This window comes from Ixodes scapularis, unplaced genomic scaffold, assembly GCF_016920785.2.
Source record: "Ixodes scapularis isolate PalLabHiFi unplaced genomic scaffold, ASM1692078v2 PGA_scaffold0__279_contigs__length_252992795, whole genome shotgun sequence".
Classification (NCBI taxonomy): domain Eukaryota; kingdom Metazoa; phylum Arthropoda; class Arachnida; order Ixodida; family Ixodidae; genus Ixodes; species Ixodes scapularis.
Genome location: NW_024609835.1, coordinates 56,155,140 through 56,227,228, shown reverse-complemented (window position 1 = coordinate 56,227,228; position 72,089 = coordinate 56,155,140). Strand labels below are relative to the sequence as shown.

General features: G+C 45.3%; 2 protein-coding genes across 2 annotated transcripts; both read left to right on the top strand.

Moving 5' to 3' along the window:
- Positions 1-6,127: 6,127 nt before the first annotated feature.
- Positions 6,128-6,766, top strand: LOC121833485 (the record flags this gene model as incomplete). The annotated part of the gene is made up of 1 exon (XM_042286814.1): positions 6,128-6,766. A coding segment is annotated over one exon (639 nt), but the record flags the coding sequence as incomplete, so codon positions are not given.
- Positions 6,767-39,173: 32,407 nt separating this feature from the next.
- LOC121836779 lies at positions 39,174-67,076 on the top strand. The gene is made up of 4 exons (XM_042291970.1): positions 39,174-39,311; positions 39,396-39,481; positions 65,551-65,760; positions 66,544-67,076. Exons 1-4 carry the CDS (start codon positions 39,174-39,176, stop codon positions 66,947-66,949), a joined length of 840 nt encoding a protein of 279 aa, XP_042147904.1. The 3' UTR covers positions 66,950-67,076.
- The last annotated feature ends 5,013 nt before the right edge of the window (positions 67,077-72,089 follow it).

Genomic DNA, 72,089 nt, shown 5'->3' with positions numbered 1-72,089 from the left:
ATAAAAACAATGTTCAATGTTCAATGTATCGTAACTAGGAGAGGCACTCGCTCCTCATCGCAACATAAAAATGTTCCGACTCCGAAAAACTTACCCGCACCATGGCCCAGTAAAAGGAAACATTGGTTGCAGCGGAGCTCAATAGCACGGTAAATCCCAACACAGCACTAACTTCTATTTATGCGGAATGAGGCACTACCCTCTCTTCATGCAAACTAATTGTATTACTGCAAAAGCTAAAAGGTACACAAAACATTAAATAGAACCTGCAATTTCCGAACATAGAGTACCCGCATTATGTTATCCGGATTGGAATTCATTGTTTTGTTCAATCCCCCCGCTGTTGAACCGATTCATCTATTTTAAAAGAAATAATTGTTTAACATAAATAGTGCAGTTCACCCGGAGACAGGCATCTGTCGTAATAATCCATGCCTCCCTGCGTCTGCCTTGAGCAGACGGCGCATCCACACAAGCGATTATTTAAATTTCGGCTGTATGCTGGTGACACGATTCGATCTTCACTGAGGCACCGAACAGTACCGAACCATTTTCCACTAAAATTGCTTTCCCACCGGTAATATGCAACAAAATAAACGCAAGAGTCAGTACCGTCTCGCGCGCGAACGTGCATAGTCTATGGGGCGGCAATGCTTCTATCCCCGCTTTGATGATGATGATAGCGCGACAGTAGTGCCACCTCTAGGTCGATCTCGAGGCCAGTTAAAGCTCTTAAAGGGACCATGAAATTACCTTTTTACTTTTTCCAGATAACTTTTACATTAAACCATCAATGTTCACTGAATGCCGAACAGGCATCCGTTTTCGTCTCGGTTTATTAACTTCTACACAAAAAATTAATGAAATATCGACTTTTTCTTTCTCTCCAACTGACCGCAAAACAAGCCGTGACGTACGCTGTTTCCGGAACCGGAAGTTCTCTCGGCAGTAGGAGAATGGGAGCGTTAGTGGCGACGAGTTGGGGTGCGCCGGTAGGTTTTACTGCGCTGATGTCACCGACGTATTTTCTGAATCGGCGCCTAAGTGCAGCGAGTCTTCCGGTGAAGACTCCAGAAGTCAACCCAACTGTCATTGTTGGTAAAAGGCGGCCCGTGTCAGTCGCTTGCAAAGCGACGTAGATGGGAACAAATTGCCGCGGCGTTTTTCGCGGCCTCGGAGATGCAGGAGCGAGCCGACGCTAAAAAAGATACGTTTGAACTACGAGTGTCAGCAGGAGCCACGTAAATACCTGTTCACACTCGGAGCGGACGCGCGCGTTTGGTGGAAGTGCTGTATTCGCGCTGTTGGTAAGCGCTTCGGGACCGATCTTTTACGATTGCAACTCGATACTGACGCGACACTCGGCAAAGAAAGGTTGGACCGGCATTGCACGTATACCTCCCACGAACTCTTATAGCTCGACAGTGACGTGCAGTTTGTCAGAATAAAAATGGCATACCAATAACAAAGTGTACATACCGTGTTACGAAGGTAATCCATACGGCGTTTATTTCAGCTCTATATCACACAAAATAAGAAGATAGAATCGACGACAGTCCCTTTTCGACGAGTGTTCGTCAACACTGCCTCGGAAAACAAGGGGAAGAGATTGACCTCACCTCTTAATCTAAAATTGAGGTCAGCGATCAAACTATAATGCGGGAAGGGTCCACAAGGGTAGCGCGGGCATATTCCATTCAGCACGCCAGCCGGTCGTAGGCAGACGGTCTTGCGACGAAGCAACGCTGCGCCGAGTCGGAGTGTCTGCTAGGCCTATATTCTGAGCAGCTCGCTCCGTCAGAGTCGGTGGATTCGTGGCCAGCGTTCTTGTTCGTCGTGGTCTGTTTTAAGTACTTTTTTTCTTGCTGCTTGAAGTCGGCACGCGCGAGAACACGTAAAAAAATAAACGTTCAGTCAGTCAGAGTTTTAAGAGGAAGGGAATCAAAGGAAATAAACGTTCGTCGGCCGCCGCGAACCAAGTAACTGAACTCGGCCCTGCCCTACTGCGCACGCGCAGTAGTTGCTTCGTTTACCACACGATAGATGGCGCTTGGCTCTCAGCATTATCAAATTTGGCAATTTTCGCCACACATCTCTAATTATGCTACAAAATGTGGATCTGAATATTATTTAACAAAACTTTTAGGAAACATTCGCCGGCTATTTATTGTTTACGATCGCGGTGCTGGTGAGGTAGGCTCTTACCCAATAGGCGACGTGAATTCGGCTGACGTGCTCCGTTTCCGCGGATGCATCGTAGTGAAAAGGCGAAGGAAAGAAGGCGCAAAAGAGTCCATCTTCTTTTAAAAGTTTTATAGCAAATAATTTTTTTTGGCTCTCTATTGTTGTGTTTTTGTGTTTCTTTTCACACCTTTTACGACGTGCGGTGGATGAAATTCGATTTTAAAATTATTTCATGGTCCCTTTAACCAGGATGTTTAACTAAGATAGGCTTAGAGCAGGGATGGGCAAAATACATGCAAATATGTATAGAAATACAAATACAAAATACTTCATCAAAAATGTATTTAGTTACAAATCTAATTACATTTCCAAAAAAAACAACAACATTTAAGTACAATATACAAATACAACCAAATGTATTTGGTCTCCTCCAAATACTTTTCCAAATACATTCCTTAAAGTTTGCCTCAGCGACTTCAGGAGACCTGCAACGGGTTTCTGGGTATCTCATTTTAATTTTGCATCGCACACTCGGGAGGTAGTGTGCGAGGCTCTAGTAACGTAATAGAAATATAATCACAAAAAAATGTAATCAGCTTGGACGTAATAAGTGAAAAAAGTAGAGAGCTTCAAGCTGTTTTTTTTTGTCGATTATATTTTGGCATCGACCAACAAAGAATCGAGACGACCAAGATGCGCAGCGCTATCTAGAGAATTTTTTATTGCTGCAACTCGCACCAGTTACGAAAATCTGGACGACCCGCGCATTTAGAATGTTTCAGGCAAAAAGATGGATGGTAATCAGGCTGGAAAGCATGGCAAGTTGCCACAGGCACTTATTTAGCCAGTCTGCCTGTGAACGTCGATTTCGTCACTATTCCTACCCTGGACTAGCACCGTCATCACGAAGTCACTAAACGCTTGTGCTTGATTGAGAGACACTGCATTCGGTGCAGAACGTAGTTTTCTTTTTGCTCTGGACCGTGACAATAAATTTGAGGGATGTATTTCGGCCACAAAATTGTATTTAATTACAATAGTATTTGAAATACCCACGTTTTAGTATTTAAATATACACGTCAAATACATTACCCAGTTTGTAATTAAATAAAAATGCAAAATACACGAAGCATTTGAAATACGTATTTCAAATACTTGTATTTGAAATACTGCCCATTCCTGGCTTAGAGTAATATTACATTACCAAGCTAACCATGCTCCTACGCCAAACATTTTAAGAACATGGTCACAAGTCGAAAAGGTTTGTCTGCAAGCATCAAAGGGTGGGGTGTGGGGTGCATATTTTCTTTGTTACTCTCTTTGGTCAAGGAAATCTACGTGATCAAACTTATCCGAGAATAATAGAAGAGTTAATTGTGAATGCATTATATATTTCAGCGGCCGCAACACGCACCAGCTTGAAGCTTTGGGAAATGCTTCATTGCACTGCTTCAAATTTTACAAAGCTATGAGCTTGTGCTTGCAGCTTTCGGTTCAATTCAGGCGGACGGTTACGACCATTACTTGCACATGAGTACATCCATTTTTCAAGAAGTGGTTTTGTGCCTTGAAACAGGGTGTATTTGAATTCACATTAAATTTCAACGTAATATAAGTAATATTTTTACACCTTGGAATAGGGTGTAGAGTGCTAATGGCACTTGTCTATAACGCGCGACTATGCGGCTTTCTCCCGGAAGCGCTAGAATTGCATTCGCGGAAACTAAGCTAGTCACGTGGCGCAACATGGAACGGTCCATTCAAGGGGCGTCCTGCCCACCCTATCAGCTGGCGGCGGACGTGTAAGGCTGCTTGCACGCTTATTACCAACAGCATTGCTCGAACAATAAACAAACTAAAACATGAAGGCGTATCAACGATGTTGTCATCAAAAAACAAAAATATATCATGAAGTACTTTACTTTTATCGCTTATCAATCTGATAGAGTGGGCAGGACACCCCTCGAGCGGGCCGTTCCATGTTGCGCCACGTGACTAGCTTAGTTTCCGCGAATGCCACCAGTCTAGCGCTCCCCGGAGAAAGCCGCAAGCTCGCGCGTTATAGACAAGTGTGATTAGCACTGTGCACCCGTGAGCGATATGAAGGTTAACAGCCCTCTTCTCGTTTTTGACGCTCCTGCAAGTTTTGGATCAAGCTCTGCTCCAGAAGAGTGCTAGAACGAAAGTTAGGCCCCCAAGCCACGTACCATTTGAGACGTTCCGAGTTAATATAGCTTTAGGGAGCCGTAAAATAGACAAGAAACCAGTTAAGGTGTTCACCTTCATATTGCCGGCGGGAGTACCTGTCCACCCAGTGAATGGCGAGGGTGTAACGTAGGAACATGTTTAGGGGTTAAAAGCGCTAAAAACGACGGACGAGTAGGAGAGACACACACCACAGAGCGTTTTTAGCGCTTTTAACCCCTAAACATGTTCAACCAACCATCCCAAATCCAAACCCTTCTGTAACGTAGGAAATATTTGTACACCTTGAAAAAACCCCCACGGTTGACGCCGCGTGGGAAGTCAACCTCCATCTGCTCGAGGTGCGCCCTGCCAGCTTGTACGCTGCAGCGGAGGCTCTTGCGATTATTTATTTATTTATTTATTTATTTATTTAAACACCTTAAGGACCCCATAGAAGGTATTACATAAGGGGTGACATGCAACAAACATCAACAAAGTAAGGGTACACTGTCACAAAAGCAAATTTGCATATAAAATAAAACAAATCAGGGGCCCATCCCTCTACTGAGGAGTGGGCCCCCTGACAGGGGTCTGCCCTTGGGAGGGGGGTGGGGGGGGGAGCAAAGCGAATATCACTACGGCGGCAGTTGTCGGGGCAGGGATGCCCTCGACCGTCGTCGACCCACTGGTGTCGCCCTTGAGTGACCCTTTGTGGAGTTGAGCTGGTGTCGCGTTCTGCAGAGTCCTCTCTCCCTGTCGGTCCTTCCTGGGCTGTATCTTGGTGTGGCCCAGTTTTCCTAAGTGCAGTTCCCAACTGATATCTTGGTGGAATTCCCACTTGACCCAAGGATCCAATTCAAATTATATTGAATTGGCTTTAAATCGGTTGTGCCCATTGAGGTGGTACAAACTGAGGCCATTTTTATTTTTCAATCTTTTTACAAGCCTCATGTTATCAAATCTGTACGGTGTACACGTTGAAATGAAGTGTATCTGTGCGCGCCGTAAATACTCAGGAAGTTGCGAGGGGAATATTAGTGCACCGTGAAGTAGTGTGCATATGTTTTCCCGATAAATTATAGGAGTGTAGAAAAGGTGATACTATTACACCCTGAAATGGGGCGTATGTGTATACCTACAGAATGGTGAGGGTGCACAAGTGCACTGTTAAACGAGGTGCAGAAGAGCGCCTTATTTTGGTGGTGTATACATATTCCAAAAGGGGCGTCGTATATTTGACGAGCCCTTACACTTTCTAGGAATGAACCCACTACACCTTCTTTTTAAAGTGCAGTGATGAGTGCTGGTGGAGACGTTATGATTGGTGGCGAAGCTGTAGGTGTTCTTTGAAATGCCCTTTGCGATATCAGGTCCAGGTCACCAATTGTAGGAAGGTACATTAATTCACTTTTAATACTATCTACCAAATTTCCAAATATTTCCGTGAGAAAGTTCAGTGATACTAACAAGCAAACTTTTACTGACCGGACTGTTGGTGCCACATCTCGTGATGCCTGCTTGACCTTGACGACCTACTGTGATTCTTTTCAATCTCCCTCTTTCGTCCAAATGAAAGCCAATCAATCCGGTCACCACATCAGTCAAGTGACCATAACATCCCTATTGAAGAAAACAGCAATGATATCAAGCTGGGCAAGCTGGTTTAGCTGGTTTTTAAGCTGGTTCGAGTTGGTTCGAGTTGGTTCGAGCTGGTTCGAGCTGGTCTAGGTAAAAATCAAGCTGGTTTAAGCTGTTGTCTGGAGGTGTAGAGACTAATCCGGGTCCTGTTACCTCAAGTGAAATCCTACGCGAATTGCAGAAGCTGTCTGCAGGTCAAACTAAACTCATCGAGGAGGTAAAGGGCCTAAAACGTCAGCTGCAGATAACCGATAGGACCATACCGGACCTAGGCAGGCGGATGACTGACCTGGAGGGTCATTACCAAGTCCTTTCCACGCCACGTGCTGAGGTGGAGGCCACGGTGACCAGGGCCGTCCACGCGGCTCGTCAGGTCTCTGACCTTGAGGACCGTGTGGGCGACACTGAAAATCGATCCCGACGAAAGAATCTAATATTTTATGGTGCGCCCGATCCCTCACCTGCAGAGACTTTTGCCCAGTCCGAACAAAGAATCATTCGCCTTTGCTCTGAACTTTTTGATGTAACATTAGACTCGAAAGAAATAGAACGTGCCCACCGCCTCGGGCGTCATTCGGTCGAGCGTCCACGACCAATAATAGTGAACTTCTCCTGTTTTAACAACGCACGGAAACACCTCCTTGCCTTTGCTAGAGGCAAATCTGCTCCCTTTTCTTTTCGCTACAAAACACTGCTCATCGGCTCAAAACGTTACGTTTTCGATGAATCATGCCAATCAGTCAAAGAAATCTCATAGCAATCGCACCGTCAGCGGAAAATTACAACACGCCCCCAACGTGCCCCTCGAACTAATCTTTCTTTTTCGGTGATCTTTACTAACATACGCAGCTTTCTTCCGAAGCGCGAACTCGTATCTGGCGTTGTATTATCTTCTGAATGCAATGTACTTGTGCTCACTGAAACTTGGCTAACCAGTGATGTTACTGACTCCGAAGTTTTAGCGTACCTGCCAAATTTCCGTCTCTTTCGTAATGATCGCAAAGGTACTCGCGGGGGAGGTGTTCTCATTGCCGTAAACCATCAAATACCATGCACTACTATTAACACTTCATCCGATCTGGAAATACTCTGGCTCATCTGTCATGCCGCTCCTGAAACAGTGCTGTTGGGTGTCTGTTACAGGCCGCCGCATAATAGTCCCGATTTTCCGGGGCAGCTTAACGATATGCTGTTCCACCTCAATGCAAAACATCCCAATGCCCACATACTTCTTTTTGGCGACTTTAATTACCCATATGTCGATTGGGCTAACCTGGCGCCTACAACAACGAGCAACGCAGAAACGAGAAAATTTATCGATGTTTGCCTCAATTTTAACCTGTCCCAAATATTAACTGAGCCAACACGTGTCACGCAAGAGACTGCAAGTCTCTTGGACCTGATATTAACCAACCGTCCTGACAGTATGTCGTCAATTACTTACCTACGGGAAATTAGTGACCATAAGGTCATTCACGCTGATTTTATGTTTTATCAAAGTCGATCCATCCATGTTTATTTTATCAAAGTCGATCCATCCATGAAAATTGGGTACTACTCAAGAACAAGTTTAACGAATTAATAAATACATTTATTCCTAAAATCAGTTTTCGCGTAAGCCGACAGAAGCCATGGTTCACTAAAACCCTTAAGAGGCTGGAAAATAAAAAAAGTGAAAGCCGCTTACAACTCCCTGTAACGCCGAATTAGAGCGCAGCTCTTGAGGAGGAGGAGGGAAGGGCGCTGGGGGGGGTTAGACTAACCAGGGGGGGTCACGTGACCTTGGGGGGTCACGTGACCTTGGGGGTCACGTGACCCCCAATGCCGATGATGTCATCCCTGACGTAACTGATGATGTCATCAGTGACGATGACGATGCGGGTACCGATGACGTCACTAGTGACGTCACTGATGACTTCACCAGTGATGATGACGATGACGATGCGAATGCCGGTGACGTCATCAGTGACGTCGCTGACGACGTCATCAGTGATGATGACGATGACGATGCGGATGCCGGTGACGACATCAGTGACGTCACTGATGACGTCATCAGTGATGATGACGATGACGATGCGGATGTCGGTAACGTCACCGGCATCCACATCGTCATCGTCATCATCACTGATGACGTCACCGGCATCCACATCGTCATCGTCATCATCACTGATGACGTCACCGGCATCCGCATCGTCATCGTCATCATCACTGATGACGTCATCACTGATGACGTCACCGGCATCCACATCGTCATCGTCATCATCACTGATGACGTCACCGGCATCCACATCGTCATCGTCACTGATGACGTCATCATCATTGATGTCATTATCACTGATGACGTCACCGGCATCCACATCGTCATCATCACTGATGACGTCACCGGCATCCACATCGTCATCGTCATCATCACTGATGACGTCACCGGCATCCACATCGTCATCATCACTGATGACGTCACCGGCATCCGCATCGTCATCGTCATCATCAGTGATGATGACGATGACGATGTGGATGCCGGTGACGTCATCAGTGTCGATGACGTCATCGGGGGGTCACGCGACATCGGCGGGGGTCACGTGACCTCGGGGGTCACATGACCTCGGGGGTCACGTGACCTCAGGGGAGTCACGTGAGCTCGGGGGGTCACGTGCCCCCCACGAAGTCACGTGACCCCGGTGGGGGGCTCGCGCGGTGCATTATGGGACATTTCCCATGATGCACCGCGCGGTTACGCCGACGCCGACGCCGACGCCGACGCCGCTCAAGCCGGAAACGGGCCCCTAAGAGCTGCGCTCTAAAAAAAGCGTCTTTTTCGCTCTGCGAAGTCAACACCAAACCCATGCGCGTGGGAAAGGTGCTACGAGGCCGAAGCAACATATTTAAACGCGATCATTGAAGCCAAGCGCTCATTTTTCCTTATTGACTTACCAAACATATTAATCAATAACCCAAGAAAGTTCTGGCAGGTCATAAACCCTCAGCAGACTTCCGGTTTAACTCTTGCCGATGAATCGGGGAATGTGCTTAGCGATAGTGAGTGCGCTAACATGTTTAATATCCCGTTCTCATCAGTCTTTACTCAAGAGCCCGACGCACCACTCCCACCCGTAATCGTAACTATTGAATCGGAAATGCACCCCATCTCATTTTCCACTGTCGGTATTTCGTCTATTATTGATAACATCAAGTTGTCATCATCAGCGGGCGTCGACGAAATCACCTCGAAATTTTTGAAGAATTGTAACCATGTATGTTCATCATTTTTCTCACTTATGTTCTCGCTGTCACTTTTCACAGGCGGCACTCCAGATGACTGGAAGACGGGGAAGGTCGTTCCCGTTTTAAAATCAGGCAACAAGGACTCTCCATTAAATTATCGACCCATTTCCTTAACAAGCGTACCCTGCAAAATCATGGAACACGTCATTTATACCCGCGTTATGAACTTCCTGGACTCTAGCCAATTCTTTCACTCTTCTCAGCACGGGTTTCGCAGGAACTTCTGCGAAACTCAACTAGCTCTCTTTCTCCACGACTTGCATACCTATCTCGACTCTAACTGCCAAACTGACGCTATCTTCCTGGAATTCGCAAAAGCCTTTGACAAAGTACCTCATAGACGCTTGCTACTAAAACTTTCTCGGCTAGGATTAGACCCTGACGTCTTGAATTGGATACCGAAATTTTTGACTAATCGCTTTCGGTCCGTCCTCGTTAATAACCAGTCCTCCAACTGCCTACCAGTATCATCAGGTGACCCCAGGGCTCCGTCTTGGGCCCACTGCTATTCCTCATATATATTAACGATTTACCCTTACACGTTACCCGCCAAATCCGTATGTTTGCCGATGACTGCGTTGTTTACCAACCAGTTACCATCCAGGAATGGTGCGACCACTGGCTCATGTCAGTTAATCCTAATAAATGCAAACTCATGTCCTTTCATCGCCGAACCAACCCTTTTCTTTTCCCCTATTCAATTGCTAACACTCCCGTCGAACTAGTACAGTTCTATAAATATCTTGGTGTCACCTTAGGTAGCGACCTATCATGGCGCGCACATGTCACTAACATTATCTCATCAGCAAATAAAAGTTTAGGATTTCTAAAACGCCATCTACGTACCGCTCCTCAAAGCTTAAAACTGCTAGCATACAAATCACTCGTAAGGTCAAAGCTGGAATACGCATCCGCCTTCTGGAGCCCGCACCGAGCCTATCTCAGTTATGCACTCGAACAGGTTCAGAACCGCGCCACCAGATTCATCCACTCATCTTACTCGTACAAAGTTAGTATCTCATCCTTAAAAGCTGAATCGAGCCTTTTAGACCTCACCTCTCGTCGCCAAACTGCTAGCTTATGTCTATTTCACAAGTTTTTCTATTCCCCGCTCCATAACGCGCCCTACATTCTACTCCACGCCCGCATCTCTCTCCGAACAGGTCACCCATTGCAGGTCACCCGTCACCGCACTCGAACTGCCACTTTTTTCAATTCCTTCTTCCCCCGTACTGCAACAGACTGGAACGGCCTTCCCGGCGATGTTGCTACGATCACCTGCCCATTAAGGTTTGCTGAAGCTGTGTCAACCATCAATCCAGCGTAACAACCTATTGTTCAAGTTATTGTTTTTTTTTATATTCTCCCACCCCTTATGTAATACCCCTCCCGAAGGGGTCTTTAAGGAAATAAAGTGAAGTGAAGTGAAGTTCAAGCTGGTTCAAGCTGGTTCAAGCTGGTTCGAGCTGGCACTGCAGTTCGGCAAGCTGGTTCGAGCTGATTTCCTAAGCTGGTTCACGCTTGGCAAGCTGGTTCAAGCTGGTTCGAGCTGGCACTGCAGATGGGCAAGCTGGTACTTCAGCTGGTTCAGGCTGGTTCTGAATCTGGCCTAAGGTGGTTCAAGCTGGTCTTGCTGGGAGCGCCCACGCCAAGGTCAGCGAGAGCTTGTCGAACTGGCATTGGCGGGAGCGCGCGCGCCAAGGCCGACTGGGGTGGGGACGATGCCACGTCCTGTTCTTTGTCCTCTCGTTTTTTGTAGACGACCGGGCGCTTCAGGCACGCTGTGAGCTTCCTTTGTGTGCGAGAAACGAAAGAGAGTGAGTGGTTGGAACGGAGGATTTGAGACACGTTTGGCTATCTTGGGCACATTTTCGAAAGGACGGCTGTGTGCGCGTTGTTTGGTGACTACTTGAACGGCGGTGCAAGCGAAGCGGGATTTAAGGAGACAGCGAGCGGCAGTCCGTTCAGCGCGGGAAGAAGTCGGATGCCCCGACTGAAGCGTCGTTTCGTGTCTTCTAACGTTTTTGCGCTCGTGAATGACGGTGGTGCCGAGGAGTATCGCCAATGCCATCCAAGCCACATGGATTTCCTCGCGTCTGCCGACTACGCAAGAGGACGCTTCTCCCCCATTATGGGCAGGACCCAGGTTCGCTTCTCTCATCCGTGTAGTATTTTTTATTGTTATTGCTTGTTTTTGGCGTGTGTCTTGTATTTTTCGTGTTGAGAGATAAGCAATCTAGTTTTAATAGCATTGTTTGTTTTGCACCGAGAACTACTTACTATCTTTGCGCCGGTTAGTACTGTGTCAGCGCAGTGGATGTGTAGCATCTGAGCTCATGTGAGCAGACCGCGAATACGAATATAATAAATTAGATGCCGAGCTGGCTTTTCTGAAGCCTTTGGCTTGTTTATCCTGTGTGTTCATTTAAACTGGTTAAAATGGTGGGGAAGTACACCAGCCTAACCAGCATGGGCAGTTCACCCAGCACTTGCCTAGCATTCACCCAGCACGACCCATCATCCAACCAGCACGGCAAGCTGGGCATGCTGGAGCAATAACCCACCATGAAGCTGGGATGCTGGGACCACCTTCTGCTGGGACCAGCACGGCAAGCTGGGCATGCTGGAGCAATAACCCAGCATGAAGCTGGGATGCTGGGACCAACTTGTGCTGGTTTTTTCAATAGGGATAAATTTTGGTTTGAAATAAATGTATTTAGATGTGGATTTCGCTAAGCCCGTATCGCTTAGTTTGCCAAAAGAAAACTAATACATGAGGGTAGGAATCCTAAAGCCTGCATTTTGGTACGAAGAGGGAAAAAATATAACGAACCATGTCTTATCTCCTTTCCTTAAAAAGCTCTCCGCCTCATGCATCCGCGGTGCCCAAGCACTTTAGCCGAGCCCAGTTCACACATTGGACACGAGCACTGCGTCACTCGGACGTATACATGCTCGTGAACCAATCCGACGACGAATATTTGGTTTTTCGTGCCCAATTAGTGCCGTGACGGCACCTATCATCTCTTGCGAATGACAAGTTCTACGGTGTGCTTAAAACGCACGGCGGAAACTTGGAGTTATCGGATCCGGTGCCCAAGCACGTCACGACTACATGATTTCTAATTTCGTTTTTGAGTTGAGGATTAAAGCTAAGACGCCCCTTATTTCTTTTTTTTTTTTTTTGGGGGGGGGGGGGGGGGGGGTGGGGCGGGGGAGGAACAGAAAGAGCTTGTAGCCAGAGCGGCGCTGCGCCTGCCGTGTTCTGACGGTGGCTGGAGCGTACCGCGTCTGGCTGCATTCTCGCACCTTCTGGCTTTGAAGTGTATTTTAAAAGTTTTGTAAGATACTGACCATGTAGGGCGCAGTCTTGCTTTGTATTAGTTGGGACACCTGCGCCGTACACTTGGTGTCGGGTGCTCTGAAATTTGTGTCCTAAAGACGAAAACCCCATGCCGCACTACGCCTCGATTGCCGTGTTGCAACGCCGGGTAACTACAGAGTTACTCAACGTCAGTTTTCCTGAGTCTCCCGTATCGAGTGTCTGTGAAGCGCTTTGTGCCGCAGAGGTGTCTCCTTAATACCTGGCGTGGAGCGCACATGTACAGTGGGGAAATCTGGTGTCGGCCGACGTGCCAGTGCGGGCTGCCGACACTCTATGGAAGTATGGCTGGAACGTCCTGCCCACCAAGGACAGGTTATTACGCTGGGCATGTTACCGCGAACGACACTTGTCCCAATCGTGCATCCCCTTAAAGAAACGATCACGTTTTAATGCGAAAGCATTAACTGGGGGTCTCATGGAGCAAGCTGACGTCATCAATCTGAAGCGCGAAAACGGCAGATAATTTCCTTCGGTTCTATTGACTGGCGCGCGTCGATGGGGCTCCCATTGGCCTCTGCGCTCGTCAGTTTCCATGACCGCTCATCCGATGGCGCTGCATGTCCATCAGCGCGGAGCGTTCAAGGTCACCAGGGGAGCACACGCGCCGACCGGCGATAAAAAGTACGCAGCAGACGAAACAGGGAGCGGACAAGCGGCTTGCATGCTTTCGCATTCAGAACTCATAAGGAATGCTTAGATCTACCCCGATCTTTTTTTTTTTTGACCTATGTTGTGGCGCGCACCTTTCTTGGTCTGGTGTCGCGCGCTTTCAGCGTGTGGTTTCGCACACGAGGAAGCGAGCGCCATCGCTTTGCCAGACTCCTGCTGGCCCTAACACGACAAGACCTCTGGGAATATAGGAATTGAGCTATGGTACATCGCCGGCAGTTTTGGCTCCTGCTCTCAATGCTCAGAACGCTGCAAGAATGGTTAGCCGACCTCCTGGAGAACGATTTGTGGGAGCTCGGGAGCGGGAGTTCTTGAAGCGATGACACTCTCGTTTCTTTGTAGTAACCGGCACTTGTGCTCTACTGATCCCTATCACTCTATACCGCTGATTAAAAGTCGAAACTTTACTGCGTTCAAATGAACCGCCTTGAATAAAAGCCTGCATGGCCTGCGTGCCACGTGCTATTTTTCGAGTGTACTTTTAGATGCGGAGCATCTCTTGCTCGGGTCTATGTCCCACGGCGTCGTAGTTCGCACTCACACTACGCATGCGCAACTCTCCTCCTTCCGTCTCTCCAACAGCTGCGCGTTGCTCTCTCCTCTCTCTCTCTCTACCAGCTGCGTGCACTTCGCGTGCGTTCGCTTCTACTCACACCGCGCGCGCATGCGCAACTCTCCTCCTCTAGTCTCCTCTCCTTCAAGTGTGAATATAAGCAGCGGTAGCGCGGTGCGCGCGTTCAGTTCACCCGCTGTTGACTCCACTTCACTCCGTTCTTCTGATGAAGTGTGATGGAAGCAACAGTCCCATCAGTTAGTGGGTTGGCGCAAGCAAGCGTCAGCACCATCCCAAAAACTAACAGCAACGCTACGTCCACTGAAGACAAAGCTGCGCAGCGAAGGGAACGCGACGCTGAGCGCAAACACTTGAAGCGAGCGGCAGACCCTGAACTACACTCTAAAAAAAAAGGGAGGAGAAATGGAGGAAAAAGTGATTTTCCTCCCTGTCCCCTACGGAAGGGAGGAAATCGCACCCGTTCCTCCATTTCACCGATTTAGATGCAGCGCAACCTGGTGGCGCTTGAAAAAGGGACGAAAATTTCCTCCCCCATGATCGCGGCGGCAGCGGCGGTTCGAACCGCCGCTGCCGCCGCGAACATGTTCAATGGCGGTGACGGCAACTTGAGGGATTGGTTACCGTCACCTAGATCAATCCCACTACTGCCCATGCGCGGTGCTAGGAGAGAAAAAGCGGAGCTGCGGGGGCTAGCGGAGGTACACTAGTTTAACAAACCAAAAAGCGAGGCGCGTAGCGCGGCGCGCGTCTCGCAAGAATCACGCCGTAGGTGCCCGCTTCGAGATCGCGCTTATTCATTGTGAATGAAACCTTACAGCTGCGATAAGTACAGGTGGCGACTTATCACTGGCATGGCAAGTACGACCGCTTTCGTCGCGTTACTTGCTACATTACAAGTGGACATAGTGAACCTGGAGCGAGGGAACAAAAAAAGGACGAACAGACTCGAAACTATCTATCCTTAACCAGCTCGCCTGCCTATTGGCTTTAACTTCAGTAACAAGTAGGGCGCACAAGAAATAATCGTCATAAGCGTGGAACATTTTTTTCTTTAATCACGTTGTTGCTAAGATCGCTGCTCTATTCGAGTCGACACGTCTATACGTTCCTAGCCCCGTCACCTCCGCGAAAAACATATACACTTGAAATAAAGCGTACGTACCATATACAGCGAAAGGTAATCCGTGCAGCGTTTATTTCAGTTCTGTGTAAAACAGAACAGCATATCCAGTCGATAGGAACGAGAACTGCGATGCGGCGAGTGACTGCCGTCCGACACACGTCGTAGTCCGTCAACATCGGGACCACGACCGGCTTGCGGGAACACGCGATATATATATATATATATTTTTTTTTTAAACCTGATCCCCGCACAAGAAAGGACGCTGAAATGACGATTCGGCGAAGGAACGAAGCAACAAATCCGGGAGACAAGGTCAACAATTCATTCGGGAAGAGTCCACTTGGAAGAAAGGGTAGTACAGACATTCCATTCTGGTTGCGGGGCGAAGGGGGGGAGGGAGGCCGGATCTGCGGTCTTGAAGGAACGGATGATCTAACCAAGCGGACGGTTCACCGCCGCTTTTTTAGTTTGTGCGGCATCTCCTGCTACTGTGTGCTACATAACAAATAACGCACTCGCAACAAAAAAAAAAAAAAAAAAGAAGGTAAAGTGAACAAATAATTCCGTCGCACTTTTGTTTTCTTTTATGCGGCCCACTTAGTCCCTTATCGCACGGTTTCTCTCGTGTCGCGAAACGAGCGCTGGCCGGCTGTAGCACACGACCAAGTTCACCCGGCGTCAACAACGTGGATCTCAAGTCTGCTCGTCGCAAATGTACTGGACTTACTTTTAAAAGAAGCAAGGATGAACATAAGCTTACTATTAACGTTCTATTTAGATAGCGACATGAATAGAATATTACTAACAATTGCTGTACAACCTTTTATTTTAGCTTTAGTGTCCAAAATAGTTGCATTGCGGTAGCTCTCGTAACGCTATATTCTGCAACGGGTTGCAAACGTCCTCTAAAACATGAAAACACGGCTCCGCTACGGTACATATAGCGGAGGCCATACCCATAATGGATTGCTTATAGAGTTGCGGAAGTGACTGAACGATCTAAAACTCTCAACACGGGCTTTTTAACTTTTTGACTTGGGCAGCATGATGTTTTCAAGCGGTTGTGATACCAAAGTCATGGTTCGTGGGTCCTTATCGCTCCCGGCACTTACTATTTATAGGTAGAACGCTCCAGGTTAGAAAATTAAAACAATATTAAATTTCACTTTTACGGGTGACGAAGCGTGACCCAAGATATGTCCCCTGCTCTTGCAACGAGTCTTGTTAAAACCAGGAATATTTTTTGTTTGAAAAATTCCTTGAAATTCTTGTGCAACAATTAAAATTATTCATTCCCCCGCCGAAACTTAAAATTGATTACACTGGCACTGCACACTCCAATCAAGCTATAGCTTGGTGGCAAATTTTAGCACCAGTGTACTGCATTTCAACACTGCATTGCCAACATGATTCTTCGAACTTATTAAAAATATATTCATTAAATTTTAGTTAATTAACCTAATGATCTACATTTACTTTGATCAGGGTGTTGAATTAAGAGATAGGGGCTATTCCAAGAGACAAGTGAAATAATCTATGAAGTACGAGTAACACTCGCTCCGTCTCTCCGTGTTTATGCGACAAATGATGGCAGTCACCGGCCAATTCGGATTCAAAAATAAGACTGCCATATATAGAGAGAGTGCGAAGTTAGCGTACGTGGAGAGGGGTGGGGGTTCAGTGTCAATAAGAAAATAATAAAAAAAAAAAAAAAAAAAAAAGGTGGGGGTTCAGTGTCGGTGCGTTGTTGCGTTTGCGGGGTGTTCTCCTTGTGTTTCGTGTATTCTGTATGTTCGGTGTTGTATTTGCCATGTAGCGTTCAAGGGCGGGGGACATTGGAGAACAAATTGGTACTCCCCCAACATTTTTTTTTCTGGTTTGAGCGCCATCTGGTGGAAGTTATATGAATTACACGAGGGGAGAAAGTTTCCTCCATTGGGCGAAAAAAGGTGGCGATTTTCCTCCCTTCTTAGGGGAGGAACGTTTTCTCCACGAGCAAAAATAGGTGGCAACTTTCCTCCCTTCCTAGGGGAGGAAATTTCCTCCCGTTTTGTAGGAGGAAAATTTCCTCCATTTGTAGAGCAATATATGATACATGCGAGTTCCTCCTTTAAGGGAGGAAGTACTACTACCTTTTTTTTTAGAGTGTATACGGCAACGAGAAGCGGCGTCCATTCGTCAACGTCGAGCGGCGGATGCTGAACTACGACAACGTGAAGCAGCGGCGGTTCGAGAACGTCGAGCAGTAGAGCCTGAGGTTCGGGACCGTGAAGTTCAACGTAAACGTACAAAGCGAGCGGCGGAACCCGACCTTCGAGAGCGGGAAGCCGCGTTGGTTCGTGAACGTCTGCAGCAGAACCTGAGGTTCGGGGCTGTGAAGTTCAACAACGTTACTAACACCGTTAATAACACCGTTAATAACGATCCGCGATGATCCGCATCACCCCATGGTTCCCCTCGGGAAGATCGTGTATTTTCTCGGAGAATGTTTTAGTTGTTATATAGCATGTATGCTGGCGTACAACTTGCACAACAACCTGTACATTGGTAAATAAAATTTTCTTTATGAATTCCTTTTTATCGTATATGTATTGGCCCAAGAATGGCCGATCAAAGCTACAAGTGAACAGTAACAGCTGACGCCTGTCGAATGCTATACTCTGGCAATATACAGTGACTCTAGCTTTAGCAACATACAGTGACTCTAACCGTGGCCCCGTTTGGTGGAGCGGATGAGAAATGGCTACAAAAGTTAGTTGCCTACGTTATTTCAGCTGAGCCTTCTTACACCATGGTTTTAACTACTTTTAAAATCTGAAGGCTCAAGTTCCTTTTGGTAACTGAGAAACCCTGCCTCCTGTCACTTGCAGACAAGATTTCCTTAAATGTTTGGCGTCTCGGCAAAGACAAGCCTACTGACGTCTGGTTTAGTAGGATTTAAGCATTACTTTTCTTTCCGGCACCATTTGATGCAGGACAACTAAGGTTTTCGGCGAAGAGTTTATTTATTTATTTTTACGTTGATGTGGCCAGTGCCTGATATTCAGAATTGAACTTGTTTAGTAAAATAGTCGTTTGGTTTGCTTGCTGCTTGTTTCGTTTCCCAAAACCAAATAAAGCCGCCGTGCTTTACCTCTTCACGGAAATATAAATCAAGAAAGGCGAGTTTTTTTTAATAGCTTATTGTTGTGAAAGTAAAGTTGATGTGAAAATAAAAAGGCGACCAACGTTTGTTGCGAAATATAGAACATGCAGCTACAATAAGGTAGGTATCGAGATATATGAAAGAAAGTAAACGTAGTTAGAAAGGTGTCGCAAGCCCCTTGGAGCAACGAAAGGCGATATTTGAAAAGGGGAAACCATGAGAGATCAGAACATCCGCACACTTAAGGGCACGAAGACTGTGGCCCCTTTTAAAATAAAATTGCAAGTACAAGGTAGTCCTCAAATCATACGTATCTATGTTTGTTCTTCTCACGTGACTAGCAAAAATACTCCGACCTACCTTGTGGGCACTTGGCCATGCGGTTTTTAGCAGCAGGTTATCGAAGCGCCTATTGGATAATGCAAGCAGCATGCGGCGCAGCCGTCGGGGTCTCCTGTGCAATATTTAAGATATTATGCTTTATCATCTCGATATGTCCACTTTCCCTGGAATTACAGCAAACTCGTTTTAGCTATACGGACGATGCTCTACAGAATTAACGCATTTTGTTTAAAACCGTTCTGTGCGTCAGTCACCCCAAAGCCTCGCCCTCACTGCAATGTCTTTGTGCGTGAACGTGTAAGCGTGCTCTTTTTTTTTACTTTTTTTTGCGTTTTCGTTTTTGCGCTTTATGATTCCGCGTCGTTGACGAACGAAAGGAAGGTTAGAATGATAGCGCTAAGTTTAATGCACTTTCACCTTAACAGAGCACAGCTGTTGGCTCGTGGTCAGTCAGATTTTTTTATTTCATGTTTCTTTTGAAAACTGCAATAATATGATAGACCCCAACTCGCCGTTGGAGTATAAAAAAAATGCTTCTAGATTATATTAGTGGAAAAGGTTTTGATTAAATCACTGTAAAAAGAACGACGTGATATAAATACTTGTTTAACTTGAAAGAACTATTTAGGCAAGATTCCTATAATGATTTTGTTAAGATTTAAACTGCAACCCAAGCTAGGATTTATAACATTATTTAAATTAAAATCACGATTAAAGTTAGGGTGCAAATAGCTATAAAAGATAGATTGATGTTACGATTTAAATTAGTTTAATATCTTTCTTCACCGCAAATGAGCCCTTAACAAAATGAAAGCAAGGAATAGTCCCTTATAGAAGAACTCAAAACAGGTGTGTTTTGAGTTCCGTTCCAGTGAACCGATTTTATGAAACTACTTTTTGGTTCCGAACAGGCTGCTCTAGAGCCCCTAAATGCGCTGCGCTTATAGTATCGGCACTCCGTTCCCCGACATTGTTCTGGGCGCCACCATTTTGGCTCGTATGCAGAGCAGACGCAACTGCCGATCATTCTGATGCAAAATTGCGACTTCCTCAACATTAGATTCGGTGTTAGGAAGGTCATGTAGTATTGGTTTGCTCTGTCGCGAACTGTTTAAACATTTTTGGAGGGCGGAAAAGTGTTTCCTGTGATTTCAGATAAAGCTTCAGATAACAGGAAACCATGATTTTAAGGCCACCTAAATACTTTCACTCTGAAGATGATCGTCCTTTCCGCGTACTTAGTGAGGGCGTTGAAAATGATACATCACACTTTACGGCTGTGCCGAGCTCTTGATAGAAATTTATTTTTAAATATCTTTAGAGCTACCATACACCCTTTCATCATGCTGTCTTACAGGAGAAGATTTTATTGTCTCGTGGAATAGCATGCTAGAAATTATGACAAACACTGGTCTTCAACGCCTGTTTTAGCACTATTGGCCTGTAAACCCAAGCCCTTTTGAGATTTTCCCCTTAGGGATTTCACTATATTCTTATGAAGTCGATCGGCTGGCGAGAATTTATTTATTTATTTATTGAAAGTACCCTCAGGGCCCGAAGGCATTACAGAGGGGGAGAGCACATACATGAAACAAAGATAGTAATATAGTAACAAGTCAACAATATTAAATATACAACAAACAAAGAATAATAATAATAATAATAGGTCATGGGTCACTGCTAAAATAGCTAGTGATGGAATTTCTAAACAAGTTAGTATCAGTTATAGTAGCAATCAAACCGGGGAGGTGGTTCCATTCCTCGGCTGTGCGGGGTAAAAAAGAAGATTGAAATGTTGTGGTAAACGAACTTGGAACTCCAACTTTATGCTGATGGTCAAGACGGGATGAAATGTAAAAGGGGGGAGTAATCATCCGATTGCGTAGGAGAGGGTTATGAAAATACATTTTATGAAATAGACATAGGCGTGAAATTTTACGTCGCAAGCAGAGAAGTGGTAAACATAAACTATTTTTCATTGATGTGACACTAGCAGTACGATGGTAGTTATAAAGAATGAAACGGGCTGACTATTCTGAATGGATTCCAATGCAGTGATTAGAGTATCGTGACCGGGATCCCAGATGGAGGCTGCATATTCTAATTTAGGCCTGATTAATGTTTTGTAGAGGATCAATTTTAGTGAAATAGGTGCCAATGAAAAGTTGCGTTTTAAGTAGCCCAACATGCAGTTAGCACGGGTAGTAACATACTGAATGTGGGGTTTCCATGAAAGGTTATTTGTTAAGTGAACACCAAGGTACTTGTACGTTGCCACTTGCTCCAAAAGGTTGCCATCTAGGTGGTAACAGGGACTGTTGTTAGGCTTGCGGGACACTCTCATCTGTTTACATTTACTAGTGTTTAGTTTCATTAGCCATAATTCACACCAACGAGAGACAGAGTTAATATCAGACTGAAGTGTAGACAGGTCAGAATCGTGACAGATTTCACGGTAAATTACATAGTCATCGGCAAAGAGACAAACGGATGAAGACACATTAATGGGAAGATCGTTAATATAGATTAAAAATAGTAGTGGGCCTAAAACCGACCCTTGAGGAACTCCAGAATTCACAGACACAGGAGGAGAATTTTCGTTGTTAATTGTTACAAATTGTGAACGGTTATTTAGAAAAGACCGAATCCATGCGAGAACGTTAGGGTCAATGTTAAGTTTTGAAAGTTTTAACAGTAATAGCTCGTGACACACCTTATCGAAAGCCCTTGGCGAAATCTAAGAAAATGCAGTCCACCTGGGAGCCTCGGTCACGAATAGAATGAATGTCATGAGTGAAGGATAGGAGCTGAGTATCACAAGATAATGATTTACAAAATCCGTGCTGTGCTTCGGTGAAAAAATTATTCGACTCTAGGAAATGTACGAGTTGGGAAAAAGATAACGTGTTCCAGAAGTTTACATGGTATGCTGTTAATGAAATGGGACGATAATTGTTAGGGGAATACTTATCGCCACCTTTCGGAACTGGAACCACCTTCCCCACTCGCCAATCACAAGGTAAAATACCATCTTGCAGCGACTGTTCAAACAATTTTGAGAGAATAAGAGATGAGTATAGTTTAGTGTTTTTTTAAAAACTTGGAATTAATTCCGTCCACTCCTGATGAGGATGATAACTTCAGTTCATCTATAATTTTTGCAATACCAGCAGCATCAACAAAGATAGAATCCATTGGCAGATAACAGGAACAGCTCATCGAAGGGTAAGTTATGTTGCGAATATCGGAGAAAGATTCCATAAACATACTATTTAAGACATTAGCACATTTGTCACTGGGCACGCTGTCACCACTAGAAGTTGTAAGAGAAATTGAAAAAAGGTCCTTTTTGTTAACAGTATTCCAAAATTTAATGGGGTTATTTACCAACATGTCTGGAAGACTATGTGGGAAAAAGTGAGATTTAGCGCCTTCAATCGCTTTTTTGTACACTTCTACAGAATTGTGATATGCGGCCCAGCGACGCTCACACTGGGAAAACTTGGCCGCACGGTACAAGCGCTTTTTTTATTTGACAGTCTCTTCAGGGCTTTCGTGAACCAAGGAAGTTGTGGGGCTGTCAGGAATGTGCACTTCGCGACACTGTTAGCACGAACAGGCCATCGCAGGTTCTCTCTGATTTTCTCTTGGTATTAAAGGACTCTCATGAAACTACTATATAGTTTAAAGTGCTCAGTTAGGGTACTGATTAAAGTGAAAAGTGGTGAAGCCCGGCAGTACTCTTTCGATGTAAAAGGCAATAAAACACCGTGGTCGTGTCAGCGCTAACTGCGTTGCGCAGTGTACACAGGATAAAAGAATGGTTTTTATGACGGCGAGGTCGTGCACGCAGAGTCTGGCAAGCGGTGGTCGGGCACGCCACCTCTGCATCGTCGTCTTCATCACATTATCTTTCTTTTCGAGTTGTGCCCCCAATCTCTGAATCCCCATCTTTATGGCACACATACACTGGTGCGTAAAATCAGGCATTAGTCAGCGAGGGAAGTATCCAAGCGACTATATTTCATACTGAGATCTTCAAAAGATCAGCACAACAGCAGCCTTCTTGTTACGTACAGCTCGATCCCGAAGGAAAGTTGCGACGGCGACGTATACCCTACGGCGGTTCGAAGTATGTACATTCATTTATATGCAAAATATTTCTCTTCCGGAACACACGTGGCGTGCTTCAGCTATGTTTTTCCGACGCAACCCCGCATATCCCATCAGGCTCGCACGGTCCAACTAAGTTCCCGTGGCAACGTAATGACACCGCCATTCCTTGGAGCTCGCTTTTGCACCTAGCAGCGGCGGTCGCGAGCGTCATGCGCTACGCGGACTCCGACCGGGAAAAGCCCAGAAAGAAGCTCAACCGTAGCTTGATGCACGTCGTTGCCGAGTCCGAGATAGGCTCGTGCCGGTCCCGTTGGCGGCACGAACAACCTTATCAGGAACCTTCCTTCGAGCCCGGGGACGGGCCTCGGCCAATTCACGCTCTCAAATGGAGCGCGAACGAAGTGGCGGGCGCGGCGGAGCGTGCACACTAAACCCCGCAGCAGATCCCTCAAAAAGCCGGTCCGGGGCGTCGATAGGGAAAAAAGCAGGGACGCGCTGATGGGGACCAAAGCTCAACGCTCCCTGGTTCCAGGAAAAACTTCTGATCGTGGATAAATAACCTCGTTCCTTCCCTCTTCCGGCGACATCGCGAGGGGGGCGACATCGCGAGGGGGCTTTTTGTTTTGGTGTCTCCCGTTCTTCCGCAGCTATTTTCTCGCTTATCTTCGATTTGTTTTGTTGCGTCCGTTGTCTGCGCCTGTGTTGCATTAACGGTGCTGCTCTCCCGAGCTTCAGGAGCAAGACCTAGGGGAGGGTGTTCGCCGATAAGCGTTGGGAGGAAAGAGAATCGTGCGAGCGCCACGATGACTGATCCCCTTTCTTTGGCATGCTGGCGCAGTTTGAAGAGAAGGTTCCGAGATACTTGCCTTCGAGGGGTGAACACAAAGTTCGGACGCACGCTTTTGGAAAGTTCGTCATCTTTTAGTTTTTCCTCTATAAGTTGACAACAAGGTACCGGGGTAAGTACGTCGCAATGAAATTCTCTTGTGATCACATGAATTGCGGTTTATCTTTACATCATTTTCTACTTTTACACGACACGGCTCATTACCGTCGGATAAATTACGCCTTTTTTTGCGGGGCTTATTATAACTTTGTTTTAAAAGAAAGCACAATTAATGCAGAGGATGCCACACTTTTGTTAACTTGCTGAACGAGTCAAAGAAAACATACCAATTATTTCGATGTAATATAATTATGTTGGAGGGTATAGTTTTATATAAACAGCTATAACGGTTCAATTTGTGAAAGAATGGCAAAACATTCAAACCTATTGTTGTTCAGAAGAGAAAAACGTTTGCTGAAAGTGGCAACCAAATACTCTACGAATTCAGTGGAGTTTCACGTTGCCCTTTTTAGAGTTTCGAGACGCTCGACTTCATTTTCCTTAAATGTACTGAACGTAGAGACCATGATCTCAACCTACTTAAAGGGGCCCTGCAATCATATTTAAGCGGCTACCTTTTTTGCGGTTTCCACGTCTCTTGGGGTTGGGGCAAGCCAGCGGGCACGGAGAGAGTAACTAAATATCAGTGCGTCATATTTTAACCGGACGACGCGGAAACCTCCTCCACCGACGAGGGCGACCCGCGGTGCCGAAAGCGCGCAAAATGTGACGTCTTTGGTCCTGGGCTTGCCACTGGTCAAAGCCACTAAGAGCTTTTTTTTAGTCGAGATACAAAATATAAGTGTCGCGAACCGTTTCAATTATGTATGAAAGTAGTTTTTGTTCACTATTTTAGATCAGAAAAGAAACAAATGCAGTTTAGAAAGTACGGAAACGAGAAATGACTCGTCGAGATACCCGCCACCAAGCGGCGGAAAAAAACGGCGCATACTAGAAAAGGCTATAGTGGGATGAGGCTACGACAAACGAGGAACGTAGAAAGGTCCCGGATGTACGCGGCGGCGCTGTGGTCGTATACCGGCTCAAGAACCCGACCGGTTCCGAGCGTTCCGAAGGCCTTCGGCGCGGGCCCTGCTGGCGATTTGGCCATTTGGTGGTGCGTCAGCGCGAAGTGGCTCCCGTTCTGAACTGATCTTTACCCCGTGTTTGCTGTCGTTTGTGGCCAATGAAATGTTATGCCGAATTAGTGTTTAGTCGCGCTGCAAATGCAATGCGAGCTGCCCTGGTCGCCCGCTTCATACAGCCTATCCAACACGTGCTTTAGTGGCGCCCTCTCGAGCCGTCGACACGGAATGCGGCAGCCGTGTGCGCTCGATGAGCTCACTACTCCTCCTCTAGTTCACGGCCACTCAAGCCAGGACCTACGACGTCATGAAGGAGGTTATTTTTTGCTTGTTTTTGTAATTCTAGTTTGCTATAACTTTTAAAATAAAGCGAAATTTGAGAAAAGGAAAGTTGGATTAAGTTACTACGTTCAGCACGCTCAGGTTCAGTGCAAATTAAAAACCAGTCAAAAAGTCATTGCAGGGCCCCTTTAAGGGAGCCATGAAATGAGTTTTCAACTGGGACAAATAAATTTAGATTGGAATTTTACTAATCGCATATTGTTAAGTGGGCCAAAACAAAGAGTGCAGAAAGTCAAAAGGCTGCATTTCGATGCCAAATTTGAAGATGCAGCGGACTATTTCGTACCTTTTTTCCTTCGAAAGCACTCCACCCTTTCAATGTGATACATTCGCGGTGCTCACAGCCCCTAAGCACGGCAGCCAACGCCGGCTCACGCATTGAACACGAGCACTGCGTCACTCGGACGTATGCGCTCGTCAACAATCGATCCGTTGATGAGCATTTAGATTCGCGTTCGTGACCAATGAGTGTCGTGACGGCACTTATCACTTGCCAATGACAAGTTCCATGCTGTGCTTACAGGGCACTCTGCTTCAGCACCACAAGCACGTCACGACCACGTGATTTCTCATTTTGCTTTCGAGTTGAGGATTAAAGCTGCGGAGAAAGAGAAAAAAAAGCGTTTCATGGTGCCTTTAATGTTTACAACACAGGCGAACGGTGCCTGGTCGAAGGGCTTGAAACGCACATGCTGCGTACCTTAGAGCTTTCGAGGATCTTCGAAACGTGTTGCAGATAAGTAGACAAAGATGGCAATACTCAGGACTCTAACGAAATAATTGAAACCATACGATAGCCACTCATTGCGGCATTAGGAAGTCGGTTTAGTTGTGTTAATTTATGTATAACCCACAAAAGCAAAACAAAAACACACAAACATTATGGCAGCAAAGCGCCTTCTAGACGTAGATTATAAATGCATATATTTCGATATCCTGCCTACTAACTCAAACTACTTTGAACTGTCCCGGCAAACTCAAAAGACTTAAGAAACAGTTGCGAAGTTGGGGTTCTAAACATTCTGGCGTGTCACTCCACTCAATCGTTTTTCCGCGAAATAATTTATGCATTTCCGAACGCTCATTCTTTTCTCAAAAGGTAGCGCTAGAGGTCCGAACCAGATGCCAAGGTTTAAAAAATAACCGTTATTCCTTTTAAAAGTTAGAAGGAATTTTCTAAAATCTTAATTGAGAAAATGGGGCCTTTTCTGTCATGCAGCGCCATCTCACGGCGTGCGTCAGAAATGAGGGAGAATCTTCGGTAGGCGGTGCCGTTTCACACGGCCTTCCCTGCTTCTCTGTTAGGCCTATCACACATTCTCTGCTTACGAGTCTTTGCCAGAATGATCAAGCTTGTATATTAGTTTTGTTAAATTAACGAATCTGTTTTTTATTCGGTGTGCGAATGACTGATAACTACCAGACGGCCCTTCTGTGATTGCGTGTATGCTATTGCCGGCTACAACCCATCGACGTCTGTACCTTGATCGCGACTTTCTTGTTACTTTAGATCTATTTTTCTTTTGATGCATGAATTGATTGCTGATTTCAAATGCAAAATCTGAATTTGCGTGACACTCAAACTATGATAACACTTTGTCGGGGAGCTCTAGATGCTACGACACTTATGTGTGTAAAGATTGTTATGTATAATCTCGGCTAGTACGAGCTACACCTGGTCACGACGCTTTACCATAGTTGAATGAGGGTTGGGTAGTAACAATGCCATTCCCTGGATCCCCGTTTAAACTAAATCAAATTCAATTTGAATATGCAACCAAAACAAGTACGTCTGGTTTCGGAAGACTGGGAAAACATGAGGTAAATACGTTTTAACGTGACACGGCAGGCAAGTAATCATGGGGCACGCTGATTATGTGTATTCCGCCAATTAATATACACTATTTCAACCACAAAGTGTTGTAACTTTAATGTTTAATCCTGTTAAAAAAGAGCAGCCAACTGGGCTTACAAGTTTGCTTTACTTTCACGCTGATGGACTGTTTACGGCTTGTAGTTGGACATTTTATGCGCGGACATGTCGAAACCGTGTTCGGCTAATGCTCTTCAATGAATGGTGTCACTGCCTCTATATACCGGTATGGCGGTGGCGAGCAAGCAGTGCAATTTAGCAAATGCAATACGCTGCTAAATTTTAACTAGAAACAAATGTCACTAAAACAATGTCTGGTTTGCAGCTTTGTTGAAACTACGCACACAATAGCGATGGCGTGAACAAGCGGCGGCATTCATGCCGAGACCACACAATACATCTCGTTTCTCGTCTTGCTCGGTGGAAGAAAACAAAACTATAATGAATGGGACAACGCAGTTTAGTCGCGCACTGAAGCAACGTCTGTAAAACGACAGAATGCTTTAGCGGGTGTTGGATCGACTAAACAAAAGATGCGCACGGCTGGTCGTAAGGTCAGCACATAAAAAAATATGTTCAAATTATGGTGCAGCATCAAACGAAAAACGCAGCGCAGGTACCGAATTGCTGTTCACGTTGAAAACAGGCATGAACATTTAGATCTACAGTTAACATAAATTGCCTTCGTGTTGTTGGGTAGGGAAGGATCGAACGCACCGGCTGACATTCTTTTGGTGGGTGTGGGACATTTGAGATTACCCCTGAAGCGCACTATTCAATTTATGGTCATTACACGTCAACTTCTCGTAACGAACATAGTCGACAGTGCGTTCTCGTGGATAAATAACAAACCTGCCGCTGTCACGTGGGAACCACAAGCTGACAAAGATGCGATAACCTGCCACAAATGGCTAAACTGAGCTACTGCTGACGTGCTGAGATGTGAAATTAACAAAAAGAAAACAGGAATATACTATTTCATGCCGTTTTTACAGCTCCGAGATTTACGTCACCTTTTGTATGAGGCATTAGAACACATTTTTCGTTCCGTTGTTTTGGGCGAAGCGCACGACAAGAGAACGGTGTGTGGAGGAGATGATGGTAAGTGTTTGTAAGAACGAGAAACAAGCAGAACCAGCAAATTTCTTCTTCCGAATGAAAGCAAAGATTTGCAAGTCATGTAAGCGATACTGATAAAACAGCATGCTGGAAACAGGCATAATGCGGCTGCAGCTCACTCCTACTGGTATTGTAGCCACAAAACAAATATTTAGGAGAAAACTTGGAAATCCCCCAAAAATGCATTACAAAGATTTTGTGACGTCCCGAAATAATTTGACCTAAGCGTGCCGTTCCAAACTCAGACAGGAGACTATTCTTATTGTTTGCGCATACTTGCAGGCCGTTACACACCAGATATGCCACTTAAAGAGAAAGGGCAGAACGCATAAATTTTCGAACGTGAGTTAAACTAAACCATGAAGAATTTAGAAAGCTCAATGCATTCATGATTATATTGTTTCAGCCTGGACCCAGGAACATTAAGCTTTCAATGTGGATTCAAAGCAATACGTAACTGATGCGGAAACCGTTTTACCGAGCTTAACGAGCGCTATGTTATAACGACTTGAATGTCGGCCGGCGAACAAAGTGCTGCTTTGGTTTGCAAATGAGTCTGTTGCTTTTAAGCAAAATATAACCGTCGTTGCTCCACTGCGCGACGAAAAGTAGCGAATGCCGCACACTTTTATTTTTAGCTTTTAGAGTGGAAAAGAACGCGGCACTGTAGCACATGTCTGCAAAAGCAACTGATGCTCATTTCAGGGAACGCGAGCTTAAATACACGTGGAGCACGGCCCAGAATAAGGAAAATAACAAATTCATTTGAAAGAATTTAACCTTTGCCTACTTTCCATGCTTTTAATTTTCATGTCAAGCCAGCGGGTCTGTATTTCTATTTGAATTACAAAATAAACACAGTAATCCTTCATTTTTTTTCTCGTTTTTGTTTAATACCATCCTGCTGTTACATATTCCAACTATAGTTAGAATGTGTAGCATTCCACCCATGTGACATTTCGGTAGCCGGGTATATCCGGCTATCGAAATGTCAGGAAGGGCCGTGATTGAAACCTCTGAGTTGTTTGTTGCCAAAGCAACAAGAACGGAAGCGGGCTTAAAATTAATTACGAAACATTCCCAACACCATGCTTGTTGCTTGGGAGGTGAAACACCGTGTGGAAGTTCCCCTTAAATTATATTTAAATCAGCCATATTTTTAAATAACCTAAAACTAGGGCAGGAAAACCCAACAGTTTAGAAGCGAACTGGAATATTTTCGGTTAACTTACATAAGTTGTATGCTATTTGAAATCGAAGTAAACCTCCACCAGGTCACCTGCGCTTTTTGTGTTCTTTTATTTAACTGAAGCTTTTAAAAGTGTGTAAATCATATGCTAACCGAAGAAGTTTTAGTGTCTACTAAACTCCCTAAGTCATATTTGTTAGCATCCTGGGGATGCCCATTCAGGCTTCTTGCACTAATACACCTCCCTTGGGAGAGTATTAAATCTCAAATAAAGGTGCCGCCATCCAGCAGAAAAGGTGTAAAAGAAAGGAAGAAATCGGAAGGCTTGGAGCAATCGAAATGTGCGAATAAATCTGGCGGGATCTCATAGCCAAAGTGTGAAACAGAAAGAAGAACTGGCGTAGAATGAGCTTTTTATAAGATAGTTGTTAATCGATTGTCTGCCATTGAGCTGTGAACATTATAATTTCTATGCGTCCGCACCATTAAAATGCTGAATTTTCCAGTATTTTGCTTTGTTGCTTCTACCCAATCTCGTTTTGTATGAAATTTAAATAACCCTGTCGTTAAATGGAATGTGATTTCTTAAACTTTACAGGATACATTCACGGAGAAGGACTATAGAACTCCAGCCACGGACTATAAGAATGGACATTAATCCAGTGAGACTTTCTTTTTATGTGCAATATAAAGCTTTGTTATACGATGGCTACACCATGTAAGCTTCCGTGGTAGTCCTGGCTCCTCAGTCGCGATTTGAACCCGCAAACTGAGGATCGGAAGTTCGAAGCTTTCTCTTGGAATCAATATGGTGGTGTTCGAATGGCCAGATAAATTAAGTGCTGCCACGAGACTGCTTTTAATATACATAAATAATTACTGAGGGGGACACATACTTCTGCACGCAAAAATCTTGATTCGTACACTGCCCAGTCAGTGCGCCTCGAGAATACCGGGGTACTGATGGCGGTGATGTAGGAAGTGCCACTGTGATTGGCAAACGACTCCATGTTATTTGATCTTGATGAAAACTTGGCAAGGATGTCCTTATACGGAGAGGTCTCCACAGAATCATGCACGACACTGGGTTGCCCTCATAGTGAAGATGATGCCTGGAACGCGAACACATATTTGGCGGAATCGATCACCGTTGCGGTAGGAACTCAAATAACAATGGATTGTGTGGCTTGATCATACCGAAAATAAAGACCGAAACAAGAGGGGAAGATAAAAATAAAACATAGTAACTTCTCAAAGCAGAGACGCCCGTAAGTGAAATGCTCTTGTGTTGGTCCTCCTTTTCGTTTTTCGTCGTATCTTTTTTTTTTTTTTGACTCTCTTCAACATGACCGTTGACCAGCTCGCCTGCGCATTAACCTTCATTTCATGACTTGTCTTATTTCGTGAATTTGAATGTCCTGCAGAACGTTCGCCAAAGCTAGACGTCGAACATCAGAAACCATTTACCACTGTGAGGTTGATATATGCGGGGAGAGACTGAGGGTGGAAGAGGAGACGAAAGCGGTCGGATACGCCAGAATGCCGAGCTCTGGATGGAACATTTAGTGGGTAGACGTAACGCTAGCTGTCTTTGCCTTCACCGCACAGGTCGAACGCGAACGCCGGACGCCGACGTTCCGCGTACCAACACGTTCGGCGAATGCAGTGGAGGCAAAGGCAACCTGCTTTGCTCCTACCCACTAATCACTCGAACCAGAGCTCGGCGGTCTGACGTCCCCGCGCGCTCTCGTTTCCTTCTCTCCCTTAGTTTCTGCCCGCAGTCCGTGGGCAATGCAGCCAACAAGTTCACCTTGATAATGTAGTGATTGCGCAGGCGAGCTGGTGGATGTTAACCATTTTCTTCAAAATTTCCTTTGACATACCACATTCGGTCGAAAATTGTCCTCCTGATGCTGTTCCAAAGGATGTAGTCTCTGTGCCACTTGAAATCACCTCTGTGTTAGAGACGTGTGAAATAACCGCTGTGTGTGAAATCACCGCTGTGTTAGAGACGTGTCCTCGACTGTTCATTTTTCTTCTACTTTGAAACTTTCCTCTTTTCCTGCCTCAGTCTCGGGCTAAGAACAAAATGGTTAACGTTCACCTTCGCTTTTTTGGTTTTATTCTCAACAGTACAGCGGCAGGAACATAAAGGAGGGGTCGGCAGACCCTTTGTAGGAGGGGTCTAAAATTAGTTATGTGGAATCATGAGCTCTAAAATGTTTCGGGTCGCGTGACGCCTCCATTATTGTATTTAATAAGAGACACGCGCCAGTTCACGAGACAACTCGTTTCGCCTCGTGCTCTGCTCGCGCATACTCTCAGCGTGCAGTTGATGCATGGCGGCAGCGGTGGCGTAGTGAAACTGGCTGTGAGATCGGTTTATAGAGGGTTTTCCGAAGCGCCGCACTGCTTATGAAATGTTCTGCCGTTCATCTCGGCTCATTTATCCTAAGGACACAGACAAAACAAAAAGGGAAAAGAGGCTGAAGTCTGTCTCCGCCATTTTTGCCGGGCCTCGATAGGTATTGTTGAGGAAAGTTCAGAGTTGAGTGCTTTACGAGGGGCAGTAGAGTTGTTACTATTAACATATTATACGAACATGGCAAATGTCATACTCCTGAATTTGTTTAACCAACCCGCCAATCGTGAACCCAAGTTGTTAGGTCTGTCAGATTTTTTACCTCAATGGTGAACAGGCGGTGAAATGAAAAACATCTCAAAATATAGGAACTTTTATTCGGGACCACCACAAAGCACAGCAGCATTGTTATAAAGTCATCAAACAATTGTGGCGCCACCTCGTCTTACCAGTCTTCCAGACACTACAAACGGCGGGGATTTACCTTCTGAGAACCGACTGTCATTATTCGCATTCGATAAACGCGCGAGATTAGGCGATTTCATTGCGTGATAACGGCCTGAATGGCGGTATAATTCCAGCAATGTTCACAATTAAACCTGAAATGGATTTTGTTTTTAATCTCGAAACCAATTGCCGGTCGCAACAATAGGAACACCGGGACACCCTACCACTGCAGGTTCGCGCCACCGCCTGTTTGAAGGAGATGATGGTGGCCATGTTTTTGAGCGGTGAAGGCGTCATCCTCACCCATCGCATCCTGAAGGCAGCAGCAGCCGTCCCTCCATCCTACAAGGACATAATAGAAAAACAAATTTTATTTCTCGCTTTCGAGAAAAAAAACAAAAACAAAAAAACAGCGGGAGAGAGCAGCAGTCGTGATTCTTCATTAAGAAAATGCTTCGGCTCGTCGTGCAGTACTTCCTTAAAACGTTCTTAAGTTAAACTGAGTTCTCGCGCTCCCTGCTCTCTTGGCGTTGCGCCAATCTTAATTGTACGCGTTCCTGAAAAAAGTAACCATTACAATTACAACTGCTGTATTGAAAACACGGCACTGATTGCAGTAATCAATTACAGTATCACAAAAGTAATTGAAAATTACCAGAAAGTAATTGATTACTTTCCACGTTACTTTTCTCAACATTTTATTGGAAAATATAAAATGTATACATAAATGTCCAGAATGGTTACATTTTGTTTCTTTTATTTTTTTCAGTCACACCTTGTAAGTTTCAACAGCAGTTGTCTTTCGGGGTTCTCGCCAGTCATCTACCCACGGTTCCAGGTAAAGATATCTGCCGCGACGCAGAAGACCCTCTCGACGGATGCGCTTGAGGGAAGAGCGGTGTTGAAGAGCACAAACACTTTGCGTACTGGTTCATGGTTTCGCACTGCTTCGACGGGCGCTTTTGAATGTTCTAGGAAGCGAGGTGCTTCACTGTTACGACAGTATATAAGATAACCTTCTGTTCACAGTATCTTCTACAAGCACGCGCTGGTGATCCCTCAGAAGATGGAAAGGGAGGGGGGAACTTTGTTGTGGCTAGATGAGGTCAGTGCAGAATACAGTCGTCTACGCCACGGCAAACCCGGATCGTAACAACCCGTGCAGAGGAAACGAGGCACTCTCTACATCTCGGCAGTCAAAACGTCGTTGAGCACGTTGCCATTCTAAACCTTCTAGTATCTTGGTATCTTAGTTTTTAGTTCTTTAGCGGTCCAAACGAGAGTCTAACGTAGGTGCAACATATACGAGTGACGCGAGGGCAGACAGCGATTCTTTACGCAAAGAAACTCAACTCCATAATTTTAACTCTTTTAGAAATATATCATTGATGATTTGTAAGTGATTATAAAAAATAGTAATTGAATTACTGTGAACGTGGCCACAGAAAAAAAAAGTAATTAAAGCGTTAAAAAGTTACAATTAAATATATTTGACTGATGCTGGTACAAGTCTGCTTTGCACGTTTTTTTTTTGTACGTTACGTACAAGTCTGCTTTGCGCGCAGCAATTTTTAGCTATTTTTTATTTTTTATTTATTTATAAATACTGTTAACCCTTGCCAGGGTCATTACAGAGAGGGAAAAACAACAAAATACATTACCTAACATCTTTCACAACAATAGTACACGTCAAGTAGGCTCTCAAATTCACGAACATTTTCCCTGTCAACAATATAACTAGGCAATGTATTCCAGGATTCAATCACATCAGGAAAAAATGAGTATCGAAAAACACCAACACGGGCATTGAACGGCTCAATGGCTAGGTTGTGATTTAATCGGTCACTTCGTTTACATGGTAGTTTTACATAGCTGTCCTTATTAATCTTAATTTGTCCATGGATGAGTTGAAAAAACAATATCAGTCGATGTTTTTGCCTCCTTGTCTCCAGTAGCTCTAAGTCGCATGAGTCTAACATTGATGTAACCGAATCTTTCCATTTATATTTAGCACAAACAAAGCGGACAGCTAATCTTTGAATTCTTTCTAATTTGGACTTCAAGACTTTCTGATGTGGACTCCAGACAGCCGATGCATATTCTAGAACTGACCTCACGAATGTTTTGTAGGCAATTAACTTAACGTTCTTTGTTGCGTTGTGCAATTTTTTCCGTAAGAAGTACAATTTCTTTGAAGCCTTAGAGCACACGTTTTCCACATGTTTTCGCCAGTTTAGATCATGGGTTATGGTCACTCCTAAATATTTAAAACTATTTACATTGTTCAAGAAGTTATTTCCAATGTTATACCTAAAACAAAGTGCACTCTTTTTTTTTAGTTATATGAGTAAATGTGGATTTAGTATAGTTAATTTCCATGTCCCACTTTTCACACCACATTTCAAAGCCTGAAGGCTACGATTGATTTTAATTTGCTCATTCACATTTGTGACTACCGAATAAAGTAAACAATCGTCGGCAAAAAGCTTCATTTCTACGCCTGGCTCTACAATGCTAGCAATATCGTTGATGTACAACAAAAATAATAAGGGTCCCAACACAGATCCTTGTGGGACACCAGAAAACACCTCCAACGAACAAGATATACAATCGTCAACACGCACCACCTGCCTGCGATTGATCAAATAAGGCTCAATCCATTCTAATATTGTAGAGCTAATACCGATTTGTCAAAGTTTGAAGAGTAGTTTATTATGAGAAACCTTATCAAAAGCTTTTGCGAAGTCTATACAAATAACATCTATCTGCCTCTCGTCGTTTATTGCTAACGAAAAATCGTGAATAGTTTCGATTAGCTGCGTAACAGTGGAAAGATTGCTTCGAAACCCGTGTTGATGCGGGTAAAGCAACTGGTTCTCTTCAAGAAAAATAATAATATGTTTTGCTATATTGTGCTCCAGAAGCTTACATGACACAGAGGTAAGAGACACGGGGCGATAATTATTCACGATTGCTTGGACTCCGCCTTTAAAAATAGGTATTACGATTGCACTACGCCAATCTTGTGGTAGTGAGTGAGTTTGCAAAGATTTCTGAAAGATAGCTTCTAGATAAAATGACACCCACTCGGCATATTGTTGCAAAAATGCAGTCGGTATTTCATCAGGCCCACTAGCCTTCTTTACATCCAACTCTAGCAACTGCTGAAATACCCCCACCCGAGTTATTGAAAAATCTTCCATGCAGCACGGGAATGAATTAAATTGTTCACCGTCATAGCTATTACCATTGTCTTTCGAAAAAACAGACTGAAAAAATTCATTGAAGCAGTCCGCTATTTCTTTCCGTTCTGTAACCATCTTGGTTGCGGTTTGAACATGATCGATGCTTACTTTCTTCTCACTAAAAAAACGCCAAAATTTTTCTGGCGATGTTTTCAGGAAGTTGCCAAGTCTCCGATTAAAGAACTGTTGCCTAGATTCATTTAATGCGGTTTTCAAATTACGACGGACTTGAGATATCTGGTCTTTACTATCTTTTCTTTTCCGTAATCTATTTATTTTACGCTTCATGTGAATAATCTTACGATTTATCCACGGGTTTTGTTGTTTTGTTTTTTTAAAGCGAGTCGGAATAAATCTGTTTACACAATGATTTATAACTCCTTTAAAACGCTGCCACAGTTCCTCCACGGACTCACAATCGCAGGCAAGCTGGAACTGGCTAAATGAACATTCCAAAAAATCGATTACAGAAGTGTCATCCGCTTGAACATAATCTTTGATTGGAATAGGAACAAAGGGTCGCTTACGATTTCCTATACTATGCAATATGTCCATAGCAATCATCTTATGATCTGATATTCCTTCTTCAACGGAGAGTGTGTAATCGCCCACTCTCTGGGATATAAACAACAAGTCCAACAGTGACCGGGACTCAGGAGTTACTCTCGTTTTCTCGTTCACAATTTGCCTTAGATTGTGAGAAATCAATATTTCCAACAATATTTCAGCACTGGAAGTCTCCACGTGCCCAGGGGACAAAGCTTCCCAATCTATGTGAGGTAAATTAAAGTCACCGGTCAGTATTAATCTTGTAGTACTTTTCACATGAGCGCACAAGAACAAATTCAACTTATCCAAAAACTCTGGCTGAGTAACAGGTGGCCTGTACACTACACCAACAAGATACACATTGTTCGCAAAAGTAATTCTACACCACACAGTTTCGTTAAGATTGCAATGAACCAACACAGCCGAGACAGAGTTTTTAACAATAATAGCTACACCGCCACCACGAGAGTCTCTATCCCATCTGAACATTTGGTAACCAGGAGCAATAATGCAGTTATTAGGCACATCCTTGTTCAACCATGTCTCTGTTAATAACACAACGTGAGGACTTCTGATTATTAAGGACACTCTCAGGGGTAAAGTGCTTTGGATGCGCTCCGCTGCAGCGTCAACAATATTGCAGCTGCCTCGAGAGACACCCAATATGCGTTTGCAGCGAACACGCAGTCCTACCATCGGCGTTGCAAAAAAAAAAAAATCTATAGAAATACACACGTTCTACGCGAAGAAGTGCAAACATTTTCGCGTCTTCTTGCATATAATTTTATTTTATAAATAAATTAGGATCTCTTAGAGCTTGAATGCTCCTCGTATTTCGGTACCGAACGTTCAAGGGTTTTATGCAGCTGGCTGTAGGACCGTTCGTCGAATGACAATTCGTCGCACGTCAATTGGTAGCAGGGCTATTCGTTGCATAGGGTAATTAGTCATAGAGCAGTTCGTCATTATGGCAGTTTACGTCTGGCACGTGAAAAGCATGTGGTATATACAATATTTCAATATTCAACCGATCCTAATGCCACATTGAGAGAGCCCATTTACTGTAGGAAAGTCATTTGTTTTAAGAATGAACCAAAACTCTCCTACAGGAAGAAGCCGCGTGGTAAGATGTGACAGCAAGTATCACACACACAAAAAAAGACACAAGATGGACTTCACCTGTAAATTATTTCTTCCAGGAGAGTAGGGGAAGCGTATTTTCCCACCACAAGGCAATTCGACCGCTTGACTAATCAATAAAGTTTAGATATGTATACAGCACATTTCCTTTCACAGAATGCCTAAAACGTATGTTGTTTTTCCAGTTCTTTATTTCGTGCATAGAAAATGAGTAAAGATCATCGTACCTCACCGCGCACTTTTATGCCACCTGATACTTGGACCCTATATTACTGGGCAACCTGTACAATACCCACTAAGTGATTCGTTAGAAGCATCGCCTAAACTAAAACACGTAGCAAAATTCTGCAATAAATAAAGGTAACAACAACCTCAAGGGCTTTGCAGCTAGTCTAGATAATGATGTTGGCTTAATATAGCACGATGTGGGCTTCTCGAACACGCCTCCCGAAGCGTGCTTTTGAATCCAGTTTAGGCCGCGTGACACCCGTTCGCAATTAAAACATCGTAACGTCAGCCACGGGCAACATTACGCACCCGTCTCCCCGTCTCCATTAATCTAAACGTACATATCAATATCAGCACGAGGCCGAAATTAAGCTCCCTTAAGCAGCGTCACTATAGCGGAGGGCCAAAACGACCAGGCAAGCTATACGCACGCCCGACTCGTCCGGCCACTTTGCGAGAGCCCATTAATTTCATAGGCCGGACGGCGAACGCTTTATTAAAGGCCAAACAAGACGGCTGCCGTATTAGGCCTAGGCAATGAGCCCGCGCAGCTCTTTGAAAGCACTCTGCAGATAGGACAGAGGCGCCAGAGTAGGCGGGCTCGGCGCCCCGATGTTTTTCGGCCTTTTGATAGAGTTCCGGAAACAGTGTGGCCCGGGTCTCTGGACAGCCCGTGATAAATAGCGGGCAGTATGGAGCGGCGCTGGACGTTGTCATCGTGTGCCAAAGCTTTAATGCGACTCTGTCTTTTTCTTTTTTTGGGTGTCTGTGTAGTTTTAAGGGACTCGGCGATCAACTGGCATTTGTCGAACGATAAGTTTAAGAGTGAAGTTGCTTTTTAGCGATAATATGGATTCCACTGAATGTCCTGATTTAGCTTGGACAGGGTGCTGGTTTTCAGAAGTTGTGTTGAACGTCGACGACGGTACAATATCCGCAACTAATAGAGCCTACGAGTACGATTCGATAGTCTTGAGAGCTTAAGACGAAGCTGAGTGTGCCGTCGAGGTGAAGTGTGTGCACCCAACAGCCGTGAAATGTGGGTATATATAGTAGAGGTAGAAGGGGCAAGAGCACTTCTTTGGGAAAGAAAACATGGCAATTATTGGTGTGCAAATATTTCGTTCGTTTGAGATGTGTCAATAAATAATTCGGAGCCAAGGTAACAACATTGACTGTAAAAAAACGAAGCGTCTGTTTTATATCTTTAGTAATAAGGCCTCAATTCATTGTAATGTTAGTAGATGGAACATTTAACTTGGGCAACTTGGAGGTGTTCCGTTTTTGTTTCAGTCATAAATTCGTCCGTTAAGCTAGAGGCCGTGCTTCCGGAATTCTACATCCTACTTCAGTGTGTGTGTGTGTGGGGGGGAGGGGGTACTTAAAATTTTGTTCATCGTTTTCTTCTTTGAACGTGATCGAAGCGCATGTTGTCTGCCACCTTGGTCTTTTACGCTAAACGTTTATGGAGCATTAAAATAAAATATGATCAGTAAGCTAGACGCCGCCCAAATCGTCATTTGCATTTTAGCAGAGCCGTCCCCACACTTTGAACATCGGCGTCGCGGCCTTACGGAAAAACAGTGAACTTAGTTGAGACTGAATGTCATTAAGAACGTAGATGAAGGATCTGAATCGACCCTGTCCCCGCTTTGTTGCATTCTTAGTTTCCGATAACGGCGCCCGCGTTCAGCCGAGCGTTTCGTTCGTTGCTTCAAGCAGGCTTAGAGGGGGGCAGATGCTCTACGGCGAAGCACCATTTGTAGATGACTCTGCTCGGGAGAGACCGACTTCATTGCTAATACAGCGATCGTTAGTTGCGACGAATCGATGCACCTCGAGAGGCAGATTTGCGCCACACTTGGTAGGGGAGAGTGGGGAGGAATCGGACAGTTTTTACCCTCAAACGTCTTTTTTGTGTAGTTCAACGGGCCACATAGAGACAGCTTTAATGCTCCTAAATGTAGCGTGAAAGACCCTTCACATATAGCTAAATAGCAATTTGTCCTAGCTGTCATAAAAATGTAGAAACGAAAAAATACCAAGAACAAAAATATGTCCCAATGGGGGACACACGCGAGATTGCCGTAAAAATTGTACTAGTGAATATCATAGGCAGACAGGTCTTCATCAGACATGAAGCCCGATGGGAGCCGTCTTTTGTCCTCCGATTTTCCGTGGTTTTGGACCATGGATTAAAAGTATGGTAACATTTCACAGAAAGCAAATAATATATGGCCAAAATAAAATATGAACTAAAATGAGATCATTCATCATTATTACAGGTTATACTCAGTGTTGATCTACCAGTCAAAGCACCAATCTTAGGTAAATATGACTGCCCTATTCCTCCCCAACTGCTTTACACACGGTAAGTTGCCAATGGACCTTTTCCGAAAAGCGTTCTGCGCAGGCGCGAGCGCCCGATGCCAAGCGGTGGAAGCCGGCACGAAAAATCAAGGAAATTCGAAAGGACGCTATGGATCAGCGAGTAGACGACGTAATTGCAGCAGATATATAATTGTGTTACAAAAAAAAAAAAAAAGAATGGACGGAAAGAAAAACACGACGTTTGGTTGGACGCCGTGGATTCCCCTCTCTAAAGTCTCGTTGGGCACGCGACGCAGCTCGGAGAGTGAAGAAACGGGTAGCGCAGCTCCCATTAACGATTGGTAACGCAGGTAGGTCACTCCCTCGATTTTCGGTTGGTGCATCCACCGCCTGGTGCCGTCGGTATGTAGAAAAGGTCCATTGTGGCAACAATTAAGATGTTAGGCTTAACACAGCGATGGTTAAAAGCAACCTATTAACGCATATTTCTAATGTTAGTTTACTACAGCCGTTGGCCAAACCGTTTTGGTTCAAGAATCAAGCAAAACGAATGTGTGCTACTTATATCTGAGGGCCAAAGTGGCAACCAGTGACTCAAATCGTGTACACCACGCCAAGCAGCTGCGCCATTACAGTCGAAAGTCTTGCTACGGCGTCATCAATCTAGCAGCTCATCAACATTTTGGTACTATTCACTGAAGAAATATGTTGACTGTCCCACTTCTCGCACGGTCCCATTCCTCAACACTCTCCCCTACAAGGAGATACGACAGTAAGTGTCAGGCCCTAAACGTTGGCGTCGTGAACATAAACAGAGACCGCAAATCCTGTCTCTGAAATTAAAAAAAAAGAAGTAAAAGAAGTAATTTTTTGAGCGAAGGGTTTGGTTTGCCACTCGATTTTCGTATCGATTTAAGAGAGTGTTTCTTGGAGAATAAGGCGAAAATAGTTTAATCCAATATAACAACAAAAATAATATCGAGACTGAATGTTTTCCGAACATCCCACACATACAGTAAAAACAACATCAACGAAAAAGAACGAAATAAATCGATTACACGAAAAAAAAGTAAGAATTAGACGTAGTAGGATACATCACGGGGTAGCATTTAAAGTTTTAGACTATGCCAACACGCTCTCCTCAAAATGTAATAAATTACATGACTCACTACAAAATACCATTTTTCCCACCCGTAGTCATTGTTGCAGGGTAATACTTAGGATTCGAAGATGAGGAACGTTAATGAGGCGGTCACTTCAAGTCAACTACGAATATCGTAAACCAATTATGATTGTCACTTTCCAAAGAAAATAATAAAAGAAGCTACCCTTTGAATGCTTCTGGTCTGACAGGTTCGGCAACGCGTGTCATCCTGGGGCATTTCCTGTCTTTTACCTTCCGTGCATCGCAGTAGACCCAAAGGGCTATAACATACATCGCAGGAGCCGCCTTTACACCCTATATACGTGGCGTCGTGATCCTATCGGTTGGTGGCAGAAGCGTTGCCGAAGAAAATGAGCGGTTGTAGGCGTCACTGTCGTCCCGGTATCCCATTGCTGCCGAAGTTCCCGTTGACGGACCATTTTTTGGTATTTTTTTCTTTTTTGTCTTTATCCATTTGCATATAGGTTACGCATGTATGTTCACAGATCCCAGCACGAGTGCAGACTGGACCAAATTCAACAGACATCTATAGGTATGCGATAACGTTTTAAAATGAAAAATGCAAAAAAAAACAACAAAAAAACCTGAAAGTTCACGAACGCAATTTTATATTGACTAATTCAGTCTCAAAAATTGGCTTTAGTGTAAACCTATTCTTCTTGCCAATTGTATCGCGTGTAAGCCCGGTATAAGCCTGGGCGGTGGTTGCCAGGCAATACATCTTAACACCGTACTCTACGTTCTGTTTTAAGGCCAAAGCCTTATATGTCCCATTAGAGGAAAAGGCGGTGTCGGCGTTGTGCCCCAAAGATGGCCATGAATATAGGTCATCAACCACGCGCCGCTCAAGGTCAAAGCGGACGCGCCTCAAACACAAATAAAAGCAACAGAGTGTGTAGTTGGGCTAGTTGGTTGGTCATGCAGAAAATGTATTAAAACAGCGCAAAAATGTGAAGGAGCAGTGGAAGGAGAACACAGACACAGCGTTGATTTACAACTGAAAAATTTACTTGTGCAAGTAAACATAAAAGGAATTAATAGACATATATATATATATATATATATATATATATATATATATATATATATATATATAATCTGTGTCTATCGGTTCCTTTTATGGTTACTTGCACAAGTATATATATATATTCTGACCTGGATGGATGTTGTTCGTGCCGTGATTGATCTAAAATTCGAGTTTCAGAAATTATTACTGTGATTTTTGGTACTCACGTTTTGCTAGCTAGATATTTATAAGGCATTTGGGGGCTAACTGAACTTAATCTGCTGTATTTACCAAAATAAATCTTACAGCTTTTTGTTTTTGTTTTTGCACTATATAAAATATATGACAACAGCTTAACGTTCTTGCCTCTTCATTGCTTGAACTGAACTATTCCGGGGTCTGAATCAAGACAAGACGACCGGAATTAGACTCGTCAACCACGAGTGCGGGAAGATTATCCTTCTCACAAGACTGATAAGATCCAGCCTTAATACGTTCACAATATGAAAAGAATGCGGTTGAAGTTGTCGTAGCGTTAATTGTCCTCGAGTCCCTCTATTTTCGTGAATTCAAAAGGCGCTTTCAGAGCGCGCGTCCTCCGGTAGGAGAGCATTCTTGCGTCGTACAAAAGGCGCTATCGCAACAACCACGCGCCGCTCGACTGCGCCTCTGCCACAATGACTCCTCGGCCGAAGAGTCAGGCTTCTCCCCACAGTTTCGCCTCTGAGATACGTTTTGCGTCCTTTCTTTGCGGAGCCGAACTGTGTCCGTGCCGGGGTTGGCTGCATCCACTCGGACACACATCCACATACAAACACATACTCACAAAAGATGGAACAATGAGACAAACAAAAACAAATAAAAAAGAAAAAAAATATTGGCGCAGGACGTTATGCACCAATCCGAGCGTACTTTTCACTCAAGCTCGAGCTGTAATAGACGAACAAGGAACGACACGCGTGGCTGTCGAGAAAACGCGATGACAAATGTACAAAATGTTCGCGGGTCGAAATTGGAAGATGTGCGTCAGAAAGAAAATATTTCGTTCCACGCTTAGAAGTCAAGCCGTCGAGAAATATGATGATTTATGGGCAGAAAAGTCGTTCTTTTTTTTGCATGTAAACTTGTCTCGGAGTGCGTTTTGAACAATCGGGAAACAAAAGTTCTGGTAACATGTCCCGAGAACTTTTGTTCTAGGGATGAGCAGAAAAAAACGTTACCCCAATAAGACAAAAAAAAAAAAAAGATTTGTTTTTGGAAAATCAATTTGCAGGGAACAGTTTCTAGATGGATGGTCAGTATTTTTCTTATTATAGCCCGAGTCATTTATTAAAGCACGGAAGACAATTTAACGAACCCCCCTACCCTCTCCATGAAATGTCTTCATCCGTCCCTGCGTTTGAGCTTACTTCCAAGTGTGCGTAGGTGCAGGGAATGTCAGCACAACCTGTTCGGTTAGCATGACAACATAAGCATGCAAAGTAATACAAATAGCCAGTTACTCAGAGTTAAATCAACGTCTTCTCTTTCTTTCTTTGCATCAGCAGGACGCCTTTCTGCGTGCGCCAACTAAGCTATATGCACTACTTAGCCAATAGTTTTGCCGGCAGTTGTCACTTATTAAAGGCAAAATTGTTCTAGGATGTAAATGAAACCAACATACCCAACTACAAAGAACGCTAGTTTTCTGTATATTGTCTTACCGAATAATATTTATGTGAGATCATTTGTCTCGGCAACCTAGTTATGTAACTTGTATGGATAGATGTTGCTCAAACAATTTGACTCTCCAGTTTCGATCCGAAGCCCGCAAATGCTGCTCGACATTTCGACACTCGTGCTAACTTACTGCATGAATAATTCATTAGCGTTTGCTTCATTTTAAGCGTTTCTGATTGTCACATGTTCCTTTGACCATTATTTTGGCCAAGTAAGTACTTTCTACCGAGAGTTACAAGTATAAAAGCTGCACTCTAAGAAAAAAAATCGCCAGAGGCACTTAGGACTGCTTACGTGTGGGAATACGAAAGCATGACACACGCACTATAGGCACAGCTTCAGCCGGACCCGTGTAGCCACCGTGGCGCTAGGGAAGCGTGCTCGTCTCGCATTCCGGAAACCTCGGTCCGATTCCCACCCATTCCAAAATGTACGAAAGTTTCTTTTCAAAGCCATCCATTTACTTTTCTTTCAAGGAACATCCCAGATACATTTTTCGCAGCCAATGGTAACTTAGGTGCCGTTTTTCTGCTAGAGGCGGTTACAGGCAACAGTTGCAGAAAAAGGCGGACAGTTAATGCTCTCGCATTAAAAAAGAGGAAAAAAGGTAGGAACGGCACGTTTTCCTCCTTTCAACTGATGCGCCCCCAAGCGGACACGAGAAGAAGGGAGGAACAAGACGTTTCACACCTTCGCCAGGCATAGGGGAAGAAAGTTGCGCCCTCCCGCTTCATCTTCTTTCTGTTTCGTTCTTCTAGCACGTCGCGCACGTTGTTTAATAAACGTTGTTGAGTTAATTGGCTTCAGCGGCAGCGAAGTCCGCCCGTAATTACGTCTCGCAATCCAAAAATGCAGAACATCTCGGTTGCATTGACGTTTCTACCTCTAGTTTTGTCAAACGTGCAAACGGAGCCGCTAGAAACAGCGAAGTTTCGAAGCAGTGCCATTAACGCTACGTATACTGGGCTAAGATGGCCGTCTTGGCCGGCTTGGAATCGCGGAACGACGTACCGACGTTAATGACGTTAAGAAAACCGCGGAAACTGCGTCCAAGGCAGGCCGGTTTTGCTGTCGGGTTTCTGCATATTTTCCGTGCGGCGTTCGGTTCTGTTTCCTGGTGCCGAGTGTCATCCAACAATCAACCTGGTTATGCATATCCGCATGTCGGCAACATTGCAGCAAACATCGCGATGACAGTGTTCTGCGTTGTGTCCGTAGACTGGAATGGTCGCCCATGTGGCCTAAAGTAACTGGACCTTGCGAAAGTAGTGCCAATCAATTCGTTTGGTCGTCATTTTGGCTCATGAAATGAGCAATTTCTCATTGACCTCTTCATTCTTCAGTGAGCTAATCTAAATTCTCTGGTGACGGGTAGCTTTATTTATTTAATGATTTATACATACCCTTAATGCCTCGGGGGCGTTATAGAGGGTAGTGGGTCAGTACAAGCGGTTTTGAGGAGCTAGTCGGAAATGCTATGGCGTCCAGGAGGTCATTCTAGTCCACAACTGCCTCAGGGATGAGGGAATGCAGGTCTGCTTCACTTGATGACTTGGGACGGGCGATCTTGCATAAATGGTCCAGTCTTGATGATATGTAGGTGGGCGGGTTTAGAAGAGACATTTTCAAGAAAGGTGTGTAGAAGACTTTATGAAGAAGAGAAAGACGGGAAATTCAATGGCGGGAGGAAAGTAGAAGAAGGTTAAGACGAGACTTTATTGATGATACACTTGAGGTACGAGCATAGTCATTAAAAATAAAGCGAGCAGCACGGTTCTGAACGGATTCAATGGAGCCTGTAAAATTTTTTTGATGATGGAGGACGCATATTCTAATTTAGGCCTAACAATAGTGGTGTACAAAATATGTTTTAGGTTTTCAGGTGAGGATCTAAAGTTTCGGCGAATGTAGCCTAGAGAGCGGTTTGCTGAGGATATAATTGTTTTAATATGAGTATGCCATGATAGATTAAGTGTGAGATTCAAGCCTAAGTATTTGTATTTGTTAGTATAATCAATGGGAGCAGAGTTTAAAAGAAGTACAGGGTAGGTGATTGACAATGAACGAGAAAAGCACATGCACTGACATTTGTTAGGATTTAAGGACACGCGCCATGTGCTACACCATTCAGAAATTTTAGAAATGTCGTCTTGAAGCGTTACAGTATCATCTCTAGAGGTTATCTTACGGTAGATTGCACAATCATCCTCAAAAAGCCGCACAGTGGAAGAGATGTTGAGAGGAAGATCATTAATATATATTAGGAAGAGTAATGGGCCGAGTACTGTCCCCTGGGGGACACCAGAAGAAACAGAGCACAGTGTGGATTTGGTTTGGTTAGCATAAACAAACTGACGACGTTGAAGAAGGAATGATTCGATCCATTATAGTATATTAGGGTCAATCTTTAGCATAGAAAGTTTCAGCAGAAGGAGGTTATGTGGCACTTTGTCAAAGGCTTTGGCGAAATCCAGAAATACAGCACTAGTGGGGTAGCCGGAGTCAAGGTTTAGGTGAAGGTCATTAGTAAGAAATAGGAGCTGCATTTCACAAGAGGAGTTGCGGCGGAAACCGTGCTGCGTGTTGCCAAAAAAAGAAGTTGTTTTCGAGGAAATCAATCAGATGCGTGAAAATGATATGCGCCATGATCTTAGATGGGATGCAAGTAAGAGATATAGGCCTGTAGTTGAGGGGAGAGGACTTACTGCCGCTTTTGTGGACTGGAATGACCTTGCCGATTTTCCAGTCCTCAGGCACCACCCCCGACTCCAAAGACTGCTGAAATATTTTGGTCAGAAATAAACTACTAGACAGGCTAGTGTTACGTAATATCTTAGTGTTTATATTGTCAACGCCAGAGGACGACGAGACCTTTATGAGTTAATAATTTGAAATACACCATTAAATTCTACAAAAACAGGGTCCATTGGAAAATAATCAGCAGGAACGTGACCAGGTAAACAGTCTGTAGAAATAGGTGGAAACACATTGCAAAAAACATAATTAAACATAGCTGCACACTGATCATCTGTCACAACCAGAGGTCGGCATTTTAGGTCGCCCTCACTCACCCTCATTCTCACAGCCACACCACCTAAGCCCCTCACACACCCTTACCCTCAGAGCTACACTCACCTTCAGCCCCTCACTCACCCTCACCCTCATAGTCACACTCACCTTCAGCCCTTCACTCACCCTCACTGAACCTCACGGCCCTCACGGCCCTCACGCACTCACCGCCCTCACGCCCCTCACGGCCCTCACCGCCCTCACGGCCATCACTCACTCACGCCCCTCACTCACTCATGGCCCTCACGCCACTCACCGCCCTCACGGCCCTCACCGCCCTCACGGCCCTCACGGCCCTCACGAACTCATAGCCCTCACGGCCCTCACCGCCCTCACGGCCCTCACCGCCCTCACCGCCCTCACCGCTCTCACGGCCCTCACCGCCCTCACGGCCCTCACGCCACTCACCGCCCTCACGCCACTCACCGCCCTCACGCCACTCACCGCCCTCACGCCCCTCACCGCCCTTGCGGCCCTCACACCCCTCACGCCCCTCACGCACTCATGGCCCTCACGCCACTCAGGCCAGCTTCAGATGGAGCAATTTCGCCCAGAAACTTTACGTCGCAACACCAGCAGCACGGGCCGCCCGCGAGCACACGCAGCAACCAATTGCTGCAATTTGCCATCGTCATCATAAAATTTTATTTTTCTTGCACTATTTAGACACAATTACGCGTTATAAGCGTGTTTTTATGCATTCAAATCTCGTTAAGAATACTAATGCACCTTTTTGAAACAGTTTATTTCCAAAAAACGATCGATTTCGAACGAGAACCAAGTCTTTCGGTGTCATCATCACCGACACGAGGTATCACGTGAAAATTTTGCGTCCCTGATTAGATGCAGCCGCTTCAAACGTATTCGAATTGCTCCGAGTTGCTTGCTTATTTCGAGCCGGACCCGATCTCAGCAATTCGTGTCGATCTAGGGAAAGCTAGAGAACAACCCGCCATTAACACCAAAATTGCTGAGAAAGATGCTCGATCAGAAGGGGGCCTCACGCACTCACCGCCCTCACGGCCCTCACGCCTCTCATGCCACTCACTGCCCTCACACCCCTCAGGCACTCACCGCCCTCACAATACTCACGCACTCATGGCACTCATACCCCTTACCACTCTCACCGCACTCATGGCCCTCACCGCCCTCACCGCCCTCACGGCCCTCACCGCCCTCACCGCCCTCACGGCCCTCACGGCCCTCACTCACCCTCAGACTCATGAATTTTCCTGGTTCAGAAACTCACTCACCCTCACCTCACCTGTAAAGATGAGGGTGAGTGAGGGTGAGCGAGGGCCCTCATGAGTGAGGTTTGCCGAGGTATGGTCACAACATCACCTCAGTCGCTAAAAATTTTTGGTAAAGTGTGGTCTTTGAGTTAACAATACTCCAGAAACGACGAGGGTTGTTAAGTAATATTGAAGGGAGCGTCTGCTGAGAGTACAGGCTTTTGCACTCTTGCAGTTTCATTTTGTAGTTATGTTCACTATTTTTATATTTGGACCATGACTCAGGAGTGTCATCACGCTTTGCAACACGGAAAAGCCTTTTCTTTTTGTTACAGAGAGACCTAAGCTGTCGAATGAACCATGGTTTCGTCGAGCAAGGCCTGAGGTATTTGAATGGGATGTGAATGTTAACAAGTTCATCTAACTTCTTTTTAAATAAGTTCCAATTCTCGTTAACATCTCACGAATCAAACTTAATTAAGAAAATAGAGAAATAGTCACACAACGCTCGGTTTATTTCTTCGTAATTGCCTTTGTCGTATAGCAATATTTATATATAGGTTTCTTGTATACCAAAGGTTGCTATCCACACACCTGCGAAACAAGCGTACATCTTCGTACCACCACAGCATACGGTGTCGGCGCTTGGAGGCATTGAAAAATAATTCTCCTGTTTGGAAATAAGCAAGGAGAACAATAAAATCGTACAAGATCCGTGGAGATGAGCATGATTGATAATTTAATTGTATACTCAATTCCAAAGACAATACTTTGGCGAGGAACGCCTTCAGTACGATGGTGCTCCGTGGTGATATTGGTGCGACTAGATTATACTGACTGTCTCGAAGTTTCGAAGATTTGAAGGGACCGAAATGGCGATTGGCAAGGCAGCGGAGACCGATTAAATGGCCTTGCGAAGTTTAGGTCGTCTGTATGTAAGTGTTTGTTTGTGTTCAACTACCCACCGGGGAAGGCAATAGGGCTGGCTACTTTCCCAGAATCCAGTGATTTTCATGTGACCGTGTCTTCGCTTGTCACTGGTACAGGGAGTGCTGTCGGCCATAGCTGTGTGCGCTACTGCCGAGCCCGTGCTGACGGCGAGCTTCCACAATTCGCTTGCAAAGTGCATTGCACACCATCAAGGCTGCCGGTCTTAGCAGCCTAGTTATTCGAGCTCATTCTGAGCATGCGCTCTAAATAGTGCCCTCATACATGGCGGCCTGTGAAAAGACCCCAATGCAACTAAAATGAGATGGCGTAGACTGCAGCAGGTAGGCATTATTTTTTGTACTTTAAAGAGTTTAGGACCGCTTGAGGAATTGCTGTGCAATCGATCGACCTGCCGATAGTCATGTTGGAACCTGGTCTAAACCGCAGCTCCTATCGTACAGTGGCTAATGTGACTGTTGTCTGCGATGTTTAGTGCTCCTCTCCATGAGAGCAATTCCGTTTTGTGGGGAGGACTGAACAGGCTTGAAAGACGAAGGAAAGAAAGTATAGTTAGTATTTACCGTTTGTAATTCTAGCGTTAAAGAACAATGCGTTAAAGAACAATGCGTTAAAGAACAATGCGAGATGAATTCATGAAACACGGCGATATTTTATATCGATGTTTAAATATACACAGTCCTGGAGAGTGGCGCGCTAGGATGAGCGCTACAAAACTTCCAGCTCACCGGAACTCCGTACGTAACGTCTGCCGTAATTTGCGGCGTTGACTGCATTAATGTTTATAGAAAAGATTTCTCTGCCCGTAAAGCATCGCTTTTATCTTAGTGACTACGCCCCCCCCCCCCCCCCCCCCCATTTTTTTTTCTTGCGGAGATTATTTCACTACGACAATTGCAGCCCCACGGGAAGAGCGCAAAAACGGAAGTAACTACTCCGATAGAAAAAGAAGCGTGCTTTAATGAAGCAAACTGGCTCCTTGCGGTGAAGCAAACACATTGATTGGGTTGGAACCGCGGTGAAGTGGCTTGTTTTATCTGCTTTTGCAAATGATTAAGTCATGAGCGTTTAATATTTAATGAGCGAAACATCCCCCGAGCAGTTCGAAAAACCTTCGTAGGTGTGGCATTACTGCTGAAAACATTATTACGGTGTTCAACGAGAGAAAACCCGTGCCTTCAAAATGACGAGTATAAAAGGCGGAAACACAAAGTTCGAAATTAGTAATGAGGGTAGTGTCTGTTCATGTTGTTTGCACGTTCTGTGTATGTGTATGAGCTCGTTGCATATGTTCAGCTGATGCTTATGGCACGCGTAATGTTTTATTTTATTTATTCATACTGTTGGCTTATTGGCCGTTACAGGTGTGGGTATTCGTAAAATAAGCAAATTTTTAAAGCGCACTTCCACGAATGAAACGCACATGAATGATTCAAACTCAGATGCATTTAAAAATATACAGTCGAATCTCGGTAATTCAAATTGGAGGGTGGCCAAAAATTTGTGTTAAATAAGCAAAGTTTGCATTATCAGGAGTTTCCTCCCATAGAGATGCATAGGATGGGACCTGCATCTTAGTTGGAATTATACGAAAGTTTGAATTAAGAGAGTTTAAATTAATGAGAGTCGACTATATAAATATAAGCGAAGCAAAGAACAGAAAAAATGAAATAAAACTAAATTATATGTGTTGTTGGGTGGTGCCTCACAGGTTGACTTCAAAACCTTCATCGCTGTCACATTCAGAAGCTTCTTGCCTACCGCAAGATGCTTTTGGATGTTCCACCTTACTATGGTCCTCGAAGAAAAAAAAGAATACTTTAAACAATTCATCTGGGCTTTCATTGAAATCAACATTTAAGTATTACTTCCCCGAGGTCCTCTAGTGGAACGAGACTTTAAATATCGCAGCGAATCCATGTTTAATATTTAGTTTTTTTTTATCAATTATAGCAGTTTTAATCTGTCGACTCTCCTTCGTCCTTTCAATGACAGGAATGTGAGTTGGGTGAGCATCGCACTTACAGAGTCTGTCCTTCGATACCTGGATCTGATAAATCTGGGAGTTCTCCTCTGTACCCTTTTCTAATTTCTCAATTCGTTTCTTTTTGTATGGGTCTCATACGGTGCTTGCATATGCCAAGGCACGGCGTGCAAATGTTAAGTAGGTGGTTAATTTCGCTTCCTTTGCTGCTAATTTGAGGTTACGTCTCAAGAACGACAAATTTCTTTCAGCGGTGTTTGTCAAGTTTTTGATATGGGATTTCCATTACATATCTCCAGACACGGTGATATCGCAGTATTTAAAATTTCTCGCGAATAATGAAAAACAAACACGTTTTTAATCTTAGTTGTGATTCTTGAGAATACAGTTTTTTTGGGGGGTTAATTTGCATTTTTGACCGTTTGCGTTACTAATTTAGCTTCTAACGCTATGTTCAAAGTGACCTGATCATCAGGACACACAATTCTGGAATAAATTAAGCATGCTTGATAGAAGAGCGTGTTGGTTTAAGTTATGGATCAAGAAAGAATAACAAAAATTAAAACAGGGGCAACACAACCACATCTTTCATATGAAAGATTATACCATATGAAAGATGTGGTTGTGTTGTCCCTGTTTTAATTGTTTTATTCTTTCTTCATTCATAAATTAAGCAGCCGTCTGCTAATAAGCGAGTAGTAACTTTAGAGCTAATGTTATCTGCAATATCATTAATATAACTTAAAATAATGCCAGCCCCAGAACGGACTCCTGGAGAACGCCCGACGTGACTTTTAATGTATGAGATCTAGCACCGTTAACTTGTACAAATTGAGTACGATAAGTGAGGTAGGCGCTGATCCATTTTAATACCTGTAAATTTATACCAGCGTCTACTAGCTCTTTAATGAGTCGGGCATGTGGCACGCCATCAAAAGCCTTTGAAAGGTCCAGGCACATTACATCCGTCTGTCCCCACTCATTCAGCGAAGTCGTAAAGTCGTGTGTAGTTTCTGTCAGTTGTGTGACGGTCAAAAACCTCCGCCGGAATCCGTGCTGGTTTGGGCTAAAAGCATTTACTCTCTCAAAGTAATCAAAGAGGTAACCCGATAGTACATGCTCCAGTATTTCGCAACAGACGCAGGTGAGGGAAATTGGACGGTAGTTTTCAATGTTATGTTTGCAGCCAATTTCATGCAGCGGGGTAACTTTTGCCGTTAGCCAGTCGGTAGGAAGAACATGTTGGGCCAAGGATACACGGAATATCATTGTTAGATATTTACACACCCCCATTCCGGATATCGTTTCAAATCTTTGCTGGGAACATTATCGGGCCCTTGAGGCTAATAAATATCAATGTTGAGCAAAAAAAGAAAACCCTGTTGGGATATACAGATATTAAAGTCAGCCTGAGATGCCTCCATGAGCACGCTTTCCAGATACCGTGCATCACAATACGGCTCAAAAAACACAAAGTAAAAAACAAATCATTGCATCGGGAAGCCGTCGCACTAGGATTAGATATAACTTCATTGTTCGCAAGCACGTATTTCAAAGACTCTCCGAATGGGGCGAGGTGTCGCTAAAACATCCTGGCAAAATTTTCATGAACTGTTTTAGGGTGTCTGTACATATCGTTCCTTTACTTGCGCCAACTTATCTTTCAAGTTTCGTTAAAGACTGGTAACGTCATTCTGATCTATTGCCCTATTTTATCGCTTTCGTTTTGTTTTTCGTTTTAGTTGACTAATTTTCGCGGTTTATCCACCGGTTTTCATTTCACACAAATTTTATTCGTTTTGGAACGAATCGTTCGGCACAGTAGTTGACGATACTTTTAAACAGAAGCCACAAACAATTTACGTTCATCGCCCCATAAATTCATGCAGTGATATCTCCACATAATCCAAAATGCTTAGATTATCAGCTCTACTCAAGTCCAATACGTAGATGGTGACTTTTTTTTATTGAGTTGCAGTAAAACACTTCTTATGCACAACAACTCAAGCTTATGGTCCGACAGGCCATCTTCCAGTGATACTGAGTAGTCTGACGCATGACCATCGAGAAAAATAAGACCGAGTTATGATTTAGCTTTTCTCCTGCATCTCGTACTCTCGTTTACAATATGTAGAGTCTCGCGTTTTCCACTAAAATGTTTGTACAAGTCCTTTTCCAAACGCAATGTCCAAAGAAAATCCGTTTTTTTTTGTGTGTTTTTTTTTACATGAGTTGAATTCATTTCTGCAAGATTAAAATCTCCCGCGATAACGCCACGGGGGTCGACTTGAATCTGATTTATTAGTCTTGAATAGCCTCTAAGAAACAGACAGGAGAATCGTTGGCCTGTACCCTGCGCCAACGATAAAATAATGCAGCAGAAATTTATTTTGTTCAAGACACTTTCGTTATCTGGGATAACGAAGTCGATACTTTATTTCAGTATTATAGCAACAAACCCACCACGTGCAGTGCGGTCATTTCGCATCATTTCTTACTCGGAGGGGACCAGTTCATTATCTGTTAGTTCCGGACACAGCCAAGTTTCAGTAACTATAACCAATAACCACATCCGGACCATAGTGAATAAGCAAGTGCTCTAGATCCCCAACTTTATTGGCAAAACTACGTGCGGTCACACTAATCAGCTTGAATTGCCTGCTCGAGTTATTCAATCGTCATTCGGACGTGGCTCAGTTTACCGCACCTGAGGCGAGCTTTATCCTACAATTCGTTTCGTCATCCCAAGAATATGATTTTTTATCGATTACAATCTTATCGTGGTCGAGTCTAACACACCCCCTTGGATCTGTCGCTTCTTGTGCACTTCCGAAATTGCTCTCGTTTACTTCAGGTGACCGGGGAATAATCGTTAGACACCGATAGTTTGGTTTCTTTTAGTTTTCGGCAATTCCTAAGCACTTCGATTTTATCGTTATAGTCATAAGACGTTACGATAAATGGTATTGCCTTGTTCGCGTATTTTTTTAAGTCTACGAATTTTTTTAATCGGGTTTACTTTAACACCTATGCGGTTTTCAAAAATGTCAGTTAGCACGCAATAATACTTAAAGGGCAACTCCGGCCAAAACTCAAAATGAATTAAATTACTGGTATAGCTTTAGTGACACAAAATACGACCCCAGCCAAAATTTCACGTCCGTGGGACGCCGCATTCTCAACTAATGCCGATAATAAAAACGCGACCCGCCGCGAGCCGCTGCTCCTTAGCGGGCGGCCAGCGGGTTGCCGATCGCTAAAGCAACATTGGGCCGTGATGTCAACGTCGTCCTCTTTTTTTCCTCCGTTCCGGACGGGCGCACGGCGCAGCCGTCGCGCGCGCTTCTTTGTGCCGCTATTACCGCTACTTCGGTTTGTAATTGCGTGTTTAGCCGTTGTTTTTACCTGTAGCCCGTGTAGCTTCGGTATAGCTTTTTGTTTATTTGCTTGTGAGGACTCCTAGACCCGTTTTAGCGAGCAACTCGGTGCGCCCAAGACTGCGCAGCTGTTCCTCGAAAGATGCCGAGTACAACTTAAAGCGCTGTGGGCTGCTCAAACAAGCCGCTGCGCAACCCGGAGGTGCTTTTTCACAAGTTTCCAACGGATCGGAAATTGGAGAAGGTGTGGGTGAACGCTGTTCGACGAGTAGACTTTGGAAAGCCTTGGACGTCGACCCCCAGATCGAAGCTCTGCTCCGATCATATTTCTCCGGAGAGTTACGAACGAAACCTACAGGTGTTGGTTGCATGTGGCTTGTCAGCGAAGGCGTCGAGGCTTAAAAAGGATGCCGTGCCGTCGCTCTTTGCCCATGGTACATGTACAGAAAAGGTAAACATGATAAAAGTATCCTGATCAATAAATAAAACAGTCATTGTCAAGTGCAGTGTTGAAGATTGAGCATTCACGCTCCTTTGAATGTCTGTTGAATGGGGAATGGTGGGCAGGTAGAGTACAACCACTAACTAGCTCCAAACACTGAAGTTTGTAATGAAAACGAAAACAATGTTCTGCTTTGCGTCACTGCTTGTGAAGTTTGTAATGAAAACGAAAACAATGTTCTGCTTTGCGTCACTGCTTGTTTACTACGCAATCTCGTGCGTAGTATTCAGGCCCGTAACGACTACTAGCGAACAGCCGGCGCGTGATGCTCATGGGATATAAACATTCGCCTCCCAATCGTTCGAACCCGTTACGCAGCAGTATTAATTAACATTGCGCTTGTGAATACCACAAGGGACTTTAAAGAAATCGCGAAAGTTCGGATTTGTAAGTTAGGACTCCTAATTTGCCCGAGTTCGGCTTGAGGTAAATATAATATTTAAAAATGCAAAAAAAAACAAAAACACTTGCCTTATTTAGAAGTTACGAAGGAAAACTTAAAATCCTATGTATTCTAATAAAAAAAATTGTTGTGGGTGGGGGTGGTAATGCGGAAGGGAAAGAAAGTGTTCTCACCTTGCTAACGTTCTCTGTTTTCCTTTATCACCCACAAACACTTTTGCTAGCTTTGAGAAGAAAATGACTGCCCAAAGAACTTTTTTTTTTAGTGCGGCAAGTTTTTTTTTTTTTATTTGTACAAAGATTCATTACTTGGACGAACTTATGTGGTGAATTAGTGTCGTAGCTTACAAATTCGGCCTTTACGCGCCTGAGGAAAAAATAACGAAAAAACAGACGTCTACAGCTTGACACACGTCTGTGCGGTTGTCGCGGAAAGCGCCAAAGAGCCTCAAAGCTTCGTATCTGGGACTGACCCGCCGCGCGAAAGCGCCAGCACTGTACGTCACTGGCAGCGCGGCGTAGAGCAACGCCGCTCCATCCACGGAGCCCCGATGACAATTTAGGCCTAGCGACGAGTGCGGGAGACCGCACGCACACCGCCGACAGCTGCCGAGTACGGCACCGAACGAGTTCACTCGTTCGACTCGTTTTCAAGTGGCTAGCTTTTGGGTATACAAGCAACAAGTACGGCACGGCATAGCGCACGCGCGGCGGCGGCCGCCGAGTACGCCACCGAACGAGTTGACGGGTTCTCCAGTCGCTAGCTTTTGGGTATACGCACTAACTCTTGCTACATATGCTGGATAACTACCACGTATACAGAATTTCAAAAAAAAAAATAAGCTTACCTTCTATCTTTAGACGGCTAGCGCAACAGAGGTAGGTGCCGCTTGGACTGCGTACTCGCTGAATGAGAACGATCTTGGCGTCACGTCCACATAACGGCTGATTTCCAGTGTTACCGGAACCTCGAGCGGCTAGTTTCGGTTTCGTCGGCCGCGCCCCAAACAAAACTTTGAGACGTCGATATTTTTAAAACTACGCACAATAACGAGAAAAAAATTACACCTTGCAATTCAGGGGCGCTAACTGCACTAAAAACAGCCATAATCCCAAAATCGAAAGTATGGACCGGAGTTGCCCTTTAAAAAAACAAGCGAGCTGGTGATGATCAGTGTACATGCTTCAATATTCTTACTTTTGCGTGTTTCTCCCACAGACTTGCGTGCATTGCCTGGTGTGAAGCAATGGCCGCCGGTGGCGACAACGACGGGCTCCCGATCCGCGATTTAGCCTACTAAAATAGAGATCAGTGGGTTGACCCGACAATTAAGCCCGTAAGTGATGACGTCACAACATGGAGCTTGGCTCAAAAAAAAAAACCATTGCTAAGGCCTTTGTTACGGACAAATTTATGGGTGCTCAACGGGGGGTTAGAATTTGCCTAATTTAAACACCAAATAATTTTTTGTACGTATTGTGTCTTCTCAATATCTAATAATAAACAGCCGTATTCACCAGTCGTGACTAACAAGTCCTCTTTTAAAGTTAGTAACCCGTCTAAGTAGATGTGAATTAAGAGAAAAATCAGCGACTAAGGAGTGACTAGCCTTGCGGTATTCACGAGCGGGAAGCGGGCAGGTTACTGTCTAGTCAGGAGTAAAAAGCGGAAATGACATAAAAAGATGGGTCACGCATGAGCGTACCTAAACGCTACTGCATAAAGGTTTTATTTTTTTTATAGTATAGAAGCGAATATTTGAATGTTTACTAGAGAAAATAAAATGTTATGAGAGACTGATTGTCTGAGACAGTCTATTTCCACAATATTGGCTACTACAATTCTTTCTAGATGTGTCCCCAGAGTTTTGGGGCCATTAGTGCTTCGTTAGCGCTGGCGGTCAGCAGTGATATGATTCGGCCATTACGCTGAGCCGGTAGTCACCCGCTTTACACTGGCAAAACTACACTGTAAAAAATCAACGTCAATTTTACGTGTCTTCCCTCGTAAAAAAAGACGGCAACGCTCATGATTTCAAAATACGAGGTTGTCCTCCCTATTTATTTGCCCAAAGAGCCGAGCCTTCAAGAAAAGCCGACATACCAGGAGTGCATACATGCATAGATGAATCAGAATAGCCTTGGCGACGAAGGAAACGTCGCTTGAGATAGTTTAGGTGTCACACTGAAAAATAAAATCTAAGATTGGCTAACTTTTCGTTAATTTTTACAACATTAATATAGTTACATTAGTAGTATTAATATAATAATGATTTGTTTAATTTTGTTAAAAAAAGAGGCTTTTGAAAACTGCGCAAGACCGTCGCTATCGCAATCAGCTTCCATTGGGCCAACAAGGTATACAGAGGGGCTTAGAGCGATAAATCGGGGTTCCGGTCTGCACTCAAAAGTGACCCCCATAAGGCTGCTGCCATTGTACGCAAATTGTATCACTTGTCACGTGAACAAACCAAATACGTGACGTCACAAGGAAGATGGCAGCACCCAGGCAGTGACTGGCCCCAGCTGAGCCGGAGCTTGTCGGAGGCTTTGTTCGTTGTTGTTTGTCTCGGCGAGTTGATATCAGACGCGGAAGCCGTCATATGAGGCCGGTTGAAAGCGACTTCAGAGTTCAGCGCGGCGTCTGACGTAAGTATAACGTGAAAATACGGAACGGTGTGCATTTCGCTGGTGACCGACGGGGAAATTGCCACAGAAGAAACAATCTGCTCTACGTTGCTCGGACCTCGAGTTGATTTGAATACCGCTAGGATAAAATTTTAGGCGACGTTTCTGTGCTCTCGTTGACCACCGGAACCTTCGAGGTCTGCAGTGAAGCGTGTGCAATATATTTGTATACACTGTTAGCGACAGAAATTGTTTGAGTCGTGCTTGGCAGTGTGCAGTCGTGGTGCCGCTTCGTTCAAATGACCGACGGCTCACTTTGGTTGTGCGGCGCACCGGAGGGCTGCCTTGAAGCTGGTAGTTCCCTTGCCGTGCTAAATGACGCTGTGCTGTTATAATGCAATTATGGCTGGCAACAATGTTTGTTTGCTATCAGAGCCATTTCACTTCCATTTCGTAATGGCGATTTTTTCTGCATCCCACGACCACTGCAACTTGTGTAAGTCTTGTATGGCAAAGTGAAGTCGGGTGATGCTTGGTGTCCACTTTTGAGGAGAACCATTCCATTTCTTCAAGTCACTCAGCGGCATTCTCCCTCAAAATTGGTAATTGTGTGCTTCGTTGCGTGGACACAGATAATTGGTGTCAGTAAATTGTTAGGTATTGTCCTTGAACGACAACCGACACCAAGTCAACTGTCCTTGCATTGCGGCTCACCTGCTTTGTTGTTCTTACCTCCCGTCGAGGTGATGGGGATGAGGAGCTTCGGAATAATGTCGGCACCAAGGGAAAAGGCCGCCGAAGGTAATCCTCAATGTCCCACTGACGCTCCTCGAGACGTTGTCAAGGGTCGTTCGGCCCGAACCCTTGCAGGCCAATTCATTGGTACGGGCAGCTCCAGTAGACATGGTCGGATTCATGCGGCACCTTCGTTTTCTTCTGTATGCATTGTTCAGCGGGGACCTACACTGATTCTTCCCGATCTCGGGAATGCTTCGGCGTTAGGGTGTCGCGTTGAATTATCATTGAATGCTAACGGGTGGCCGGTGGCGGTCGTCGTGACTTTGTACCATAAGTCGCCCTCGGTTCGTCTGATGCTGCTTCGCTCGAACAAGTCTCCAGTTTAAATGCTTGTCGAACTTTTTCCGAAACATTATTGGCAATCAAAATAAAAGCCGTTCAACTGATGGCAAGAAGTAGCTTCCTGATCTCATCCCGGACAGCGTCGTGGATGATGTCGCGGATGCCTGGGAGGCTGGCGTCGAATTTGCAGCTGGACGACTGGAGTGTCGAGACGCTGGAGAGTTGTTGATAGTGACAGGCTCCTGCAGTGTACATTCAATGCTGGAAGCCTCGGTGATATGAACCCTTTGACTGTTGTCGTGGGGTGCGGACAAGGCTTCAGAAGGGGTTGTCCCTCACATGAGGGACATGGGATTCTTAGCTTCTTGTCTTCTGTAGCATCAGGGCTGGCGTGGGTGGCCTGATCTTGGACAGAATCGGGAATTCGGTTTTTTCTGGTCAATGTTGGCCGATGAACGTGCTCTTCAGTTCGATTGTGCAAACCTTTCACGACGCTAAGGAGGATTCATTGTTCTCAAACCAGTAACTGGCAGCTTCTTCCACGAGAGGTATAATTTCTGCAGGAGCTGGTTGTCTGTCCACCCATCGTGGCGGGCGACACGGTCATATTGTTCAATCCAGCCCTCGAAGTCTTCATACACCTTGCGCAAAAGGGCGTCGGAGTGTGAGGTGCGACAGCCATGCAAACAATGGTGGGAGCGGACGCGGTTTGCTGCTACAACTTTGTCATTGTTGGCTTAGTCAGCTTCGGTTTTTCTGGCAAAAGACCAAAATCCAGCGGTTCTTGTTGGTAACAGCGACTGGCTCGGATTTCAGGTCCTTCGTGGTACATTTCCGAGGTTCTTTTGTGTGGTACTCGCTCGTCTTACGTTTTTTTTCTGCTGGGCTCGGGATAGGACATGGTTCACGGCTCGCCGGGGGTTTAAGACGCGAAATAGTCCGCCGCCCGTGTCCCGTTATCGGGCAACTCGGCTGAGGAGCCGCCAGGGTGCACACAGAGTGAAGGGCTATGGGTAAAGTACCCAGCACCTCCACCAGAACATACGATGACAGCTGAGCGTGGGCTGAAACTTTCCAGAATAGTGAGAATTGATAGAAGATAGGACTGGAGCAAGCATCCGTGACAATATAACAAAACTGACAGAAAAAAGTCTATCCTGACCACTAAAGAAGTTGCATTGCTTTAGTGGTATTCTGTCCGAATAAATCCTCTCATTCGGGGTTTAACGACAGCCGTGGACGAACTGAACTGAAATGAATGTGGTACCAATTTTCTGGTAATGAGCCGCTGCAGACTGTCGTCGCAAAGCTGCGTGAACGGGTGGACTGGGTAGGTCACACGCACAATGAAATGTCCATACAGCTTGCAATTCACGTAACGAGTGTTGATGAAACGTTTGTGTGAACGAATCGCGCGACAGACTAGCGGAATCCATACCAACTACAACACCTGTGCTCTGTGAAAGTGCACGTCTACGCCAGAACAATTTAGGAAGCAGCGCAGCATCACCTAAAGCATGGCACGGGAGCTACTAGCTTGAAGGCAGCTCTTCGTTGCGCCACACACCTGCGCTCCATGAAAGTGCACGTCTACGCAGGAACAATTTGGCAAGCAGCACAGCGTGACGAAAATAACCCCTGGAGATGGGGAACAAGAGGGACAAAGGACAAACACAAATCTCCAAACACAGCTAGGTGATTGCAGAACCTGTACTTCTCGTCGAAGAAACTGCCAGGCACTGGTTTGAGAACAACGAATCCTCCTTAACGTCGTGAAGCATTTGCAGAATCGAACTGAAGTGCACGTTCATCAGCACACATTGACGAGGGAAAACCGAATTCCTGATCCTGTCCAGGATCAGGCCACCCACGCCAACCCTGATGCTACAGAAGACAAGAACCTAAGAAACCCACGTCCCTTATGTGAGGGACATTCCCTTCTGAAGCCTTGTCCGCAACCCCACGACAAAAGTCAAAGGGTTCATATCACCGAGGCTTCCAGCATTGAATGTACACTGCACGCCCGAGCCTGTCACTATCAACAATTCTCCAGCGTCTCGACACTCGAGTCGTTCAACTGCTACTTCGACGCCAGCCTCCCAGGCATCCGCGACATCATCCACGACGCTGTCCGTGATGAGATCAGGAAGCCACTTGCTGCCATCGGTTGAACGGCTTTTATTTTGATTGCCAATATTGTTTCAGAACAACTTCGACAGGCATTTAAACTGGAGACTTGTTCGATCCAAGCAGCATCTGACGAACCGAGGGCGACTTGTGCCGCAAAATCACGACGACCGCCACCGGCTACCCGTTAGCGTTCAATGATAATTCAACGCAACACCCCAACGCCGAAGCATTCCCGACATCGGGAAGAACCAGTGTAGGTCCCCGCTGAACAAAGTATGCAGAGGAAAACGAAGGTGCTGCACGAATTCGACCATGTCTACTGGAGATGCCCGTACCAATGAATTGGTCTGCAAGGGTTCGTGCCGAACGCCCCTGGACAACGTCTCGAGGAGCGTCCGTGGGACATTGAGGTTTACCTTGGGCGGCCTTTGCCTTTGGTGCCGACATTACTCCGAAGCTTCCCATCCCCATCACCTCAACGGGAGGTAAGAACGACAAAACAGGTGAGCGGCAATGCAAGGACAGTTAACTTGGTGTCAGTTGTCGCCCAAGGACAAAACCTAACAATTTGCTGACACCAATTACCTGTGTCCGCGCAACGAAGCACACAATTACCAACTTTGAGGGAGAATGCCGCTTAGTGACTTGAAGAAATAGAATGGTTCTTCTCAAAAGTGGACACCAAGCATCACCCGACATCACTTAGCCACACGAGACCTACACGAGTTGCAGTGGTCGTGGGATGCAGAAAAAATCGCCATTACGAAGTGGAAGTGAAATGGTTTGGATAGCAATCAAACGTTGTTGCCAGCCATCAAGTCAACGGTACAGCAAAAGGCACAGCCACGTAAGCATTACATGCCCGAGCTTGCTGCGTTGACGCAGAAAACTACCAGGAAAATTTGCTGATTAGAAGCCAGCCCTGCAGCTTCAGTGCATCAGATGTCAGTGGCCGCACGTAACGTATGATCACAAGACGGCATCAGTCGGTGAAACTTGTCACTTGACCAAACTGAACACCGACGTGCCAGGAGCGTCATTCGACACCAACGAGCACAGGTACTACGACTGGACGCCTGACACGAGACTGTCGCCGAAAGAACTCGTTATGGAAGAATTTCCAAAGAACCAATAATTATTTGATCAATTGGAAATAAACATATTTTATACACTAAACAAATAAACATATTTCCGCTCGCCTATACGCCCTCAGAGTCTATACAGAAAAAAAGAATGTGCTCAACGTATGTGCTGGACCTTTTGAGGACACTCGCGTCTCTGACCCCTCAATATTAATTAATAAGACATACCAGACAGGCAGACTGGTTGCATTGTGCTGCACTCGCTCGACTTCTCCTGAACATCTGAACATGTGGCGCATCCGAAAACCAACTCCAGTGTTGTGAAAATGTTTATTATGTTTATGCAGGGGAGTGACTTTGAAATTCTGGAGGTGGGAGCACGCACTTCTGCAAGTAATCAAGCGGAGTGGCTGATACCGGCGAAGGTAGCTGATAAGGATATCATGCTGAAGATTGATACTGGAGCCCAAGCAAACTTGTTGCCACTGTCGTGGTGGAAACGAGCAGGCAGGAGTTCGGATTTGCGAAGGAGCATCACAATTTTGCGCGGTTACAGTGGCAGCATAATTGCACACGCAGAAAAAGCATCCTTCACTGTGGAGTGCAACAACACAAAAGAACTCATCGAGTTCTTCTTTGTGAAAAAGTCGCGGGCTCCCATTCTCGGTCTCCAGGCCAGTGAACTCCTTGGACTCGTGAATCGTGTTTCGGCAGTTTCCTGCGATAACTTGAGCGCAGTGACCTCCTAATTCCCCGAGGTGTTCCAGGGGTAAGGTCGTCTGAAACGGGCATACCACACGGTGCTAAAGGAAGGAGCCAGACCAACGGTACAAGCAGTCTTGGGTAGTAACGCGTTACTAGTAACGCGTTACTGTAACTTCGTTACTTTTTTGGTAACTTGTAACTGTAACGAGTTACTTTTTAAAAATGTAACTTGTAACTGTAGTTCTATTACTTTTTTTTAGGTAACGATCAAAGTAACGACGTTACTTTTGTCGTTACTTTCCAGTGTTTTATGAATAATATATCACTGAACGAGTGCAATTTAGCAATTCCTTGCACTTTCAAAATCGTCTATTCCGACATTTCAAGTGTCAAGTTGGCCCTGCACTAAGTTGTGAATACGTTCCTTCTTGCGAGTCACGACCCGAATATAGCCACGTGTAGATTTTATGACAAAATATCTAGCTATCTTTACGCACGCGCTTGTACTTAGTGACTGAACACTTAATCTTAGTGTCTTGAAGCGTTACTGATGTTGTGGTTTTTCTTTTTTTCTCTGCAAACGCATTTTAATCGGGTGAATCAACCGTGAAACAACAATACACGGGAAGGACACTGTGCATGTCTCGTATTTTGATTAGCGCCACTACTCCGCAATGCGTATGTTTCCTTATTTTGATTTGCGCCACTAGTCTGGCATGGAAGCTTTCAAACACCAACCTCGAGGAGCAACTGCTGCTAAGTTAAAATATGAAGTAAAAAGTGTACTTTTCTTAATTTTATACTATAAAACGTTGTGTGGAGCGTTTTCTAATTTTTCTAAATTTGTTTTTGTTTTATAGAAAAGTAACTGAAAAGTAACGTCGTTACTTATTAAAAGTAACTGTAACTGTAACGAGTTACTCTTTTCTTGCGGTAACTGTAACGGTAACTTCGCTACTTTTTTCTAAAAGTAACTGTAACTGTAACGAATTACTTTTTAAAAGTAACTTACCCATGACTGGGTACAAGCAGCCCGGCGAGTCCCTCAAGCTTTGCGGCAGCCACTGGAGAGGGAGCTGCAGCGCTTAACCGCATCCAACGTTATCCGGAAAGTGGATGAGCCAACTGACTGGGTGAGTCCTTCGTTTATTGCGCTAAAAGAGACGGACAGCTCAGGGTATGACTGGATCCCCGTAACATAAACAAGTGGGTAAAGCGAGAGCATTACCAACTTCCCCAAAGGGAAGACATTGAGGCAGAGCTCTCTGATGCACGATGGTTTTCAACCCTTGGTGCAAATACCGGGTTTCACCAAATACCGTTAGATGATGAGACCACGAGAATCTGCACATTTGCTACTCCATTTGGAAGATACCAGTACGTCCGGCTACCGTTTGGAATAGCTTCCGCACCGGAAGTATTTCAGAAGACCATGTCTCAAATGCTTGCGGGTTTACCCGGAGTTCGAGTATACATCGATGACATCCTGGTGTGGGGTAGAACACAGGCCGAGCACAATGACAGATTACGCGCTGTACAGCAGAGAGCCAGTCAAGAGGGTCTCACGTTCAACATGAGCAAGTGCAAACTGGCCCGCAAGGAAATTGAGTTCTTGGGGGACGTAATTAATGAAAATGGTATCTCCCCAAGCCCAGCTCCCGTTAAGAGCATTCAGAATTTTCCACAACCAATAAGTAAGAAAGAAGTGCCAAGATTATTGGCATTTACAAACTACTTTGTTAAATTTTTGCCTAACTTGTCGTTGAGGACAACGTTAATGCACGGAGTTATTAAAGACAGCTCAGTGTTTGAGTGGTCTGACTCACACCAAATGGAATGGGAACATTTGAAAAATCTCAGATCTACAACCCCAGTGCTCGCACTCTTTGATCCGGCAAGACCCACGAAAGTATCTTCGGATCCTTCAAAATATGGGATAGGCGCGGCGCTCTTACAATGACATGTTGAGGGATGGAAACCAGTGGCCTACGCTTCAAGAGTCTTGTCTAGTGCGGAAACACGCTATTCGCAAATTGAAAAAGAGGCTCTTGGAGTCACTTGTGGTCTTGAAAAATTCCACCACTTTGTGCGGAAACTGACCATAAACCTCTGATTGCGATTGCACAAAAAGGTGTAGGAGATATGCCACCGCGCTTGCAGCGTTTCTTCTTGAGGCTCATGAAGTATGAGTTCCAGCTGACGTACGTCCCTGGCAGAGAGTTGGTGGTTCCAGACGTCCTTTCGAGAGCACTTCCCTCTGGGCAGCCAAGCGGCACAGAACTAACCGATGTTGAGGTGTATGCATTGGAGCTTCAGCACAGCCTAGTAAGCGAAGCAACTAAGATTCAGTTCGTGCGTGAAACTGCTCGGGACACCGTCCTCACGAACGTAATTAACTGCCTCCGAGCAAACCTCCCTATTTCTGGACAGTACAAACCTTTGACCGGGGAATTAACAGAAGGATCTGGAGTTTTGTTTAAGGGTGTAAAGATGGTCATCCCAGAGACCATGTGCCAGCGAATACTCGAGAGGATACACGATGGCCACCTTGGTATCAATAAGTGTAAAGCACGAGCAAGACAGTTAGTTTTCTGGCCCGGCATTAACGAAGATATCACGAAAATGATTCACCGGTGCTCAATCTGTCAACAGTTTGCGTACAAGCAACCGAACGAGCCACTAATGATGCGTGAGGTTCCAGGCTTACCATGGACGCGTGTTCGTGTAGACCTCTTTGAGCAGGCGGGGAGCACGTACCTAGTTACCAATGATGCCTTTTCCAACTTCCCAGGGGTAGAGATGCTCAGAGAGGCAACATCAGAAACTGTTATTTGGACATTAAGCAGCATGTTCGCTAGACACGGAATACCTCTAGAGGTGTGCAGCGACAACGGTCCAGAGTTCTCGTCACGTCAGTTCCAGAGTTTGGCTTTGAAGTATGATTTTAAGCACACCACGTCCAGTCCGCATTTTCCAGGTTCCAACGGACTTGCAGAAAAGGGTGTGCAAGTGGTAAAACGAATACTGCGGAAAAGTGCTGAACCTAATGAAGACTTCTGGCTGGGATTGCTTGGGTGCAGATCTACACCCCTGGAGGATGGCCGGTGCCCCAGCGAGCTTCTAATGGAACGCCGCATTAGGTCCCGTCTTCCTAACTTCAAGCCAGCAGTTCCAAAACCAGCCAGAAAACACACACAGGATAACACCAAAGGATGTCTTTTGAGGCCACTACGGGAAGGTGACGTGGTACGTCTGAGGGACAAAGGACAGAGGGTCACAAAGGGCCAAGTGTTAAAGGGCAACTCCGCTCAATTCCGAAAAATTTAGGCTTCCATGCGATTCAAATTCACAAAACACTACTAAACAACTCTACGTCTTCGGATTCGCGAAATGTGGAATATTATTTGTGTAATCCTAATTTAAACGTCAGCAGATACCGAAACCGAAACTTCGGTTGCGTCAGGCAACATCGGTCTCGGGTCGTCAAAGGCATGCGCGTCACGTCGAACCACGTGGTCTTGTGACGTTCGGGAGGGAGCGAGAAACAGGACAAGCGACGCGAGCAGGTTTTTTTGTTTTTTTTTGTTTTCTTTTTATCGGACGCGGGAAGGTCGCTTCGCGTGGCGTGGACGGTGATGGCCTGGGTGAGAGGGGGAAGGGAAAAGACGAAAGAGAAGGGGGGGGGGGGGGGGGGGGGGGGGAGTAGCGCATCCGTGTTACGGTGATCACGTGAACGCCCGGTCAGCCAACACCGGGAGGAGAAACTCATGACGTCATCGTTGCATTTCGCTCTGAGAAATAAAAACAAGCAAAACGTGAGAATGACGTACATGCCTCTGACGTAGTGGCTCAACGTTGGCCGCTCCAACTCCGTGGCATTGACTGCGCTGATGATTGCGCCTCGCGCCGCACGCTAGAGTTGGCAGATTTCGGCGACTTGGCTCGCTTGAAGGTTTGCCGGCCAGTTTATTAAATAAATAAACGGAATTAGATCGTAATATTTGACGTGGGGTCTTCCTATATGATACTGAAGAGGGCTACATAGTTTTCTAAATATCAAAAATGAAGCGGAGTTGCCCTTTAAGGAACGTGGCGCCTCGTTCTTCACTGGTTGTCACGCAGGATGGCCGGGAATATCTACGCAACAGAGAACACCTGCGACCGACGAATGAAGAGCTGATGAGTTCCGTTTACTTTGAGGAGCACCTGGAGGATTCCCCATCCTGTGGCCTGACGAGCATTCAAGCTGCACCGGCTGCCTTGACCCCAACAGTGCAGTATGATGATCCAGCAATCACAACCACAGTCGCTACTTCAACGAGAACTCCGACCAGCTCCCCAGCTGCAGTCAACTCCGCAGCGAGAACAGAGGATGATCGGGCTAGTGAACTTGGACCTTGTGTTGCTCGGACATCAACCCGAACTGTGCGGCGACCCCAAAGGCTAAACTACGATCAGAACTTCCAGCAGCAAGCTTAACGGGCTTTTGAGTTATTGCTTTTTATATTTCGTGTTTTGTGTATTTTGTTTATTTTCGTATGTATTTCTTGTTGGTTTTTCATAGTCCAAAGAAAGGGAGATGTAACGGTCACGATACTAGCGCCAACACCACACTGAGTGGTAGACGACAATAAAGACGAAGTTACTTGCTTCCTACCCGCTGAACCGGATGCCTCGCTGACTGATACACTAATACTATTTTCTAATGGACATCGGATGCAACATTTTGTACACTGATTAATCAAACATGTGAAGACTTGCTGTGTTCTGAGTTCCAACGGGAGAACTAAACTGTTCTATGAACACAAGTAATGAACTTTTTTACGAATGATTGGTTCGAGTGCTTTGTAAGAGTTTGCGTGCAAGTCAATTAAGCAAACGACAACTTTTTACTTTAAAAAGTATTGCGATCCAATGTAGAATCGTAAATTAGAACAAAAGGTTAAAGCTTGCAAGAGCTTCCGCGCTAAAAGTTGGTAGGGTTATTCGGTGACGCAGGGCTGAAACAACTTCCCCTAGGCCCTAACGCGACGTATACCTTTGACTTCGATTCTCAGACATTCCAACGTTCAAACAAGGCTAGAAAAAATGCGAATATTTTACGCTATACTTGTTTCAGCTTAAGTGGAGGCGCAGGCGAAGCTACGAAGTAAAAGGACCAATCAAGCAGCGTGAAAAGAGCAAGTCACTGGGACATTTTCTGTTTATGATTCGTTCAGCCATGATATAACAGGTGCAGAAACATGACGAACATGATGATGGTGCGCTTTTCACGAGTTCTGATTGGAACCTTCACCTTGTAGCGTCGCCTGCGTCTGGACTTAAGGTGAAACGAAGTATAGAAGTTATGTCGTAAAATTGTTGATTAGTGCAAAACGTAAATACCGCAGAAGCTTTCTCGCTAAAGTTGTGATTATGCAGTTACCTGGGACTGAAACAAATTCCTCTAGGCCCTACGTCCGACGCATACATTTCGCGCCGATTGTCAGAGATTCCAACGTTCAAACAAAGCTAAGAGAATGCGAAAATTTCATGCTAAAACACTCAAAGTAATATCGATCCTCGAACACATCCGGGAATCCGAGCACCGGGACGGCGATACGGCTGATGCTGTCTCACAGGTGTTAATATCCAGATATTCCCGAGCGATCTTGCGCAACAAGGGTATAAAGTCTCATTCTTTCATATTTTCGCATTATACCTGCGTCAGCAAACACGAAGCAGCCCGTAGTCGTCGGAAAGCAGCTGCACATCACGGCTACCGCGCACCGAACAAACCCGCATCCGCCAGCTCTGGGCGTTACCATCTTACCGGTGACGTCACGGTTCTTGGGAGGTCACGTGACGTGTAGTCAGATTTTCGCACAGCATGGCGGCAACCGGGGGGGTGCCACTTCCGAACTTCCGGTTTATCACCCCTCTACCCCTTTGCATTGGGCTGCCGTTGGAGTTCCGGACACTGATCTCTATTGTAGTAGGCTGCATCGGCGACCGCGTCCTCGGCAGCTGGGGCCGAGTGTCGCCATTGGCGGCCATTGCTTGACACCAGCTAATGCATGGGGCTCTATGCAAAGAACGAGAAAAAGTGCTGTTTCCCCTGGTTTAGAGCGCAGCTCTTAGGGGCCCGTTCCCGGCTCGAGCGGCGTCGGCGTCGGCGTCGGCGTCGCCGTCGGCGTAACCAAGGTCACCCCAAGGTCACGTGACCCCCCGAGCTCACGTGACCCCTCCCCCTGAGGTCACGTGACCCCCCCCCCCCCCGAGGTCACGTGACCCCCCAGGTTCGCGTGACCTCGGGGGGTATCACGTGACTCCGGGGGAGGTCACGTGATACCCCCCGGGTCACGTGACCCCGGCAGAGGTCACGTGACCTCCCCGATGACGTCATCGTCTCTGATGACGTCACCGGCATCCGCATCGTCATCATCATCATCACTGATGGCGTCACCAGCATCCGCATCGTCATCGTCATCATCACTGATGACGTCATCAGTGACGTCACTGATGACGTCCCCGGCATCCGCATCGTCATCGCCATCATCACTGATGACGTCATCAGTGACGCCACTGATGACGTCACCTGCATCCGCATCGTCATCGTCATCATCGCGGATGACGTCATCAGTGACGTCACTGATGACGTCACTGAAATCCGCATCGTCATCGTCATCATCGCTGATGACGTCATCAGTGACGTCACTGATGACGTCATCGGAATCCGCATCGTCATCGTCACTGATGACGTCATCAGTAACGTCACTGATGGCATCATCGGCATCGTCACGTGACCCCCCCAGGTCACTTGACCCCCCCCCAGTACCCTTCCCTCCTCCTCCTCAAGAGCTGCGCTCTAATTCGGTGTTACAGGGAGTTGTAAACGGCTTTCACTTTTCTAAGCTTGTGTCGGCACTGACACTTTTTGGCTGTTTTTCGATAAGCCCGTGAAACAGCTTGCGTACAAACATTAAAACTGACAGTCCTCGCAGTTCTTATAAATATATATTTTTTGGTTAAGAGTGACTCCGCTGGGCGAAACATGTAGTGCAGCTCAATGAGGTGAGAGTTACGTAGAGCTACCGCGGAGTCGGTGGCGGTTTCGTTGAGTTGGGTTTAGCAGACAACAAGCTCGAAGGTTAGCTACGCGCAGTTCGCTCACTCCCGGAAAGCCGCTGTCGAGATGGAACTTCTTTGTCATTCATCAACTTCTGGGCTTCCCCGAGGGCGGTCTCATTGACGGCAAGTACCTTTGTTTACTCCACTACGAGAGCACCGTAGGTGCTTCGGTACGTTTGTTTTTAATCGGCGATGGAACGTTTGACAATTACTGATTCAATCTCCAAACACCCGACGTAAGGATCGCAGCTCACCATAAATTACTTGCCCCGAGGACAGCGCACATGCTTCAATATTTTTACTTTTGTGCGTTGATAACCATAGACTTGCGTGTATGGCCTGGTGTCAAGCAATGGCCGCCCGTGGCGACACCGACGGGCTCCCAATCCTACAATAGAGATCAGTGGTTCCGGAGGCTTCGAGAATGCTTCCTTTTTAAGTTTAAGCCGTTTTAGCGGACATTTGAGATATCTTCCTTACGAATGCAGTGTTTAAGAATAGCAAGCTATGACTGAGAGCTGGGCGACGCTGCGTCTTACCCACGGAAGTAAGTGGCGGACAGCCCATGAACGACTGTTGCAAGCGTCGGTGAGGAAGTTTTTTTTTTGTTTTTGCGAAGTGCGCCGCTGTTTCAAACTTTGTAATGTACCGTTTGCTTGCTAAGTTCTGCTTGATTCTAACTGTGCTCTACCCGGTGCTATTTTGTTATTTGAAAAGAGCGTATCTTCTTCAAAACCTATGGTTCTCTCCGCAGAGTGAGAAAGATTCGCTTGCGGCGTAACCGAGGGCCAGCCGAGGGCCTGTTCTGAGCGCCGTCCTACGATGCTCGCCCGACGACGCTTTTGCGGAGCGTTCAAGTGCAGTATGACGGCAGTTCAAGCGATCGAAGGTCATGCTAGTTATGATGTGTGGTCCCCACAACCTCTCGCCATCGATTTTTTTCATAAAGCAGGAGCGGGAAAAACGTTACAAGAGCGAGGAGCATGAGATCTTGCCTATGCTGCTGCCTGTGCCGTAGAGACGCGCGGTGTCTGCGTGTGCCGAAGCGGCACGCGTTCTAAGTTTACGAATACAGTATGTGATGTAAATAAAGTGAATTTGGATGTCACGTTTTTTAGTGGCGGCGAAAGCCGCTACGAAATTCAGAATAATTAGAAAAAGCAAAAGCATAAAAAAATTCGAAAATAACCTAATTATTAGATCGAGTTGAAAGACTACCAACGTACTAACTCGCCCAGTTATTCTTTCCGTCAAAGAATAATAGCCATTAGTGTAATAAATTAAATAAATGCAGACTTTTAATTGGTTATACATTTGTAATAAGTGCAGTACAGCCCTACCTGCTCTAGTGCTTTTATGATATCAGGTAATGTGTAAATGTATAGGATAGTTCATAGCAACCATTTATGTCCGACCCATTATACTGAATCCTTTCTCTAAATGCTGGAAGTTATATTAAGGGTGCTCATTATAAATTAGGCCGCACCACTGAATGTTGACAATCGCGTGACTTGTATGTATGTTCTCAGCAAAGGAAAAGGATGCATTCAAAAAGGGCCGATCATTTTGTTTCCTCTGTGTTAGAGCTTCTTTTAGGTACACGTAAAATGTGGGTGTCTACGTGTAATAGTGTGGAATTGATATTTCCCGCAGGGCTGCAGACCTGACTAAGTTTGAGTAGCAGGTTGCAACCTATGGGAACCTGGGGAACTGCATCACAAGAGTAAAAGTGACGTCTGCCCACTGATCTTTACTGTAGGAGGCTGGATGGTGCATCGAGCAGACAGGTATCAAGCCACCGGAAATAAACGGCTTGTCCCGGACGCGAGCGCTTGACAGGCGTTTGCACTCTTCCGATTGCTGGTTCAAACAGTGTTTAGGTTGCTGAGTTTTTTCTTGTCATCTCTAGAAAGCCTCCTTGTTGCGGAGTAGCAGTGCATGCAGACCCGAGAAGTCGCATGGGCAGTCACTCGATGTGAAAATTTTGAGATTCTAGTTTATCAAGTGTGCGTATACCCCACGTTTAAATGCCTTATTCTTGGGATTTAATGTGCCTCGTCGCCTCCCTCGTAGAATGGAGGGAAGTAAGGAGCACGTGCGTTGCGGGTCTCAGCCACTGGGGAGCAGGACCGCGGGCGCGTAGATACGCTCCGATAAGAAACTGGAATCTAGAAACGCGTCCAAATGGAGCGTTTTTACAGAATGCTGTAAAATGCTGCCTTTGGCGTTATATATTTCTAAAAAGAGTTGATTTAGTGGTGTTCGATGATACTCGGAAAGTTTCTAATTGAAACTATAAGTCTATTTGCAATAGTTAAAAGGTTAATTAACAAATTTCACTTCATTAGCCGACTGAAAGTCGCGACTATCTCTCTATACTGTGTCCCCCTGGCCGCATAACTCACCTGCACACACCGCATAAGTGTAGATTTCACGGTTGTTTTTAGACAATTCTGAAAGAATAAAAAAACACCATATATATATATATATATATATATATATATACTGT

Coding starts and splice junctions, on each gene's coding strand:
- LOC121836779 (XM_042291970.1), top strand. CDS start 39,174: ATGGGGGACACACGCGAGATTGCCGTAAAAATTGTACTAGTGAATATC. Junction 39,482..65,550: donor CCCCAACTGCTTTACACACG/GTAAGTTGCCAA, acceptor GCTTGGGTGCAG/ATCTACACCCCTGGAGGATG. Junction 65,761..66,543: donor AGGGTCACAAAGGGCCAAGT/GTTAAAGGGCAA, acceptor AATGAAGCGGAG/TTGCCCTTTAAGGAACGTGG.